Raw genomic sequence first — 51,540 nt, 5'->3', positions numbered from 1 at the left:
ATAACATTGTTTTAGTTTACTTGAATGAACCTCCCTTCCATGTTAGAAGTCAATGCTTCCCCCTTGCACGAGTTGAGCACATCTAGGGAATAATCACTTAAAAAATGCACCAAGTTGTGTGCACAAATCGGTTTGTCTCCTTTTTCTAAGCTAAGAATAAGACACTTCCTTAACCTGTAATCTTCCTGCAAAGAGGCTGTAAGTTAAGCATTAATTGGTATTCATTGAACTGCTCTAATGTTGGCTTAATTTGACTATGCCATCTTGCCTTGTATGTGCAAGTTTTTTGTATTTCTTCAAGAAGTGGCCTATATTTAATGCTCTAATGTTGGTTTTGACTGTGAGTACGTTAAGCATTAATTGATAAACATTTTGTTTTCTGAACATTAATGATAAGATACCGATATAAAATGTATTGCCACAGTATTTTCATACAATCACTACCAGCTAAAAGTTGTGACCCAATTTTTGGAGAAAATGAGATTGCAAAAGTGACAAAATTTGGTCTCCAACCATATATAGAAAAATAGATATTTTGATTCTATATGCTGGTGCATGCAATCTTTAAGTCCTAGAAGTGTACCAATGGATTCACTATTTGCGTTTTATTTTCCATCTTAAACTCTCTTCGCAAAGACTTACAACTTTGCATTTGTGATTGGAGATGGTTGTCTTCAACTTGAATCAATTGTTATTCTAAGTTTTCTTAATAAAAATAAAAGTTGATGCACTTTGCCTTCCACATTATGTGTCTGTCTATCTATCTATCTATCTATCTCTCTTTATATATATATATATATATATATATATATATATATATATATATATATATATATATATATATATATATATATATAGAGAGAGAGAGAGAGAGAGAGAGAGAGAGAGAGAGAGAGAGAGAGAGTTGAATATTCTAGGTCACCTGAATAATGAAAGAGACATTGAGAGTTGAATATTTTGGGCCACCTCAAGAATGAACGACATTTGAATACTTTAAGCCTTTCACGGAGCTTTACAGATAATTGAATAGCACTATGCGATCCCAAAAGGACACAGTGCCAATTTTGAAAATGAAAACTTTTTGTGTAAAGAAAGATATCATAACCATAGGTTGCTAAAGGGGAAACAACTCATACGAAATCAATCAAATGAAAAATTCTCACTTGGTTTCTTTATTCCCAATAACATTGCCAGCCACTGAGAAAACTCATATGAAGTCACACTTGTTATGAACTCACAATAGATTCCAAAAGTGCCAACACTACAAGAAACCTGTGGATTAACGATGACCTAAATTCGTCGCTAATCCGTCGCTAAACTGTTTAGCGACGGATTAGCGTCGGATTAGCGAGGGAAAACTTTCATCGCAATTTTTTCGACGCTAAGTAGTACCAGAACTTATCCGCCACTAAGTCCGTCGCTAATTTGCGATGAATTAGTGACAGATATGATCCATCGTGAGTCTTTCGCTATTTTAAATTAAAGATGGATAATATTCGTCGCTAATCCGTCGTTAAATTTAAAAAAAAAAAATTAAAAAAAATTGCTCGCTGCCGGCGCGTTCTCTGGCAAGGAGCATTTTTTTTGCATAGAACCGGCGCGTTTCGGCAGGCTGCGACTCCGCGCGGATCCGGGGGGAGCTCCTCTTCAAGTTCCAGGTCTGCCACGAGAACCAGCCGAAGAGCTTCACGGTGGGGGCGTGTTCCGGGGGGAGCTCCTCTTCAAGTTCCACAGGTCTGCCATGAGAACCAGCCAAAGAGCTTCACGGCGAGGGCGCTCAGCTTCAGCTGCGACTCCGCGCAGATCTTCGCGAGCTGCAGGGGGAGGAGCAACAAGTACGACATCTTCGCGACTCCGACAAGCTCTTCGCTACTCCGCGCAGATCTTCGCGACTCTGACAGGCTCCAGTGGCTCCCCAACAACAGCCTCCTCTTTGTCGCCACTCTCTTCGACTCCGGCAGACTCCAGTGGCTCCCCAACAACAACCTCCTCTTCATCGCCCCCCTTGACGTCTCGGCTCCGGTGAAGCCACGACGACTCCATCTGTGACTTCTTCATAGGTGGGGATCGACTCTTTGTGCGCATCGTCAGCGGGGCTTCTGGTGTCCTAAGAAGCACCTCAAGTGGGGATGGTTTAAATCGAACGGGAGGGAAAAACAAATGGAGGAAAAATTTTGAACGGAGGGAGGGAAAATTTTGTGCCTCAGGTGGGACGAAAATTAGCGACGGAATTAACGAGAGAATTTTTCCGTCCCTAATCCGTCGCTACTTAGCGATGGATTAGGGACGGAAAAATTCCGTCGCTAATTAGCATTTTTGTAGTGTTTTTGGCGACGAAAAAATGTTGTCGCTAATCCCTCGCTAATTAGCGATGGCTTTAGCGACGGAGATATTTCCGTCGCTAAGTTTGCAAATATTTCAAACGTTAGCGACAAATAGTTTTCGCTCGCTAATCCGTCGCAAATTGGTGACAGAAAAAATCCGTCGCCAATTTCCGTCGCTAAGTAGCATTTTTCTTGATGTGCAATGTACCTTTGAAAGCACGGTTCCAAAGTAATATCAGAAACACGCTGCCTGTGTAATGGGAAGCACAGCTTCCTACTTGTTTCTTAAACGAGTTGCAGCAGCAGCAGCTAAGAAAGAGAACACACTCAAACATGGTTCAGTTCTTAGGATGAACCTACGTCCACGATGGTAAGCCTCACATTCAACGGTGAGGTTGTTTGGCTTTTATTGTGCTTATATAAGTTTCACATTCACCAATTTCCATAGTAAGACTCAACAAAATTAGGAATCTTATCATGATCAGAATTAGATTTAGAAAGTCTCATTTCTTCATTAGCAAGATTCCTATCAATATTAGGTGAACTAAGGCAAGGACACACGTCTTAGGTGTCTAGAAGAGTTCAGATCCTTCTCTCTTTCTTTAACATGCCCCCCCTCATGCACAACGATCCGGGACTGAACGTTAAGCTTGTTAGTAAACCAAGCTGTAGACAATGGTTTAGTAAAAATATCAGCTACAATTGATCCTGGCTAGAGATGAATTTAACTTCATATTGTCGTTTGGACAGCCGATCTCAAACAAAATCAAGATCAGTCTCAAGATGCTTGCCTTTGTTGTGAAAAACGGGATTAGCAGAAAGATACGTAGTACCACTGAGATTATCACACCAAAGAATAGGGGGTTCCACCAATGGCACACCAAGCTCAAGCAGAAGTGATTGAACCTAGAGCAATTCTGCAGCAACATTCATCAAAGCCTGATATTTAGCCTTGGTGCTGGAGAGGAAAACCATGCCTTGCTTCTTAGCACTCCAAATAATAAGATTAGAGCCAAGGAAAATGGTGCCAGAAGATTAATGATCATCCAAATCCAAGGACCAATATAAACTTGAGATATCGCAAAATAAGCTTGACAGCTGCCCAATGATTATTTGGTGTATAGTGCATAAATTGTCAAACATTGTTAACACTGTATCAGGTCTTGTAACGATAACATATTGTAGAGCACCAACAATTTGCCAATAGAGAGGGGTCCTCCATAAGTGCACTATCATCCAAAAATAATTTATCAGACATAGGCTTGGCCCCATCCATTTTAGGTTTACACAATAATTCACCAATATACTTTCTTTTAGAGAGTATGATAGGGGCCTCATTTTTGAAGAAAAAGGTTAGGTTGATCTGGATTCAAATTGCATTCAATCCAGTGGCTAGTGGGACCCACCAAGGGTGACGTCCTCCCCTATTTATAGAGCAAGTTAAGAACGAAGAATCCCTTAATGGTCCGGAATATTTATGGGGAGCCTAAGTTTGGCCTAGGCCTAATTATGAAAGACCCAATCGACAAAGATCCGGATCCAATGCCCCATGTACTTGATGCAGATCTAATAGTTGAAGACCCATATCCAAATCCATTGGCCCAAGTCCTTGAACTTGTGGAGCCCAAACAAGAGGCACCACCTCAATACAACATTGATGAACAAGTGGGGCCCATGCTTAGGATGCCCCCTCCTAAAGAAGGCATGGAAGCTCAGTCGAACCCACCTCTATAGCTCCCCAATCACATTTAGAGCTCAAGGAAGCACATGTAGAGGGTCTTAAGTGACTTTCTAAAGAAGGCAATTGAAAGTTAAAAAAGAAGTCTACTTTTGCAGTGGAAGACCTTATTTTAGGGTTGGTCAAAGTAGTTTTACCCAAAGATAGCCAAAACTCTCAGGGTTAGGGGTGGCAATTTCTGACACGACCCGCCAACCCAACCCGCCAACCCGCCTCTTAGGCGGGTTCGGGTTGGGCTTAAGCCAACCCGTTTAATAAACGGGTCGACCCGTGTAACCCGTTTATTAAACATGTCGGGTTCGGGTTGGGGGTATGCCAACCCGCCAACCCGGCTGACCCGTTTAATAAACGGGTTAGGCGGGTGGGTCAACCCGCCAACCCGTCTGCCCGACCCGCCAACCTGCCTACCTGCCAACCCGATCCGTCAACCCGCCAACCCGACCCGCGAACCTGAAAACCCGTTTACCCGACCCAACCCATTTATTAAATGGGTTGGCGGGTCGTGTCGGGTTACCCGTTTATTAAACGGGTCGGGTTCGTGTTTGCCACAACCGACCCGTTTAATAAACGGGTCAGATTCGGGTTGAGGTATGCTGACACGCCAACCCGACCCGCCAACCCGACCCGATTGCCACCCCTACTCAGGGTGTTATCTAAAAGTAGGTTTTCTATATTTATTTTCTACTATAACTTGTCTAGGCTTTAAGAGCCCTTCCTATGCCTATATATATAGGCCTTTGTATTTGAGGATGAGCTGATGTGAATGAATTTGAACTTAACTATCTCTCAAAATCGTCTTCATCTCTCACTCGCTCGAGTCTCTCTCTTAGCTTAATCCTTACTTTCTAGTGAGTCCCTACCCTTTGACTCATAGCTCTCACTAAGGGCTAGTCCCTTCTCTCTTTGGGTGAGCTGATATCTAGTTGATCTATTTCACCTAGTGAACCAAGGCGCAGCCAAGGCCCACAATGGTTCGGTGTGGTCAACTCCAACACTATGACAATATTGACTCTCTTAAGCCCAAAACGTGTAACCCAACTCTTCCCCTGCTGAACCAACAATGTAGCACATCCTCACCCATTTAGCCAAATCTCTCTAAGAAGTTAAAATTTGTCCCTTAGCTAATTCGAAGTTAAAACCTCACCTAAGTCTAATTCTGCTCAAAACCAAATTTTTGACAAAACCAATTTTTCGCCGGACTTCGCATCATCGCCCAACCCAAATAATAGAACCTCTGGGTCTGAAATTTTGAAACAGCCTTTCTTAGGATAGTTACTTTTAACCCTCCAAAATTGATGATTTTATGATTTCTCAATTCTGAGAAATTAATTTTTCAATCAATCTAGGTCTCCCTAAACCATAATCGAGTATGCCTGCAGAAAACCCTAAAAAGCTGACCACTTGTCTAAGTTGTTTCTCCTTGTTCCTGTATCGCCTTACCCTCAAATTTTATTTAGACTATTCCTAAGTGTCTAAAAACTTTCATTAAAATTTAGGATTTTTTTTTGTGATGTCGTTTGTGTATACTAAATTTTCTACCAAAACTTGTTAGAAAAATAGAATCTTGTCTACCCAAATGTGACTTTAACCTAGACCTTGACCCAACCGAGCCCACTAAGCCTGTAACACCTAAACCCAAACCCAAACCCAAGAATGCATCAGAGTAAAACACCATTAGTAGGGGAAAAAACTTCAATACTTAGAAAATAGTTTAATGAACCAAGGTTCCTAAGGGAAAACTCCTTCTCAAGTGTAGAAATTAATGCAATGACATGTTTAGAAGAGTTTCTTGTTATAACAATATCATCAACATATATCATAATGAACATAATTAGAGAGCTATGTCATAAAATAAAAAGAAAAGTGTCGGTACAAGATGACAAATCCCAAGGTCAATAAGAAAGAACTTAGGCATTGAAACCATGCTTGATGTGCTTCTTTAAGCCCATATGATGCTTGTTGCAACTTGCATATATAATGAGGTCATTGCGGGTATACAAAGTTTAGAGGGTGACTCATATAAACCTCTTCATTCAAAAAAGCAATTGTACATCCAATTGATGAATGGACCAACCAAAAGTGACAACAAGAGAAAGAATAACCTGAATAGTAAGAGGTGTGATAATAGGGCTAAAGGTCTCAAAATGGTCAACACCTTCTTCCTTACTATAGCCCTTGACTACCAATCGAGCCTTATACCGCTCAAGACTACCATATGCACTCCTCTTGACTTTGAAAATCCACTTGCACCCAACAATGTTAAGATGATGATGATGATGATGATGACGATGATGAGGAACTAGACTCCAACTGTGGTTTACTAAGTGAGCATTAAACTCAAGGTCCATAGCTTGGCTCCAATGAGGGTCCTTGTTAGCTTGAGCAAAGGTGGAGGGTTAGCGTTCTTGGGATAATTCAATGAGTAGTACCTCAGGTAATGGGTAACAGGTAGCATGAGTGACTCGAGGCTTTAGGTGACTAGTTTGGGAGCAAGTAACTGTAACACCCTAAAATCTTAACCCAAAAAATACACATAATATTTTTTTTTAATACACAATGAAACCATAATTTTAAAATGATGTGTGTTACAGACTTTGGGTGGGTTACATGTGTGATAACAACTATGTAAGACTAGATCCAACTTCCCCTTAGGACTTGGATCCAAGTTCAACAGTAAAGGTTCTATTTCAGAAAACATTAATCAAGCCATTCATAAATTAGAACTTGTAAATCTGAGTAAACGCTATTCCATTAAAAAAGGTTTCAATATGACAAAATGAACAACTATTACTTATGAATAAAATAAGTACAAAAACATCCTAAGTATGTCCCAAGGATCCTGAAAATTCTTGTAATAACTGATAATTTTTTAGTATTTCTTATCAATTATAATATAAGAGATATTTTTTATGATATATTTATGTTATTCGAGTGCATAATTGCATTTGCATCAAAATGTTGAAGAAGACAGATGTGATTTCATCAAAATTGGAGTTAGTATGAGCTTAAAATATGCTCGACAACTTCAATGGAAAAATGATAATTTCAGAAGTGTTCGACGATCATGGTGACTCGAGAGTCATGGTCATCCATACCCTTGTTGACCAAGCTCAGTCGACTATATATAAACATTTATGTCAATTCAAACCTTTTATAAAATATCATTTTTATAAATAAGTTGCTAAATAGAAATTAAGGAAAATATAGGGAACTAGTTTGTAAAAACTAGATCCCAACTAAGAGTTGGAATCCAACCAAACCGGAACTAGGTCTGGTTGGATCCTTAAATTGGATCAAATTTTGGTCTCAACCCAAGACCTAGATTCATAATCCACATCCCTTTAGCCCATGGTTTGCATGATGTTTGCCAAGTGTAAGCCTAAGCTTACACTTGGCTAGCCCTTGGCCCCTCTCCTCCCACTATAAAAGAGGGTCTCCCTCCCCCTTTAAGCCTCACTCAAACCTCTCCTTCTCTCTCCCTTCAGCCCCTCCAGCACCACCACTCTTGGTGGTTGCCATCACCAGCCCCTCTTTCCTCTCATCCTCCTTGACATGGTTCCCCTACTGACCTGGTTTCTCTGCTAACCCCGTTACCTGGTTCGTGTAAACTGACTCACTTTCGAGTTAAGCTACGACCTTCCCCTCCTCGATTCGGTTCGATCTTGCTACACTCACGCACCTAACCACACAACTTTTCAAGGTAAGTTCTCCTATATCAAATACGCGCAATTCTTGATATTAAAAACATATAAATCACATATGCTCATTTATGATTGATTTATGCTTTGATAATTTCGCATGTTCTTCTCATACCTTGTTTTACATATAAACTAGAGTTAATAATCTCGCATATGTTTTCATTACATAAAAAATAATATTTTATTCATATGCATCACTTTACATATAAAAATGATATTTTAATATAGTATGTGTTCGTTATGCATAAAAGCATAAAACAATATTTTATTTGCATGCCTTGTTTTACATGCAAACTCTATTTTTTGCATATGTTTTGCTACATACCTAGTTTTAGGTATAAACCATAATTTTGCAGGCCTCATTTTACATGCAACAATATTTATGACTTCTTGATATAACACATGAGTTTACGTACAAAATTAATATTAAATAATTTACACATGTTTTTATTGTTCGCACGCATTGTCCTCAGGCATTGAGTTATGCGCAGATTCATTGATTTAAAGTTCACAAGTGTTCATTTTTTGAGAAAATATATTATATTCGCAATTCTTATTTTCTTGAGGAGAAACATACGTTTGCATGTATAATTATGAAGAAAATATATTTGTAACAAATAGTATCTATGCTTGTTTTGATGCTTTAGATGATCCAAAATATGAATTTTAATGCATATACATAGAAATTTGTTGATAGCTCAATTGCGAAACTTTGATTACGTGGACTATGGTCGCACGTATATCGAGTTCTCATTAGGCATCTAAGAAATCTGTTATATCCCAACATGAGGTTCAAGTATCATTCTTGTAAAGGCCAGATTTGACTATAGTGATTTCCCAAGGTAACCCTACTTGTTTTCAAATGTGTTATTATTGACGTTGTACTTAATACACTATGATATTTTATGTGAGCATGATGTAAGGTGAACACATGATAATTCTACTTTTCTATTAAAATGCTACATCATATAACTGATATATGCAATGAATGATTATGCTCAATAAAGTGTTGAGTCATAGCACCCTACTAGTTGTATTAGCATGTTGAAATGCCATAACATGCATGCATGAAATGATATGGCTCATGTAAGAGCCTGGGGTTCAAGGAACCTCGATGGTGTCATTGGACCCATTTGTGTGTATGACATATGAATGGCATATATTATACTGTAAGTCATCGAGACATGATTGCATAATGAGTGAGGGTTCGATGGGAACCCATGAAGTGTGAATGTGCACCAAGCTATAAAAAACACACACACACACATAATAATTTATGGTTATTTGCCTTTATAGGCAAGTTGCTCGAATGGGCTAAAGACACCATAGCAATACCGAATGGGTTGGGTATATACGAGTGGAACATAATGTAGTGGTTACCCTGAATGAGTATCTAGGTTATTGAACCCTGGTATCTGCCTATTGTTTGGAGGCACATGAAATGATCAATCCCATTAAAAAGATAACACTTATACCCATTCAGAGTGGATCTACCTTGGGGAGCATAGGCAATACAAGCCTTGAGTGACATATAAATGTTTTTTAGAGCAAGGCATACCATGGGTATCAAACCACTCGAAGGTTTTAGAAACCAGAGCTATCAATGTATCCTAGGTGATAGATCCCTAACTACTGTAGTAGTCTTAAATGCATGCATATTGAGTGGGAGTGACCTTTGGGGAATTTTTCTCGGTTACAAACCGTTCTCCTTATGATCCGTTCAGCTAGTCATTCAGGATAATTGAAAATGCATGGCATAACAAACACTTGAATGGTCTTGGTTGATACGATGATGAGTTGCTTTGTGAGTATCCACAGGGAGAATGGATATTAAAACAAAAGATTTTATATTTGAACAACTACTTAGAATGAAAGAGTGGACATTGGCATTATTGAATGCACGAATGGTCATTTGCATTATATTAAATGCATGTGTAGTCATCTGTATTATATTAAATGCTTGAGTGGACATTTGTATCATATTGAATGAATGAATGGTCATTTGTTGAATGCATGAGTGGACATTTATATTATGTTAAACATATATATGAGTAGATCTTTGTGCTTGTTTTTGCAGTACAATACTTAATATTAAATAATAATCCTGATACAAGTTGAGTTAACCACTTATAGATGTGGCAATGAATGTTGTGACATATGAGTTATATAAGTAGAACTAAATTATGACATTTGAATATGTCTTAATATTCTTAGTTACTTGAAATTAGTATAGACCTACCAGGTTGTTTTAAGTCTAACCCTTTAAAGAGATTGGTTCATGTTCAAGTAGTGGGGCGCAGTGATGGGTGTGGGGCAGGAGCGACATCGAGGACTATCACTCTCCAGAGGATTCAGGAACCAACTTGGGATTTTGTTTATTAATGTTTTGTTTTTAAGTTTTGTCTTGAATAATATATTTTGACAATGGATCTGTAAATAATATTTCAATTTTGGTATCACTCTGATATGCTTGATGTTGATTCACCCCTTTGACCCATACGAAATTGCGAAACCTCAGTAGCAACCACAAAAATATCATTTTTTGCTAACTAGATTAAAAAATATATATATCAAAATTTTTAGTAAATTTTTGGGTTTTGAATTTTGGAGCATCACGGTTTTGGTTCTTTAGCTGCTCAACTTTCATACTAGTTGATGCTAGTGTTATTAACTATACTTCCATTATATAATGGGTTATCACAGTTTGCTTCTTCGATTTTCAAGCAATTGATACAAATTCAAGGATAAATATCCAACCACTTGTGGATAATGACTCGTTTGAATCAAATTTTAGTTTGCATCATTGTACTTTTCAAGTACAGTGGGTTCTTTCCCAAAGAATATCTTATCATCCAAAGTTTCTCTTAAGTACTTTAGGACTCTATAGATAGCATCATAATGCTCTTGTCCTAGATTACTAGTTTGTCAGCTCAACTTACTCATGCTTAAAGTTATGTCTAGTCTAGTTTCATTCATAGCATACATGAGACTGCTAATAATACTTGCATACTCTAATTTGGATATACTTTTTCTAGTGTTAATTGATAGATTAACACTATGATCAAATTGAGTCGCAACAAGCTTACAATTATAATGATTATATTTTATTAAAATATTCTTAATATAGTGGGATTGAGTTAATGTATAATCATTTTCATGTCTAATCAACTTAATACTAAGTATAACATCAGCTAAGCCCATATCTTTTATGTTAAATTTAGATAAAAGAAAACTTTTTGTATTATGTATGCATTCTATATTATTACTCTTGATTAGCGTGTCATTCACATAAAAATAAATAATTATAAAATGACTACCTTCTACTTTATTATATATGCACTTATCAAACTCACGAATTCTAAATTTGTATGAAATAATTACTTAATCAAATTTCCCATGTCATTGTTTAGGTGATTGTTTCAAACCATACAAGGACCTTAATAGTTTGCAAACTTTATTTTCTTAACCTGGTGTTATATATCCTTTAGGTTGTTCCATATAAATTTCTTCTTCTAAAACATAATTCAAAAAAATAGTTTTAATATCCATTTAGTAAATTTTAAGGTTATAAATTAATGTCAAAGCAAATATAGTTCTAATAGATGCAATCCTACTTACAAGAGTATAGATGTCAAAATAATAAAGTCTAGGTTTTTCTTTGAAACCTTTTGTAACACCCCAAGATTTTAACCTTTGAAAACATGTGAAAATTATTATTTTTTTATTAAAATTGTCAGCGAAAACCTTTTTAAACTTGGATTGAAAACCTTAGGTGTGTTACATTCTACACAATAACGATAAGACTAAATTTAATATTTTAAATTCAGTTTTTGGAAAAGAAAAATGACTAGCTCTCGACGTCGCCGCAACATCTCGCATCCACTCCACGATTATACATCACACTTTACCTGAAAACCTATAAAAATGGTCAAACTCATGAAAGTCTTGTAAGTCTACACTAGAACACATAGTAAGTGTACAAATCTAATACATATAACACATTAATGATAACACAATCTATTTAATCAAATATTTATAATATATATCAATCATGGTACACATATATGATATATTTCAATTAGGAATACATTCATATGCAAAGTAACTAAGTAGACATGATGTATCATACACTCACATGTTTAATCATAATCTCATAACAGAGTTCATAGTTGATAAGGATTCGAAACATCATGGACACATGCAATATTTCATTTATGCATATTAACATTCTATCAAAATCAACATGTGTACTCACAAACTTACATGCATAGAAAATGGGTATACATGGAACAACATTCTTTTCAGTGAAATAACATTTTTTTAATGTAAATAAGTAATTATCAGTGAAGATAAACAAATATTTAATGTTCTATGTAATAATATTACTTATGCATGATCATGCAATTCATGCATGACAAGTGCATTTGAAGCATTCGTCTTAGGCATAAGAAACTTTACAATTCTTTTCATTTACATTTTTCTTCTTATATAGTGTATGTCATGCTTCACTATATGCACAATATAATTTTGATCTTCTTTCATAACTTCTTTTGTGGGTACAACACAGACATACAGATTAGAGACAAAACCCAGGGGTGTATTCAATCAATTTGTGGCTTATTACATTGGCCTTGCACATCTTCTCTGATCTAAGGGTGAGAAGTGATCCACTCTAGAGAGAAACCTCAACACCTGCAACCTGATATATCAAAATTTACTTTCAGCAGAAATAATATCACTACTACCCCATGGCTTTGGTGGCAGCTATCTCCTATCTTTGTAGCTGGGGAAGCAATGTTTCATGCTTAATAATATCTTACGGAGCCCAGTGTATTGCTTACCCTCTCATTGTAAGATACAAAAAAATCAACATACACATTCTTTATAATTTGATTAACTATATTGACATGCATGCTTTAAATAATACTTATTTTTTTATAGATTCAATAGCCTCCACTGGGAACAAGCATATATGATTTTCAATTAACCTTATCATAAGATTCTCGATCACCTATTTGGGGCACTATCATATATTGGTCCAGTTGACTGTGCATACGTTCGGGAGCCACTCATCTGGGCTCGAGCCATAATAATTTCATAACATAATTTTTATTATAGACCTTATGCAGTACATACATACATTAATAAATATGCATTACATCATGTATTTTGAATCACATACATAATTCATTCAATTTTCATCACATGCATTATTCAACATGCAATACATTATTCATTATGCGTCGCATACATGTATCACTCAATATGCCTTAGCTTAAGCAACCAACATTCATATGCGTGATTTAACATGATGCATTAGCATATCATTTATATAAGCATAAATATCATATTGACATACTTCATAAATCCCGATTGTACTCATGCATTAAAATTTTGGTTTTTTCATTCATGCATAAGCTTCAAATATTTATAATTACACAACCATTCAGAAATAAGCATATTCAGAAAGCCTCAGTCACATGCATATATTTATTCATAAAGTTCTTAAATACACTTGTATTTATATGTTCATAAAATCTGAAATATATATGTCAAAATACGTTCATAAAAACTTGAACATATATGTGCTTTATTTGAACCATGTTCGAAATACTTATATATGGATAATTTTGAAACTTTTTTAACACATGCGTATTTTCGCTAGTAAAAATCTAATGGTTGCAAAAATATACATTTTTCTCATAAAGTGTGCAGTATGAACAATTTTCATCACATATGAATAATTTCAAAACTTTTTTAACACATACATAATTTTGCTTGTAAAAATCCAATAATTGCAAAAATATATATTTTTCTCGTAAAGTGTGCAATACGAATACTTTCTAAACCCATATATATATATATATATATATATATATATATTCAACTACGTAAATATGAAAATTTGCATATTTTAAATAACCAAAAACTATGCATCTGCATAAGTTATTGTAAACCTATGTAAAAACTCATAAAAACTATGCATGCATTAGAATTTCATAAATGTCAAAGTCAGTATAAATTTAATCCTACCTTATTTTCAGATTATGAAAATCTCAAAATTGACAAATTTCTTCAATAGTGAGCTCCTACACTTGAGAGCTACCTCAATTTCGTAGATTTAAAGAGATCCTAATTAATAGTCACTTCCAAAACTGTGAAAAGAATAAGCTTTTTTACCCTAATAAAATCAGCATGAAGGGGAGGAGAGAAGACTTAAGAGAGTGAGATATGAAAAAGAGAGAGGGTGAGAGTCATTTTATAGGCAAAAAAGAGAGTAGGTAGGTGAGAAAAAAGGAGAGTAGGAAATTGGTACCATTAAGCAAGTAGGAAGTAGGTAAGGGGCACCATTAAGGAAGTAGGGAGTAGGTAGGGAGCTATCAGTATAGGTAGGGCTTTAATGGGAGGTGTGAAGGGTGATAGGATGAGTATTTGCTTGGGTTGGATCTGAATGAGATCCAACCCTAATCTATCTATTGAGGGAATGTGTTTTGGGTTTGGATTTGGTGAGACCCATTTGGGTCTCATTAAATCGAAATCCAATATATATATATATATATATATATATATATATATATATATATATATATATATATATATATATATTACACTCATTTGGGTCCAACTAGACCCAAACCCTTTTCATTTTAAGTGAGATCTATTTGAGTCTCTCAATGAATCCATAAATTAATTTTACTTTAATGGTTTCCATTTGCGTCTCAAATGGATCCAAAAAGCTTATTTACTTAATGAGATCCAATTGGGTCTCTAAGTAGATCCAACATTCTCATGTTACTTAGTGGGATCCATTTGGGTCTTCAAATGGATCAAAATCTCATTTTACTTAGTGGGATCCATTTGGGTCTCTAAATGGATCTAAATCTCATTTACCTTGAATAAGATGTATTTGGGTCTCAAATGGATCCAAACCATTTTCACCTCAGCGAGATCCATTTGAGTCTCAAATGGATTTAAACCATTTTCACTCGATGAGATCCATTTGGGTCTCCAAATGTACCTAAAATCTTATTTACCTTTAGGAGATACGTTTGGGGTCTCATATGATTTCAAATCCTTAATGAGACCCATTTGGGGTCTCAAATGGATCCAAAACTCTACCATATCTGGTTCAACTCTCAATATGAGTCTAAACCTTACCCAAACCCATTCGAGTTGACCTGAATCATTCATAGATCCGTATACCGTCAACCCAAACTTCTTGAAACTCATCTGGATATGTTTTGATTTCAAATCTTCTCATAGGTCCCAACATAATTAGACCTAATCCGGATTGGGTCCACTAACTAGGTCCAATCCCAGTTATATGGGTTGGTTCAATTTGAATCACTCTCAAGATCCAAACTGAATAGTTTAGGTCCAGTGGATCTTGTGTGTTCCAATTGGATATTTTGAACCTAAATTTGTGTCAGTTGTTTCTCTTGGATCATCAATGAGATCCATATTAAGATACTTTATCCAAAACCCTTATAATTTTTCTTTTTATTTTATTAAAAAATCTCATAAAATAAGTGGGTATTACACCTTTAACTGGCTTTAAACTTTTCAATAGAGCCATCAGTTCAAAGTTTTCTCTTGAAAATCCATTTACATCCTAAGGGTTTAAAATCATGGGGTAAATAAACTAAAATACAAGTTTTATTTTCGATAATAGAATCTAATTCGCTCTCTATAGCTTCTTTTCAAGAAGGGGCATCTGCAAAGTTCATAGCTTCCAAAAAAGAAACAAGGTCTCTATCTATCATGTATAGATGAAAATCATGACCATATCTTTTTGTTTTCTAGATCTTTTATTTTTTCAAATTTCAAGAATTTCAGGCTCACAATTTCTTTTCCTTTGATTATTTTCAATGTCTTTTGGAGCTTCAAGTGATTTTAAAGTTCAGTCTTCTTTGAAGTCGGCTTAGATAGATTCTAAAATTACTTTGGTTTTAATATCCATGAATCTACATATCTTACTATTTTGACTGTATCCAATGAAAACATGTCCTAGTTTTTTAACAAAGTTTGGTTCATTTTGATTTAGTAAGTTTTACATAAGCAATATAACCTCAAACTTTTGAATAATTTAAATTTGGTTTTCTACCTTTCCAAAGTTTATAAGGTATAGCGTTAGACTTAGAATATGAAATTCTATTTAAGATATGATATGAACTAAGCAATGCATCACCTTATATATTATAATTTATACCAAAACTTATAAGCATTGAATTAACCATATCTATTAGAGTCATATTTTTATGTTCAACTACACAATTATGTTGATGAGTAAATGTATCAGTATTTTGTCTATGTATTTCATGAAATTCATAAAATTCAATAAAATCATTTGAAAGATATTCACCACCTCTGTCAGATCTAAGACTATTTTGTAATTATGAAAGTTTTCAACCTCTGCTTTGAAAATCTTAAATTTTTTAAATGATTCATCTTTTATTTTCATGAGATAGACATGAGCATATTTTGAAAAATCATTGATAAAAGTTATAAAATAATTGTTATCCTTACGAGTTGGAGTATTTTTCAAATCACATACATCACTATATATTAAGTCTAGTAGTTTGAAAGTTTTTTCAACACTTAGAAAAAGTTTTTTTTAAACTTTGCTTGAATTTAAAAATTACATTTTCTAACATACTTAGTTTTGTATTTAGGAATAATTCCTAAGTTACTCATGCTTCTCAAAGACTTATAATTGGCATGTCATAATCTAGCATGCCATAAATCATATAAGTCAAGCATATAAACAAAAGTAAAATCAACTTTATTGATCAAATTAAGCTTAAACAACCCATTGGTGAAGTAGTTTTTGCCTACAAACTTGTGGTTCTTCGACAATATAATACTAACATATTCTATTATAACTTTGAAACCATGAGTTGTATGCAGATAGGCAAATAAAAGAGTTTTTCATGATAGTAAGTATATGATAGACATTTTGGAGGGTTAAACATTTCTTGAAGGTGAAGTGAAGCTCCACACTCCCTTTTCCATGAACCTTAGCTTCATATTTCTCTCTCATATAGATATTAGGGTCTTCCTTTATGGTTTGGTATGTTTCAAACATACTTCTATCATTGCATGAATGGATCATTGATTCAGAATCCACGTATCACCTTTTATTCAAATTAATCGTGAATATCTTACTAATTACAACCACCGGGTCATCATCGGGTTTATTAGCTTTATTACCTTAAAAGTTTCTCCTATGTCAGCATTATCTCGTATAATGACATCCCTTCTTAGCAATAAATTTGGATTTCTTGTTCTTGTTCCTAAGTCTGGGTTTGAACTTTCGTTTGCATTCAACCATGTTTATCTTAGCACAAACTTCTTTTACTTCATGTTTCTTGTTTCAAGATCGAGCTTCTTCCTCGATTCTAAGATGTTGAAAAAGTTATTTCTAGTTTAACTCTTTATTCTTATGTTTTAATTCATTTTTATAATCTTTTCAATATGTAGACAGTTTATCAATGATTGCAATCACCTAGAATTATTCATCAAGGTTCATACCCTCAAACTTAATCTTATTAATCAAGATCTACATACCATGAACTTGAGGTAGTGATGGTTTATCATCAAAGAATTTGAAATCTATATACTTATTGACAAGAAACTTACGATTTCTTATGTATTCCATTTTGTACTTGCTTTCAAGGGCTTACCATGACTTCTTTGTCATGCTGAGTTATGAGTAGAGGTCGAACAGGGTAGCTGAGAGAGCATTCAATATATGTCTACAACACACAAAGTCATCTTTCTTCGACTTTCGTTTCTTTCAGTTTTCAGCAATGGTTTTATCTTTTTGTTCTTTGAAATATCCCTTTGTGAGCATGTACACCACATTTGCAATAGTGAGGAAGATGAACACCTTGTGTTGCCACCTTTTGAAATTGGTGTCATCGAACTGAGACAACTAGAGCAGCTCCTAGTTTCCAACCTTTACAGTCACCATATACAGGACTATCACTTAAAAATTGTTAGAAAATATGCTTTACTTAGTAGGTCAGACAATTGAGCTTGAAACCGATGTACTTGGAGGCACCCGTGTACATACACTATCTTTCAAGCGATAGTTTTCCCACTTAGGTGTTGAGTACTTAAATGTCAAAACACTTAAGAAGGAGGTGAATTTGGTGTTTAAAATTTTTCATAATGCACAACCACAATGCTAAAAAAAGAGGGAGAAACAATGAATAATAACAAGAATTTATAAAGGTTTGACCCAACCTGGCTTCCTGCCGAATCCACTAAATCCATTAGCTTAATGGTGCTAGTAACAAATCACTAGCTTTATGACACTCGAAACCAATACAAATAGCTTCACGGTGCTAGCAACCACTTGTTTCCCATTCCTTGTGAAATTCACAACGTAAACCTCATTAGTTCACCCAAGCTCAACCTTAGAGCTTTGACAAATAAGTTTATAATAAGAAGATTCACTCTTTTCTCTACAAGTTTTGTTCAAAGCAATTCGTGAGAGTGAAACCCAATGACCCAAAGAAAGAATAACACAAATAATCCAACAAAAATGAGTAAAACAAATAAAGTTACTTGTTGGAGATTGTTGAAACTCTTAAATGTTTGAATGCTCTTATCTTTGAAGCTTTTCTTGATAGATCTTTTGCATGCTCTTATTCATCAATCATCTAAGTTGTTTTTTACCTTCTTCTTATAGTTTTTCTTTGAAAATAAATGTTGGAGAGTCGTTAGATTTGAAAATATGACCGTTGGCAATGGCTAGAAGTCTATTGAAAACTTTTGGCTACCACAATAGTTGACACTTGAATCTCAAGTATCGACACCTATAAATGGCCTACTGATTGGATGGCTGGCTGGCCGAACTCAAAAACCTGTTGGGCGAATGGAGAGGTGGTCGATGCCTGGGAGGCGTTTTGCCTCACCGGAATCTCATATGACTTCGATATTTATTCTAAATTTTTTTCTTTCGGCAGAGGGTGATTTTATTTTAATACAGTGTCTCTTGCAGATTTCTCAACGTATCCCACTTGTGCCCCGCCACCCGTGGTAAGTAAGTGACAAAAACAATGCAAATCGGGTAAATACCTATGGTGAGTAAGTGATGCAAGTGCATCACATGTTATTTAATTTATTGGATGCAACACTTTACTGTTCACACACTCACTTAGTTATTGATATCTAGGACTGCTTTGTTGGAGTTTAGAGATCATGCTAAGCATGATTTTAATGTATGAGAATAGAAGTGTTCTTATTTTTTGAGTACGGATTCCATGCTAGGCATGATAGTAGTTTACGGGATATTAGAGTGTGTTTGTTGTAGGTACATGTTTGACATTTTTTTGATATGAATGTTTTTAATGTATTGCAATGTTTGATGTGATTGTATCCATGCTTGCATATAGTTGCTTTCAATTTGATTATGACTTACATGTGAAATTGTATAATGAAAGCATGCTTCAAATGAATGTAGTGTGTTATGAATAGTTTGCACATGAAAATATTAAGTTATCAATGCATGCATCATAATTCTTGTGATTGTATGACATCATATATTGCATGATAAATTTGATATTTTCTTCATCATAACATTCTGATGATTCTCTTTTAACTGGTTAGGATACTATTTGTAATATTATACGACAAAATGACTGCAAACCGTGAATGAATGTACCATAGGATAGTTGACAATGAGTTATCGCATGAATATATGGATGGTGTTGAAAGTTTTATTGAATTTGCAATGGCAAGTGTTAGTACAGTGGATCCCACAGGTCAGATTAGGTGTCCCTGCAAGATTTGTAAGAACAATCGATTTGTAGAACCTCATGGCGTTAGACATCATCTATACAGGAAGGGTTTTGTGAGTGATTATCAGAATTGGATGTTTCATGGTAAAGAATTTAGAAACAATTTTGATACATGGGTGAATGTGGTGCACGATAATCTATATATGGATTTGATATTTGATGTCGCAGGAACAAAACTGTGTTCTGCTATGGGTCCTAGTGATATAACAACTGCAGTAGATGAAGAATTACCAAACAATGCAGCTAGTAGATTTTATGATTACTTAGAGATGTTGATGAGCCACTTTGGAACAGTTGCGAGAGTCACACTATCTTGTCTGCAGTTCTTCAACTAATGAATTTGAAGTCTGAGTATAATTTGAGTCAATCATGTTTTGACCGTTTGTGCATGATTGTGAAGAGTATGTTGCCCAAAGATGAGAAATTGCCATAAAATTTCTATCGTGCGAAGGTTATGGTCAATGCTTTAGGTATGTGGTATAAAAAGATAGATGCTTGTCCAAATCACTACATGTATTTCAAGGGTCAGAAAAACAATATATCATGTTCGTCATGTGGGCATCCTCGGTTCAAGCCAAAGACAAGAGGCAATGGTAGCACGAGATCAAAAGAAGTTTCATACAAGTTGCTCAGCTACTTTCCTATCACTCCTAGATTGCAACGATTGTATGTGTCTTTAAGGACAGTTAAACACATGAGATGACATGCAAATAAAGTTCGACATAATGAAGACAAGATTACGCATCCTGTTGACGCCGAAGCTTGGAAGCACTTTGATCGTACTCATCAGAACTTCGCAATGGAAGTGATAAATGTTAGACTTGGTATATGTACAAATGGATTTAATCCATTTAAGGGTAGATCAACAATATACTCATGTTGGCCAGTATTTGTAACTCCATACAACCTTCCACCAAGCTTGTGTATGAAGCATCCAAATCTTTTCTTGTCTCTATCAAGCCAACACAGGATATAGGGTCTTCTCAGTCTGGCACAAGAAGACTCATTCGAATAGTGTATATCGATAATCGACCGTAAGTATTCCATTTTCACTTATTGCATATCTTATAAATATTGTATATTGATATTTATTGTGTACTAATTCATGTGCAACATGAGGTTCGAGCCACAAGAAGTAGTACGTGATATTAGGAATTCACTACTTCAACATCTATCAGGATTGATCGCTCAATGGAAAGAGTATACAAAAGAGGTGATAGATAGATTGTTGTCCTCATTCACAGTATACAGTTGTTTGTCATAGTTAATGTGTTTCATATTTAATTATTTGTTATAGTCATGTCTACTAACTTTCTGAAAATATTTGTAGGCTTCGAATCGCTTCGCGACTACGATGGAGGAACATGATGCAAGAAAGGTGTAGTAGAAGGTGATTGTCAATCGATTTACAGACATGCTGCACAATATGAAGACTGCAGCAAGAAAAGCATCTGACGAAATAGATGATCCACTGCAGTGGAAGGGCCATAGACCTCCTACTATCAGGTCAGATGTTTGGGATGCAATGTGTGACAAGTGGGCTGAGGATGCATTTCGAAAGCGCTCAGCGAAGGCTGCACAAAATCGCGCGAAAATGCCTGAATCCCATCTACACACAGGTGAATCTAGAACTTTTGGGAGCCACCTGAAAAAAATGGTAACTCATTAATATATAAACAAATCAATTTTAGAAGTATTGTTGCAAACCTGTTAACTAAATCTTTTATCATTTCACTTTGCAGGAAACAAAAAAAGGAGGCATTGTTCCATACAAGGATGTGTTTGTTCAGACACATAAACGTAAGACCACGGGAGAGTTCGTATCGAAGAAGGCAAGAATAACAACAATATGTATTTATTGTATTAATAATCATTGTAATATACAAGTTATCATAAACATTGTTATTCTTAATTATTAATTCATACTGTAAACATTATTTTGTAGGAGTCATATGAGCAACAGATGATAGAGCGATATGAAGATGACGCTACTCAACATTCATCATTTGATCCTGCAGCATGGGTGACTGCAGCAGATGAACCCAAAAAGGGTCGTGTGTTCGGGTTTGGGAGTAATATGAACACATCACCAGTCGTTGCATCCTCCAGTCACGGCTCAGAGACTTCTCCCATCAACATCAGCTCCAACAATCTGACTGATTCTTGGGATGATGTACGCCAGATCGTTAAGGACACAATGCGTGACTACTTTCATGAAACAATTGTCGACGTTCTCCGGGATGAGTTCAACAGTTTTTTGCAGAACAGGGAAACTTCGTTTGCAGATGCCTCTCAGGTATGAAAGTTTCATGTGATGTATTGCATGTCGTTAGATTTCATATAACTTTGATTGCCTTAACTTAGGTGCATTGCATAAAATTTATTTCAGTATATTTTGTTTATCAATATTGACCTTTTATATAATATTTCAGTATAATATTTTTACAGCCTTAGAACACATATGAGCATGATAGAATCACATATATAGTTTTTTTACTACCTTTAAACACATATGAGCATGATAGAATCACATATATAATTTTTTTACTGCCTTAAAACACACATGAGCATGATAGAATCACATATACAGTTTTTTGACTGCCTTAGAGAACATATGAGCATGGTAGAATCACATATACAGTTTTTTTGACTGCCTTAGAGTACATATGAGCATGATATAATCACATATATAATTTTTTTTTCTGCCTTAAAACACATATGAGCATGATAGAATCACATATACAGTTTTTTGACTGCCTTAGAGCACATATGAGCATGATAGAATCACATATACAGCTTTTTTGACTGTCTTAAAACACATATGAGCATGATATAATCACATATACAGTTTTTTGCCTGCCTTAGAACACATATGAGCATGATAGAATCACATATACAGTTTTTTGACTGCCTTAGAGCACATATGAGCATGATAGAATCACATATAAAGTTTTTTTGATTGCCTTAGAACACATATGAGCATGATATAATCACATATACAATTTTTTGCCTACCTTAGAACACATATGAGCATGATAAAATCACATACACAATTTTTTGACTGCCTTAGAGCACATATGAGCATGGTAGAATCACATATACAATTTTTTTGACTGCCTTAGAACACATATGAGCATGATATAATCACATATACAGTTTTTTGCCTGCCTTAGAACACATATGAGCATCATAGAATCACATATAAAGTTTTTTGACTGCCTTAGAGCACATATGAGCATGATAGAATCACATATATAGTTTTTTTGACTGCCTTAGAATACATATGAGCATGATATAATCACATATACAGTTTTTTGCCTGCCTTAGAACACATATGACCATGATAGAATCACATATAAAGTTGTTTTACTGCCTTAGAACACATATGAGCATGGTAGAATCACATATACAGTTTTTTTTACTGCCTTAGAGCACATATGAGCATGGTAGAATCACATATAAAATTTGTTTACTGCCTTTAGAACACATATGAGCATAATTGAATCACATATAAAGTTTTTTAACTGTCTTAGAACATATATGAGCATGATATAATCACGTATACAGTTTTTTGTCTGCCTTAGAATACATATGAGCATGATAGAATCACATATACAGTTTTTTTACTGCCTTAGAGCACAAATATATGAGTATGATAGAATCACAAAAATATTTTTTTACTATCTTTAGAACACGTATGAGCATGATTGAATCACATATAAAGTTTTTTACTGCCATAGAACACATATGAGCATGGTAGAATCATATATACATTTTTTTGACTGCCTTAGAGCACATATGAGCATGATTGAATCACATATAAGTTTTTTTTACTGCCTTAAGAATACATATGAGCATGATAGAATCACATATACAGTTTTTTTACTACCTTAAAACACATATGAGCATGATAGAATCACATATACAGTTTTTTTATTGCCTTATAAAACATATGAGCATGATAGAATCACATATAGAGTATAATTTATTTCAGTATATTTTGTTTATCAATATTGATATTTCTTTTCTCGTGTAGGTTGCTGGCGATAATCAGCGTAGTAGAGCTGAAGGAACAGATCAAGACAATGAACAAGAGGATGCACAAAATCTTGGTGATGATTAGATTCTTGTGTTGAATTTGTTCTACCTTCTTTTTGTTTCAAAAATGTAAATGTTGAATTATAAATAATTAGAACTTGCGAATTTTACAGTGGATCGATTAATTGTTTTAGTTTCCTTTTATATGTATTTAGATGTGTACTTTATTTTTTATTCACAGGAAATATAAATTGTACAGGAAATATAAATTGCATCACGAGAAAATTTTTCTCGATATTTAATTTTCAAATATTTTTTTAAAATTTTTTTCCTTGTTTGCGATGGATTAGCGACGAATATATCTGTGCTTAATTACTATTAGTGTTGAATGTAGTGACAGAGTAGCGACGACTATAAATCCGTCGCAACATCAAAATCATCGTATAGTAACGACGACCTTGCGACAGATGTTGGCATTCTTTATTTTGTCGCAACTTAGCGACGAATCTGGCGACAGATGCATTCCGTCGCTACTTAGCAACGGAATGAGTGACAAATATATTCCATCGCTAATTTAACGTCGAAAAATTCATGATAGAAGCTATTTGTCTATAATCCGTCGCTAAGTTGTTTAGCGATGGATTAGCATCAGATTAGCGACAGATTTAGGTCGTCGCTAATCCACAGGTTTCTTGTAGTGTTGTCAGATGAGTTGACCCTTGCTTTTCTTCCTTGAACTTAGAACACAGTTTAAAATTTTTTAGGAGTCAATTCTTTCATTTTAATTCTTGAATTTCTATGAAACTCCCTTACTGATTTTGGTAATCTTTTTGGCACTTCTTGGGAGAAATTTTTTCACTTAAATTCAGTCTCTTAAGTTATAAAAATGAGTATAAAATGCCTGCGCACTTGAAATTTAAATATTATTGTTTGGATTATTTTGTATTCATCAAAATCATACTTAGAAGCTCAATATTAGGATCAAATCCTAGGTGCAATGAGTACTCATGCAACTATGCTCTTAGGATATAACCAAGTTTTTGCCTACTCACAAAAAAAATTGGTTCATGTCCTGCACTGAGTGGGACCGATAACTTCGACACGGACCACCTTGAACAACCTCTTAATTAGGATGATCTAGGCTAGAATTGGGTATGGATCTTGGGTTCAAATATGGGTATAGATCCAAACTACAAGCAGGTATAAATCTGATCTGCAATTAGATCTAGATCTTAAGTATAAATTCGAACTGTAACTGGATCTAGATCTCACAACAACAAAGAGCCATGCTCATGAGAGAGAGAGAAAGGAGAGGATGGGAGAAATGAGAGAGGGATGAGGTTTACATTGGCCACACCCCCCCGAACACCCATAAAGGCCATAAAGAAGCCTTAAATGGGTTCAAACAACTAGCCATAATGGGCCTAGGCAGTCAACCATAAGTGCTCAAACAACTGGCCAAAGACGGACACCAAAAAAAGATTGAAAAGGGCAAAACGGGGTCCAAAATGACCCTAGCAGAGACAAGATCATCCAAGAATGATCAAATAGTCAACAATCAAAGCAAAGAGACTGTTTAGACCTTTAACACCCATGCAAGAACATTGAGCAAGGTCCAAACAGATTCGAATAAAAGCCAAAAATATTTGAAGAGGATTTAATGCAAAGTCAATGATAATTTTAAGGCTTGGTCAAAGGTCGGTTTTAGACTTGGGGATTAAATTCATCTTAAATACTAAAAAGATAGGTCCAAAAGCAAAGAGATCGTTTAGATCTTTAATGCCCATGCAAGAATGTTGGGTAAGGTCCAAACGGATCCAAATAAAAACCAAAAAGATCCAAAGATGATTCAATGCAAAGTCAATGATAATTTTAAGGCTTGGTCAAAGATGGTTTTAGACTTGAGGATTAAATTCATCTCAAGTACTAAAAAGATACGTCCAAGGATAAAGAGATGCACAAGCCCAAGATCTAATTAATGCTTTTGAGGATCTTCCCCTCTAAGAGATCATCCTTCTATATAAGGACAAGAAAAGTTTCTATAGTTTTCAATATAGGATTGAACTTGTAGGAAAGACTAGAAACCTACAAACTTAGGAAAATGAGAAAAATGCATAGGTATCTTAAGAATAGTTTTGAGCCAAAAACCCTAACAAATAACACACAATAATGAGTGCTTATAGACATGTATAAAAGATGCCAAAGTATGATCTCCTTTCCAAACAAAATTGAGTGAATTATAGAAGCTAACCCATTTATTGGTTATTATGTTTAACTCATTGTTACCATAAGCTTCTTGCTATATGGGAAAGCTTGTTTCCCTAGAAGCTCGCTTCGAAAATAAGAAAATTCTCGCTTCCTCAAAAGGAGGGAAAGCTTCGGGAAACCCACTTTCAAAATATGAGAAACTTGATTCTCTTTAGTAATCGATATCCTTCGCTTTCTTAATGTTTTCTTCTTACTTTTTGTCATTTCTCATTCACTTTCCCTTTCATTTCTTATGTTTTTCATATTACAAAATTATAACTTCTTTTAACAAGCTTGCATGTTGGTTTTATCTCTTTATATTTGTGCTTGCTTTATTTCTTATCAGCTTCTACCCATACTTTATATTGTTTTCTGTGTTTTTTTTTTTTTCATTTTTTATGCATTTGCATACTGGCTTCACCACCGTATCTTGCTCCCACTTCATACTACTTTTGAACACTTAGCTTCCCCACTTCCGCTTCACGCATCACTTCTTGTATCCATTTCATTTCCTAGTAACTATGGCTTAACTGTTTTTCTTCTTTCTCGTTTCTGATTTAAAGACGTTCTTGGTCCTAAAATCACCAAGTTTGGCTATTGTTTGCACAAACAAAAATGATTAATATGCCCTCAATATTTATTTACTTGGCAAAAGAATATGAGATACTTTAAATAAAGATTAAAATGGCAATTTCATATTCTAGGCAGGTACATAAAATACAGGCGATTAGATGAAATAATTCATAAGTTATGCTGATTTCTGTAAATAGCCCATAAGTTGGCAGGTTTTTCTTTTTCTTTTTCTTTTCTTTTTTTGGCAAGTTACTCAACAAAGACTTTTATAGAGTTATAGACCTAGCGCATACATTATAGGCCAGTAACTTAATAAACTTGTAAAAGTAGGCTATGTAAATAACCGATATGTGGCACTAACTTGGGATTCTGAACTTTGTTATGCAAGTTGTCATGGCGACTCGGCTCATTTGGTAGGGGGGCTCGTGAACGTCACTAAACTGAAGGGACATCATGAATTCAAAATTCACGGTGCGCTTCCCTTGCCGTTTGGCCAAAGCTGGAGCCCCGATGAATTCACTAGCTACTTCACAAAGATATACTGATACGACGACACGTGATGTATTTTTTTTTTTTTGGTAAGGACTGAAGGACACAAATTCTTGTACAGTGTCCATAAGAGCATGTCCCCGTATGTCTGGTCGTGTCCCCAGAGACACACGGCCAAAATGGCGTGTCCCTAAGACAGCTCCCTAGCGGGCAAAGGGGATGTGGGGTTTTTACACAATGAACTCGCGAGTGAGTGAATTAGTCTTCCCCAGTTATCCAAAGAAAAAAAGTTGGCACCACTCGGTCAAGCCAAAAAAAAATTGGTAACACGTTAGTGTCTGTATATTATACGGACATTGACAATTAAATGAACGCATTAATGCACCAGTAATGACTAATGTGTACAGCCATATAAGAACCCATTTTTTCCCATATATATATATATTACAAATTATCAACATTTTCTCGCATAATCAAGCTCACCATGTTTTCTTTTGCATCTAAAATAATTAAAATATCATGGTAGTGCGCTCTATCAAGGACCATCAAGCGCATCGCCGCATCTTAGGTAAATCAAATAAGGTAGTGGCGGATCTCCTTTAATTCAAAGAATAAATGAAAGATAGAAACATATACACAACATACTGAACAAGAGTATCTTTATGAGCAACAGAAGTTAAATTACTTGCTATTGATTTGTTCGTTCCATAAGTGCCTCAACAAGCACACTGCTATCATCCTAAATGTATAATGGCATTGGAGAAACAGCTTTGAGAAACTAAAGAGCTGCGTATAGCAATGACAGAATTTCCTAATAGACTTAATTTTATCGATACTAACATGATACTTTCATCTAAAATTTCTAGAAAATCAATTTGTCATGGCATTTTAGAGTTTTTATACTTAGAAAGGTTTTAACTGATAAATCCAAAATATTCTAATGTTTTCTCACGTAAAATGAATATTGTTTTGTTATTGTATGAAATTTACATGACTACCATATCTATCATCTGAATAGTTTCTGAATATGAAGAGACTGCATCTTGTAGGAAATGTACATATAAACTTTGGGTCAATCAGACATGAGACACACAAATCAAAATTTTATCAAATTCTGTGCACTAAAGCAAGAAGTATGTATACATCATCAAGAGGTTCCTTTGACTCTAAGAATTTAACAACAATCTAGTTTATTTTCAATGTCCATTATTATATACATTATCTGATACTAGACCCCAATCACCTCAAATTTGAAAACTTACCACGAGGGAGTTCCTAACTTAGAAAAAATGCACATCTTGAGTGACTTAACAAATAATGCTGTTGAAAAGGATAATTTATAAGTTGTTCCTTGTTATGGAGTATAACTGAAGGACGTCAAGAGTTCAATATCTGAGGTGTGCGTTCATTGCTGCAAGGCTAAAGCGATCGAAAAACCTTCCTGGTGAGCAGGAGTACCCAGAGGCTTTATATCCACAAGAGGCAACTGGTGAAGGGACAGTTGAGGCCATGAATCCTTCCCTCAACTTCCCTGCATAGGTGGTTTCCTTAGTTATCAAAAAAAGAAAAAAAAACTAACTGTGAAGGCAAGCTACATTGCAATTTAGCCAACAGCAGAGGTAGTGGCATCGAGGGAATGTATCATCTGCTCTTTTGGGGAAAATAAAATTAGGCAGTTTTTTCTACATGTCCTAACACAGCAGAGGTAGTGCATATTATTTTTTACCAACACTTACTGAAGTTCATGCACCAATGCATACGATATGCATAAGGTGTCAAGATATGATGCAACAAAGGCGCATGCTCAAGAACCAGAGATTACGTGTTAATTTTTAATCAATGATCTGCAGTACTCTAAGTTTAATTCAAAAATTAGGTGATTACACAACTCATTTGTTTCCATTTCCAATGTGGTTATGGCTGTTTTTACAATCTACTTTGTTATTTATTTGTCATTGTGCAGAGAATACACTAGTAACTGTGGAATTCTCCAGATTCCCAATTTTAAATAGTGAACAGATTGCAGGAATATCATGCACTTTTAATACCTTCTGCCTATGTTATCCTAAAGAACATGGTATATGTTGTCATCACATGCTTGAAGCAGCAGAATGTGATCGAGGGAACAAAGTGCAATGTAACTCAAATCAGTTCATTTTAGCTAGGCACAAGAAATACATAGCAAAAAAGTAAAAATGAAAAAATATGAGAGGAGCTAGAAGCACAACGTAAGTCAGAGCAGACCAGATTTGAAAACATTCATCTCGACTCATTATCATACAAGTAAAATTAAAAACTAAAATAGCCTTTAAATATCTATAGAAGAAAGGGGAACCAACTGGAGCTGTGATCATCAGCACTTACTGACAACTCTTTGAAGTGCATTCTTGATGTCTTCTGTAGCAGCTGCTATTGCTTTCTTAACCTGCAGCAGATTTGGCCTAATATCAGAACTCATGCAAAAATTTTAATATCCACTCTAAAAATATAAGAGTTTAAATAGTTGTAATGTTTAATCTACTACAAACCTTAGCCTTCAGAGACAGTTTAAGAACACCATCAACCATAGATGATTTGACAGATTGAGTATCTAAGTGAAGATCATTCATAGCTTGTACAATTTCAAGAAGCAAAGACTCCCTCCATGGACACTGAATCTCAACAGAAACCTCCTTATCTGTGACAGTGACCATCACGTCTGTTATGCCATCCTTGCAAAGTACCCATTGGAGCTTAGGCTTTGGTTCATTACAAGTAGAACCATTTCGTTCGACTGTGCAAGGCTTCTTGCTGACAACAGTTCTATTGCTGGCATAATTGTCAGAGGTTCTCTCAGCTACATCTGGGTATCTCTTTCGTCCATCCAACTGTTTGAAAGCTTCCAACTCTTCTACTCTTTTTTGAAGCTCTTTCAGGTATTCTATTGTGTCTCCAAGGAGCGATGCTTTGTCAAGCTGCAAAAACTGAAAACTCTCTCAAGTGTTAGTGGCTAATTGTTTATGATAAAGCAACAATTGTCAAATCTAGTTTTCACAGAATTACTGAAAACTAGTAGACAAGCCCAACATTCTAATTATGATCTTTGAAAGGCAGTGAATCACATACTCATTTCTTTATTGATGGAATAATGAAGCTACTAAAAATAGGATTGACAATCCACACATTTTTGTCATCAGATAGGATTGACATGACTAAAAGCTATGTCACATAGGTGCGGGTGCAGGTACGGGTGCGGATGCGGCGATGCAGCACTTTAAAAACACTTGGGTACGGGGGTGCGGGGAGTATATATATATATATATATATATATATATATATATATATATTATCAGTTTTAAGTTAACACTATGTGTATTTGTGTGCATTTATGTATTTATATATATAGTATAGATAAAAATGGACTTGATTAGGGTTAACTGAATCCACTTTTGGATAGAAATGGACCTCAGTGTGGTTGACTTCACCTAACACAAAGGAAGTTGTGTCCAAGTGTCGCACCCACCTGGATGCGGGTGTGGTGCCCTGTTAGAAGAGTCCGTGTGACATAGACTAAAAGTCAGAGAATCGGTATTTTTAACATTACAAACGATGATTTACCTAGAATAAATGTCGGTAGTATTGACATACATGCATAGGTTTAGGATCAGAACATGACCCTATTTTAAATATGTTTTTCTACTTCGGTATTTTTTTCTGAAGGTTTAAGGACATGTCACGTGAGCCATTTAAATCTACCATCACCTCAATGATAGAAAGTTGGAATAACTATATGCCCTTTAAGAGCACTGGTAACACTTTCTGTGTAGATATAACAGAAATTCAATTGCAGGGATGAGTACTTATATCAATATGTTTAGCTGTTACATTCACCACTAAGAGAGAATCAGAAACTCTCGGATGTGTGGCATCCTCCTAGTCCTAGCAGAAGGCAAAGAAGATAGAGAATATGTAGGTTAATCAATGCTAGTAACAAACTATTCTGTAGATGCGATTGGATAACATTTATACAGAAATATCAAGATGGTACAAAGCTTTTGCTTTGACCTATGGAGAAACTAAATGCTGATGACTGACTTGGAGGGAGCAATGTGTATTATTTAACTTTTTATTGGTAGGCATGCCTTTGAAGGAAGAAAAGAAAATAAAAAAGAAATTTAAGATGAAAATAAAAGTAAAATATGCCCACAGGCCCAAACTTGGCAGTGCAAAGGAGAGCATGTACGCATTGCCTGATAATCAAATTCATAGAAGTAAGCCAATTTCTCAGCGAAAGTTGGGATAGACTGGTGCAATAGGAGACTCTGAAAGGAGTCAATGCTTTCGGCCATGTTTTCCTTTGGCATTATTCTGCATCCGTACTTCATCTTTCATCCTAAGTCAAGTAGTAAGTCAACTCTATAAGCTAATAAGCTTCTGACAGAAAGACTTAAAAGGGGTAGCTACTAGCTTGCTCTTGATCTTACTACGAGCTTAAGTTCCACAGCTTTAGGCTGTCTGCCATGTCCCAGATAGGCAAAGAAGGGAAAGAGGAAGGGACAAAGGAGGGCAAATAAGGAAGGAAAGTTGTTCTTGTGAGGAGGAGAAGATGTGCACAGCTGCAGGCATAGAACTAAAGAGGCTTTAAGCTAGTAGCTCTGGATCTTGCGCAGCTCCTGATCAAGTCAATCTTCATTTCATCATTTGAGTAAGAAGAACTAGGTCCATAGAGTAAAGGATTTCATTTTGATAGACAGTTGTATTAAACTATCCAATACACTCCTACTGGAAAGGCAAGAAAATGATGTCAGAATTATCATATAATGTAACAAATAACATGTCAATTGTGATCCAAACCAATGACTCTTATTTTACCATGATGGTTCCTATATTGACTCTTATTTTTACCAGTCCACAAACCAAACAGTCCTTAACCAGAATTATATCCTTTTCCACATACATGCTTTATGGATCTCTAGTGAACTTTGAATGAAATGGAAGACTAAATTTTTCGCGTCAATGTACCTGATGAGAATTACAATCTTCTAAAGCCTTAAGCAAAGCCAAGGTTCATCAAAATTAACAGTAGTATGAGCTGGAGTAAGAGAATACAAGCAATGTTATAATATAAACAAAAGTGATGTATTTTTCATTTTTATTTCCCATTAGTTGAACTGTAGATTTTCAGAAAAACGTAATCAAGGGATCAGCATTCCCTTCTACATGGCATACAAGTAATAGACAATTAGCAAAGGTGCAAGGAAGAGCACTGGAGAAGTACCTTATTAATTGAAGGGACAAGTGACCTTAAGACAATAAACTGTTCATTCAATTTTTCGCTTCTTCTTTCTTCTGATAAAATGTGACTACCACCAGAATCATCAACCTGTTTCCATAAATTGCCTTTGCCATAAAACTTTTCTTGGGTCAGAGAGTGCTTACTGTGCAGCCAAGCAACTTCAAACAAAGCTTTCTTCAATAACTTTTGTGGTGCGTCAATCAGTTGCATCTGGTAGTTTACACCTTTCCTCCATTTTGAGAAGCAAGACTCGTTACTGCCACTGGACAAGGAAGTTTTGAAAGAGAAGCCATGTGAAATATCCACATGTTTTGGCCTGAGAGAATTACACAGAATAGCTGAAAGTGTTCTTGAATAGTGGGAGTTATTGTCCTCCTTTGCATCTGACGTGAACTTAGTATGGGTACACGCTTGGAGTTCTTGCATATACTGGTTCAATTTTTCATCATGAATAGGAGTTGCAAGCTTTTCATTGTTTACAAATGACTGAGAAATGCAGTCACTTGAATTCATTGAACCATGTGCTCCCTCACTAATTTCTTCATTGGCATGTGGCCAATTCTGAACTTGACATGTATCTGTCAATTCATCGAGCATGAATGAGTCATCAGGCTGTTGATTTTGACCACTTTCATTCGAACCGTGACCTGGAGATGCCACCTTTCTTATGACCACGTGTGATACATTAACCACATTAGTTTCAAAATCAGTCTGTTCTTTGGGTGCATGAGAATTAAGTGGATAAGGTAAAACATTGTGGTCCTCAGTGAATTGGTTGCATTGTGCCATGTAATCAATTTTCTCAGTAGGCATGGATGTAGCTCTTCCACAATCAAGCTTAGTAAATTTTTTATCTTCATCATCGTCTGATTTTCGAGGGCAGAATGTAGATTGCTCAGAGCAAACAGGCTTAGAGACCTCTAGAAAGAATGTCAATATATGTTGAACAAGTGAAGGATCCTCTGCCACCTTGAGAAATCATATCCAACATATAAAATCAAGACATGTAATGATAAAACAAAAGCATAGGTAGAAAGAGCAATGAAAGGACGGTGGGAATCTGATTCAAGGAGTTACCAGCTCATTCACTCCAAATTCCAACACACCATCCATGCGAGGAAAGCATACAATAGTCTGCAATCCAAAAAAGAATTTCTTGAGTTCCGTATTTTAAGATAAGAAATACATCAGGGTGATGAAGGTCAACAAAATATAGAAAACAGCAACATGAAGGAAATCCCACCTGAATGCAGGCACTCTGATGATGATCAGTATCCATCCATAGAGTGATACAAAATGACAACGGAACAAGGAAATCAAACAAAGAAGTCAGCATTGATATATCCTGTAGTTCAAAGTTCCTTGAAAAAAAAATCTTAGTTCCAAGAATGAAATTACAGAGGCAAACTCAAAGGTCAACAAAGACACAAACCTTGGCTAAGAGTGAACGGGTGAATTCTTTGCTATCTGCATAATGAGCATCACAAAGCCAGATGTGACGACCTTCTGTGAATGTTCTTCCAGGCATCCTGCGCAGGAAAATGTTGCAAATATGAGGATTATGCAAAGTGACAACACAAAAATAGCTTTGATAGAGCACAATAAACAAGAAAACACACACATGCAAACGCAAGATTCAACAGCAGATCCATTACACGATGCTGCATATACTGCATTTCAGATCATTTATTTATTACATTTAGTACCATTGCAGGTATAAAATGCTAGCTACTACATTCATGATGTTAGAGATTAATGTTCATCAGATGCTTGTTAGTGTAAATCATATCATTCACAGTACAGATACAAGACAATATTTTACCAAATACATTAAAATGAATACTATGGCTTAAAGCCGCCATCCAACTCAAAGATGACCCATGATAAATGCAGATATTGATAGAAATGACACATCCTTACTGGCTACGAGATGCTACAATTTTTAACAAAAGTGCTCATCCAATATGCCTCAAATACATTTCCAAGATTGACTAAAATGTTTACAATCACACATCAAAGTGTTGTGAGCCATGTGTAACTAGACACAAGAAGAATGAGATAGTATTTTTCACGAAATATATGCACGTTCACCTCGAAAATATATATGAATGAGCAGTATCAAGTCTCAAATGTGACAAATCTATCCAGCTCTAAGACAGGCCTATTGCCTATTGTGGGATGGGTTTGGACCTCTTACTCTGGCCTAGCAATCTCATGTATCGATTGACCTTTTAGGATCATCAAGTAAAGGGTCCAGGACAGGGCCTAAGTAGACAGGCTCATGAATCAGGACATTTTCAACTAGTGCAGAAAAAGTTCAGACCAATGTATACTCTCGAGATTGAGGCCTAATTGTAGTCTTAATTAGTTGATTAAATTTAACATGTAATAGCAGATTAAACAGAAAGGAAATTCATTGTAGATGATAGAGCGATTATGATAATGATGATTGGGGTAAAACCACTTAACATGAAAGAGTAGAAAACTGCAAGAGGATAGAAAGTATACCCATGATGCATGCCTTAGATTAGTCATGTAATGTACTGAAGACAGAGAAACAAATGCATGTACATGATTACCAACCATTACATTGTTTGAGAGAAGGTGAGCAAGCCATGGAAGAGAGGAAGAAGAGTACCCTTGACCGGGAGCGAAAACAAAGGACATGCAAACCAAGTAGAACCATTCTGTATCGCTAAGATCTTCAGGAGATAATGCAGCACAGGGCCTCTTTGCCTGTTGGTTGCAATCACCCGCTGACAGAGTCTCATACATGTCTCTCAGCTGCTGACTCCTCTGCAAGCCCATTTGCTCAGCACTAAGCTCCATCGGTAAAACAGTCTTCCTTGTCTTTATATCCCCATTGTAGAATCCATCACCCCATTCCAACAGCCTACAGAAACACCATGTTAACTCATATAAAGTAAAAGTCACTCTAAATTTTTGCAGTTAAGCTAAAAAAAGCATAAAACCACTTCTATTAGAAATCATTAGGAGCCGTTCTCAAATGAAAATAGGAAACAGCAGTGCAGTAGCAGAGGTCCATGTAAACCCTAAACTCTATGCACCAATGAGTGTATATTCTAAACATACATAGCATCTAATCTGTTCACATGGATAACCGACTTCATTTTCATCAATATATTCAAACCAAAGAGAAAAACTGTATCCAATTTGTTTGAAGGTTAAACTAAAGGAACTCCAGTAAAGTCAGAACTTCATTTGGGGCTCTTATGAGCATACCCTTGTTCACTAGAAAGTGACCAGTAGATGGCATAGCTCCATTGAAGGCTTTGAACAGCAGCACCAAGTTGCCTCCTTAACTTGTTTCCTGGCACTCCTTCCTGGCTTTGGAGTTCAGAATCCATATCCCAACACATAACAAATGGGCCTTCGTTTTCTTTTCCTTGGCAAATCCAAGATAGAAAAATAAAACTCAAATCATTGTTCAGTGGATCTCTGATTCCTGGGGTTCATCCCTTTTTCGCTTTTAATACCCAAAAAGAGGAAAAGAAAAGTCCAAAGTCACCAGCTTTGATGCTTGGTGTGTGCTCAAGAGACCATGATAAATAGGGAAAACCAACCTTGTTTTGTCATACCACCTATAGAAGAATGCTTGATTTGAATGGTATGGAACTAAAAAACACTAAACCCTTTTACAGGAATATCCAGTTTCCAATGATGGTCATTAGGCTGATCAACTTGGTTCTGAAGTTTGGTCTAAAAGGGGAAAATATCAGAATCTAACAGAATACCAGACACCCACCTATTTTTTGAAAATAAAAGCAGCTAGATTTTGAGATTGACAGGACTATAAAAATCCATCTTTACGCCAACAAAATGGTTCTCAAAGACGCATCATTCAAGTTGAGAAGCTTGAAAAAGAGAAGGAAGTGAGAAATTTAAGGCTAGATGTAAATGCCACTATAAAGAAACAGATTTGAAGGAAAGCATCTCTACAATAACAAACTGATCAACTAAGGGAGTATTTTAAGCCAAGAAGAGGAAAAGGCACCAACAAAGCTCTGTCCTAGCGACAACAGAAACTGCAACACCAGCATGAAAAAGCATTGTTGCAGGACCAGAGGCAGCTATCACTAGTGATTCATTCTGATCATAAAACACCAAAAACCTATTACTTTTGAATAATGTGCCCATATATAACACCACCAGCAGGAAGAAACCACAGAATGGATCCGACAAATGCAAGGAAAGCTCAGCCTAAGACGACCACCATCACTGCCAATTCCTACAGCAATGTTGTTTACAGTAAATGCTTCAAACACGCATCACTAAAAAACGAGTGAAAACATGGTGGGAACGCTCAGCTTCACAGAAGTTGGCACAATAATTCTATAAAAGCAAATAGAGCAAATAACAGAGCACCGTCCTCTTCCCCCAGTTGCACTGGAGCTAGTTTTGTCCCTCTGTTCTTGTTTTCTTCAACAACGATAAATGGAAGATAAACGAGAGAGAGAGAGAGAGAGAGAGGTATGAAATCGGTACTACAGTTACAGAGGGGAGGCTGTCCTACTGTGTGTTTGCTGGCCATTGAGTGATGAATGACCTTTTTTTAAAGGGGAGAAGGACACCATAATATTAGGGACAATTTGGAAATTTTGAAAAGATTGGGATAGGTTTGGTATTTTGTGAAAGGGCCTTGTTTTTGTTTTGTTTTGAGGGGAAAAATATATTTTTTTTTGAGACCACGTTAGTCATGTGTAGTTTTTGTCTACACCTAACCCTAAAAAAAACAAAAGCAAGATTGCTTTCCTTTCTCTTACCCTCTTACCCGTCTTGGCTCAGGTGAAGTTACTCTTGGGCTTGCAAGCGTGACCAAGTTGGCTTTTTACTTGTTTCAACTTTGAAGAACTAAAATCTCATTCAGTTTGAAAAATGTACATGAAATAAAATTACTTGTTCTATTGTTCACTGAACAGGAAATATAAAAAAAGGGAGAAGTCTTTGGTACGCCCGTCCACAGGGTATCAATGTCTTGAAACAGAGAAGTTCTAGTTGCTTTACTTAATCTGACGATTGGCTACTCCCTTTGGTGGAGGGGTAAGCCCTCGGAGTTTTAGGCCGACACGGACATGGACAGAAACTATTATTAGAAATTCAAGGGTCGATCTTTACTAAAATCAAACATGTTGATCACATTTACAGTGTCAGATTGAATAAAAACAACCTGAAAAATATCAAAAAAATATAATTTCTACTTAATAGTTTCATACCTTCACTAGCACCAAATAATAATAGACAATGTTGTAAGGAAATCAGCCATCTTCTCTCTCTTGCTTGGATCTGCCGCGAGCTGCTACTCAGAGTCAGGGTCAAAGATGTGTCGATTTCATTTCCAAGGGCCCTTCTCTCCCCCAAATCCCTCAACGAGTCCAACCACTGGAACCTCAGAGAGGCACAATCTCTCTCTCTCTCTCTCTCTCTCTCTCTCTCTCATACGTGAGAAGAAAAGGACAAAATTGGCATTAAAAAATTGCAAATTGACCAAATTTATGTCCCTAAATGACAAACATCTTGCATCCCTTGGTGCCATGAATCGTTGGAGACACTTTCTCAAGAGTAAGTGTTACATGAGCTTCATGCTCATGTATCATAGATAAGAAGCCACCACAAAATGGGTGGCCAGTGGCTCTGTCAATAGGTGGGGTTTGTTTTGGACCCAAGCAACATACAGGTCGGGTTTGTGCTATGATGTTTGCCATATATCCGACCTGACCTGGTTGACTCAAACCAATATTATGTTTGTATTTTTTACAGGCCATGTTAGGAATTCCATTCTCTTGATCCGACATAACATCAACCCAAACCTGAACCTGACTGGTTGTTATCTAGCTGAGTTCGATAAGTTGGATACCCCGACCCATTGACAGCTTGGTTGGGCAAGAGGCTGGCTTATCAACGTGTTGCAGCCTACTCAAGCTCATTCCATCAAATGGATATGACCCAGTCAAGCAAGTCCACGCTAAGTTGAGGCCCAAGTATCCATCTCTTGCCCAGCTTTGCAACACGGCTTGTCTGTAGGCCACCTGCAATTCTATGAGGGGTGAACACTGCCAGGCCTGACCAAACCGGGGGAGACTAGCCGGTTGACAATATGCCACGGACTGGGCTGGGCTAGTGCTAAATTGGGCCGGGCCCATGTGCAACCCAGTCCTGCAGCCAGCCTTACATGGACATATTATCAACTTTGAAACTGGATGGACCTTGAGACAGTGGTGGGCCCCATTTAAAGGATCATTGTTGCAGGGGATCATGGCCCACAACATGTTATGCACCTCTTCATCTCTTTCTCATATCTTGTATCCCCATTTATTGCAAGCACACACACACATATATATATATATATATAGATAGATAGATAGATAGATAGATAGAGAATGGAGAGTGAGAGAATGTATTAGATGGTGGCAGCGAGTTAAGGCATATTTGCTCAAATGGGAAGAGTTGAATACACAATTTTTTCACATGTGCACCCCTACAAGGAGGATAAACACTATTCCAGCAATGGTGATCGAGGATCAGAGATTTAAGGGACCGGATATTTTGGTTAGTGCTTCTAACTATTTTAAGAACAGCTTCTCAACCATTGTGAAATCTGAGTATGACATGCCATTCAAATCTCTTGGCGAGGCTGATCGGGTGGTGTGCAGGGGGGAGTTTTGAAATGGAAGAAATCAAACATGTGGTATGGTCTTTACCTAATGCTAAGACCCCGAGCTTAGACTGATTTTATATAGAGCTTTTCAAGGAAAAGTGGGATTTCATCAAGATTGACTTGTTTTGGTTAATGAAAGAATTTCACTCTAATGTCAATGTGCCCTCACGTACTTGCTAGATCCCTACTCATCCTTATCCTGAAGGACTCTCAAGCCGTGGAGATTGGTAGATTCATACCTATTTCCTTGGTGGGTACGCTCTTTAAAATCATCTCCAAGACCTTGGTGAGGAGGTTAAGGGTAGTAATCAACCCACTCATTTCGGAATCGCAAAGTGCATTCATCCCGGGAAGACGCTTGCATGAATCATGCATCGTGGCTCATGAGGTCATTCATCCCATCAAATCATCACATTAGAAATCATTTTTACTGAAAATTGATCTTGAAAAAGCTTTTGATTCATTGGATTAAAATTTTCTATTTTGATATATGCATAACATGGGATTGAGAGGGGGGGGGGAGTGGATTTCATGGATCAAGGGGTCGTTGTCCGCAACCTCGGTGGCACTCTGCATCAATGGAGAGCATGGTGAATTTTTTAATCCTAGTGGGAGTCTGCACCAGGGTTATCTATATATTATCAACCTCGGTGTCGGTCATGCTCTCTTTTGTGAAAGCACAGGTGAGGTTTATGGGTTGTAAGGTCTCTCACAGTGTTACCATTTCCCATCTTCTGTTTGTGGATGATTTATTGGTGTTTATGGAGGCTTTTGAGGAAAACATTTGGGTGTTATGGTTGGTGCTGAGAAGTTTTGAGGAGATATTTGGTCTTTGTTTGAATTGGGTAAGAATCAGGTGTTAGTTCTTAATGATCCTTTAGGAGAGGCTTAGTGGAGTGCCTCTAAAATTTTTAATTGCGAGATTTGATCCCTCCCTATAAAATATTTGGGACTTCCACTGCACTTGTGAGTTTTCCAAGAGCTCCATTGAATAGGGTTGAGGACCTAGTAAGGGACAAGACTCAAACATATGCGGCTTGTTTACTCTCACGATCGCTGAAAGAGTTAACTTGGTTTGGTTCAACATTTTTTGCATAGTGTTGGCACTTACAAATTTTCAAAAAAAGTGAAGAAGCGGTACTCTATTTTCTAAAAACTCATTTGGAATGATACTTTGGAGGGTGGCACCAAGGTAAAGGTAAATTGATAGACTATTTCCCCAACCCATGGACCTTGGTGGCTTGGGCACCCATACAACAACAACAACAACAACAACTACGCCTTCATCCCAAAACAATTGGGGTCAGCGATATGAACCAAAAAAGAAATTCATTTTGGGTCTTCCACATGAATCCTTTTCCTCCAATCATTTCTATCCAACGCCATGTCCTCGGTGAGGTTCAAAGCATTCATATCCTTTCCTATCATCTCCATCCAAGTCTTCCTAGGCCTACCCCGACCTCTTTTAACTAATATATTTTCCCATTTCTCCAACCTTCTAACTGGAGCATCATTAGGCCTTCGCCGAATATGTCCAAACCACCGTAAACGATTCTCTCGCATCTTATTTTCAATGGGTGCAACACCTACCTTCTTACGTATCTCTTCGTTCCGAATCTTATCTTTTATTGTATTTCCACACATCCATCTAAGCATCCGCATCTCAGCTACACTCATTTTTTGAATATGATGTCTCTTGGCAGCCCAACATTCCGTACCATATAGTAAAGCGGGTCTAATAGTCGTCCTATAAAACTTTTCCTTCAACCGCAATGGCATTCTACGATCGCACAGCACTCCAGTAGCACTTTTCCATTTCATCCACCCAACCTTTATCCTATGATTTACATCTCCATCAATTTCTCCATACTTTTGAATGATGGATCCCAAATATTTGAAATAATCATTCACCGGTATATCTTGCTCACCAAGCTTCACTACACTCCCATCACTACTTCGTTGCTTACTAAACCGACATTCCATATATTCAGTCTTACTCTTACTCAACTTAAAACCTCTAGCTTCCAATGTCTGTCTCCATAATTCTAACTTAGCATTAACCCCAGCTCTAGACTCATCAATCAAAACAATATCATCAGCAAACAACATACACCACGGTACATTTTCTTGAATTGATCTCGTAAGCTCATCCATCACTATCGCAAATAGGAAAGGGCTTAAAGCAGATCCTTGATGTAACCCAACCGTTATCGGAAAATTGGTTGTCACCCCTCCACAAGTGCGGACATTGGTTACTACTCCTTCATACATATCTTTAATTATACTAATGTACTTGAGAGAAACACCTTTCTTCATCATTGTCCACCAGAGAACGTCCCTAGGTACTCTATCGTATGCCTTCTCTAAATCAATAAAAACCATATGAAAATCTTTGTTCCTCTCTCTATATCTTTCAATAAGTTGTCTAAGAAGATGTATAGCTTCCATAGTTGATCTTCCAGGCATAAAACCAAATTGATTCTCCGATATCATGACAACCTTCCTCAACCTAGACTCAATCACCCTCTCCCAAAGTTTCATAGTATGACTCATGAGTTTTATACCACGATAGTTTGTGCAATCTTGTATATCACCCTTATTCTTATATAAAGGCACCAAAGTACTCTTCCTCCACTCATTAGGCATCTTATTTGTTCGCCAAATCAAGTTAAAAAGATTTGTCAACCATTCTAAACCTTTCTCTCCTAAGCATTTCCAAGCCTCGATAGGTATACCATCTGGGCCAACTGCCCTTCTTGATTTCATTTTCTTCAAAGCCTCTGCAATTTCTTTCTTTTGAATCTTGCGCATGAAGTCACGATTTATCTCATGAAAAGAAATGGAGAAGTCTCCAAGATCTTGAGCATGACTATCATTAAATAGCTTATCAAAATAATCTTTCCATCTCTCCTTAATCTCCTCATCTTTGACTAAAACCCTTTGCGTTTCATCTTTGATACATCTAACCATACCCAAATCCTTCGATTTCCTATCTCTCATCTTTGCAAGCCTATAAATATCCTTCTCGCCTTCTTTGGTATCCAACTTGTCATAAACCTCCTTATATACCTTAGCCCTCGCGTTAATTTGTTTAAATTTAATGTGGTGCTTTTAGCAAAATGGTTATAGATGATACAAAGGAAGACAATATTGCAAAAATATTCTCAAAAAAATATGACTTGATTGATTGGTCTTGGCAATTGACGGAAAACCACAAATGGAAGAGAGGTTCGGGGGTGTGGAAGGGTTAGGTTTCAAGTCTTGATGTGTTTTGCCAAGCCATACGAGTCTAGGTTGGGGATGAAAATATGACACTTCTTTGGCATGACTGTTGGTTGGAAGATCGATGTCTCAGGGACATCTTTCATGCACTATATGATGTGGCCCATAGGAAATATTGTCAAGTGGGGGATATGTGGTCACAACAAGGTAACTGATGTGTTCTAGTGGGCCTAGGCTTAGATTTTAAGGTTTAGATGGGTTGGGTTAAGTCAAGGATCAAAGAAATTTGGTTTCTCTTAAAATACAACACAATAAATGCTAAAAAAATAGGTGGCTAAGGATACATTAGGAAAGCTTTGGTTAAATTTTAAGGTTTAGGGAATTCAAGGTTAAACAAATAAAATTCTCAAAAATTATGGGTTTGTTCGGGGACTAGATTTTATTCAGTTTCTAACAAAACCCGAGAAAGTAAGTAATCTCTCTCAAAATAAAATTCAAAAAAATAATAGAAAATAGGGTTAGGCTAAGAATAATTTAGAGAAGATCTGGTTAAAATTTGGGAGTGTGGGTTGGTTTGGTTTGGGGTTTAAAAATAGATAAAATAAGGACACTTGTTTGGGTCAGGTCTGTTTCTAAACTTGAAGTTGGGTAGAATAGGTTTTGGTATTAGAATTAATTCTCCTAAATAAAAAAGAATTAGGATCTGATTTTTGGTGGGTAGGTTAAGGATAGGTATGGGTAACTGAATTACTTTCTCAGGTCTGAACTAGGTACGAATTTGGAGAAATGTTGATGGGAAGATTGTCAATATTCTATAAATCACAACAACAAACAAGATTACAAAGGTGAGTATGGGTATGGGTTTGGGCAGACTTACCAAGTCTTCCTAAGGGATTAAGGAAAGTCCATCGATGGATCGTTGGTGTTGGGTTGGTATAGGAAGTTCGCCTTCGCAACAGATGATACGAGACCATCATGAGTTCTTTGGCACAATGTTATGTAAATTAGACTTGGTTCAAACTAAGTCCATAAGGGGGCAACCTTCGAGAGGACAAGGCTTAGAGAGAAAGCCTTAGAAGAGGGCCTAGAGGCTAGGGGAAATAGGTGAGGAAGGCCTAGGGGCCAAGAGGAAAGGTGAAGAGAGAGTGAGAGAGAAAAAAAACTTCAACAATCTATTTTGTCAAATCATCTACTCCAGATTGGGCCATCTTTTATAGGTCAAGTAAGCTCCTATATAAGTATAAAAATTAAAGTAAAACTAAAACAAAAATAACTTGCTACTCTAAGCACTAAGTAAATTCACTAATGAGATCCACTAACCCATGAGACTCTTGGGCTCGAAGGCCATAAAGGAGGGAAGCCCAAGGGTCACATGTTTAGAGATCCTTGAAGGCCTCTTGGGAAATGTCATTTAGGTGGAGCCCACTAGCCAAGAGAGACTTCTAGAGGGGTCGCCCCATGTGGGTCCCACTTGGCTTTGATGAGGAGGGCACCCAAGGGGGTCCCACTTAGATGAGGTGGATGCATGACTGAGGTGGATGCATGGCATGATTAAGGTGGCATCTTCTTGGAGATTGTCCTCTATGGCTGAGGTGGCTTGCATTATTAGGAGTATGGGTGATGGATTCAGATCGGCTTAGTTTGGATCCGTTTGCACGATTCGGACCTTCGGAGTTAGATCAAGTTCACCTAGAACTTGGTATGCATCATCCCCTCCTTGAGATTTGCCTAGTCTCTTGGGAAAAAATCTCAGATATCTCCTTCGAAGATCATAGTCAAACTCCCAAGTAGGAGTTTCTTCTTTGTCTCATTCGATGAGATGCTGCTTCACTTGTCGATCATGCATCTTTCAAGTCTTTAAAATCCAACTCGACCTTCACAGTTCGGCCACATCAGAAGAGGCTGCAATTTCATTGGGAGGGTCCCCATTGTGTGCCTTAAGATTAGACACATGGAACACTAGGTGGATTTGGAGCGATGAAGGTAGTTTGAGTTTGTAAGCGGTGGGTCCAATCCTCTCCATAACTTGGTAAGATTCATAAGCACGGAGTAAGTTTGTGAACTTCTCGCTCATGCTCGAGTACTTGCTTCCTATATCTCCTTTTAAGCCATAACAAATCTCTAATCTCGAACTCTCTGTTCTTTTGGTTCTTGTCATGGAGTTGCCAAATCCGATTTTCGGTTCTTACCAAAAAAAAATTCAAGAGATAAAGAAGTTCATCTCTTGTCCTCAATTGTGAGTCTACCTTTTAGGACTTGGTACTTCCTTCCTCATAGGACAAGGTTTTAAGTGGTGGCTAACTATAGAGGGATTTATAGGGTGACATATGGGTGGAGGAGTAGAAGGAGGTGTTATAAGACCATTCAGCACAAGGTAGGTAGTCGGTTCACGATTTTGGTTTTTCACTAGTAAAACAATGAAGATAGGTTTCAATAGTGCGGTTTACTACTTTCGTTTGTTCATCGGTTTGGGGGTTGTAGGATGTACTATATTTTATTTTTATTTTTAAGAGGTATAAGTATTCTTTTCAAAAACGACTAGTAAATAGGTAGTTGTGATCACACACGATAGATTTAGGCATCCCATAAAGTTTCGCTATATAGTGGTGGAAGGTCTTGATAACAACTTGGGTTGTAATGCACCAAGATTTAAAAATCTAGAAAACACGTAAAACTTTTTTTTTTACATCAGTAGAAAAACAACTTTTTGACTCTGGTTGAAAACCTCGAGAGATAAGAGTAAGATTGAATCTTTAAACAACATAATATTTAAAAGATCCAGATCCAAAATCAGAGTATTCATATACAAAAATGGCCCATAAGGTCTATACAAAATGTACAACCAAGTACTCAAAATACGGTTCTTGTGAAGGAAAATGACTGGTTCTCAATGATGCCACAACTTCCTGCAGTGGCTCCAACAACTATTTTATATCTAAAATTTGTAGGGGGTCAATATCCACAAACTCTCAGTAGGAATACAATAACAAGATATAATTGCATAAAGACAAAGATACATGAAATGACAAACAATTATCAGTGCAGTCAAATAACACTTCAATATCATATGCAATAATGTACTCATGTGTGGTCATTTAATTAATGCATGACTTACCTGTGCAGGAGAAACATTTACAATAGACATGGATCACTTACAATTCTTTCATTTATGTTTTTTTTCTTATATGATGTATGCCATGTGTCATTGTATGCACAATACATTTTTGTTTCTCTTTCACAATACTCTGCGGATATTACACAGACAATATTTGAAACTGAGGCCCGACCCAAGGAGTACATTTAATCAATTTATAGCTTATTACCCTAGACTTGCTCCTCTTTTCTGGTTATAAGTGTGGACGAACTCCCATCACCCCCCAACTTGATATATCAAAATTACTTCCAGATGGAACAATCTCACTACCACCCCACGACATCCATGACAATTATTTTCTTTCTATGTAGTTGAAAAGGTAACATTTTATGCTTATCAATATCCCACGAAGCCAGAAGTACCGATTACCCTCTCATTATAAGCTCACAAGAGAATTATATGCATACATTTCATTATTAATCCTCTTGAGATACATGATTAAGCATAAATAATCAATTACATGATCAATGACCTCTATCGAGCAAGAAACATGTATGATTTCACATTAAACTATCGCAAGGTTCACAACCACCCATTTGGAGCATTAAACACACACTGATCCATTCAATCATCTATAAGGTCAGGAGTACCCATTCGAGCTCGAGCCATCATAACACAACAATTATGTCATATAATTTCATATGTCTCATTCATAAATCATTCAATTATGCATTTGTCATTCAATATGCATGTCATAAAACTATCATTTTAACATGCATTAATAATCCATATTGCATTCATGTAAAAAATCATCTTTTTTTTCATTCCGGACCAAAACATGTGATCATGTGGTAAATCAGAGATATGCATTTTCAAAAGCTTGAACTACATACACCATTAAATTGCCCCTATGAGTTTGTGAGGTGTTTCTATTGTGGAAAGATGTGACATCATATCTCTAAATGTCCGATTAAGATGACTCATGACTTGATGATGCTAAATATTGAAAATCTCGAGGATGAGATCTCCCGAGTTGGTGGTGACTCCTTCACACCATTGAGCCCTAAAATAATTTCCCCAGAGGAAAGCATGAAGGAAGTATCATAGCCTCAGCTTATGAACATGTGCGTTGGTTGGCTTCTTTGTTTTGCATTGTTACCAGCCCTGCTAGAATTTTATAGTATACTGTTATAGAAGCATAATATGATAGATGTGACAACTTTATATTTTTTATTATTGTATACCCTCTTGACTTTGTGTTGCATGGTTTGTCTTGTTTTAATATCGATAATGATTGCAGTTACACTATATTCTAATATTAAATTTAGAATTCCAACACTTATACAGATTGTGTGCTCGTATAGATGACCTGGCGCAGTAGTTTTAACAACCTTGTTGACACCGTCAAAACTCAAGCAGATGTCATAGCTCATCAAGTTGCCCATGATCGAGCAATCGAAGACAGCGGGGCCACATACAAGAGGTTCATAGAGATGAACCCTCTTTTTTCTGTCAAAGTAGACCTTGAGGCGGTTGAAAACTGGGTTCATGAGATTGAGAGAATTTTTCGTGTATTGGAAGTCCCTGAGGACAAGAAGGTCAATTTAGGACCTACAGGCTCATGAAGAATGTCAAACGTTGATGGGAATTGACCTTCGAGGTAAAATTTCTGAGTGGACCTATCACTTGGGAGCAGTTTACTGAGGTCTTCTACGCAACTTATTTTTTCAAGCAGAAGAGGAGTTGAAAGATACAAGAGTTTCTAGACCTGCAACAAAGTGGTTCAATTTTGGTGGAGTACATCACTAATTTTTGAGGTTTGGAACATTATTGCCCTAATCTCTATACCATTGAGGAGGACCATGCAATGAAGTTTGCACGAGTGTTGAAGACAACATTATGGACTAGGGTTTATACTAGTAGACTTAAGACCCTAGATGAGGCCATTGAAATGGCCACTATTCTTGAGGTTGACTAGGCATAATTGCAGAAGTATCAGCCAACCAAGCCCATGCAAAATTCTAGGGGTCAAAGGAGTTAGCCCAAGAAGAAGTTTTTCAAAAAGGACGTTGGGGAAAAGAAATTCACCATGAAGAATTCGAGGTACCAAGGAGGTGCCAAACCCCAGCAGCCAACTCAGCAAGGTTGTTGAAAGTGTGGTTGCAACCATGGGGGACAACCCCATCCTTTAGAGACTAGCAAATGCTTGTACTGTGGCAAACCTAGCCACTACATCAAGGAGTGTTTCAAGAAGCAAGCTGATGACCGAAGGACTAGGGCTGGAGGATCTCAGCCCTAACAATAGTCGTAGTAGCCACAGATGTAGAAGTTAGTGCCGGGGTGTGTATACACCGTTACTACTGAGCAACTGACCAAAGGCAAGTTGGTGCAAGGTACCATACTAGTCGCTAGACAAGTGACTTTTGTCTTATTTGATTATGGTGCAAGTCATTCATTTATTTTTATAGAGTTTGTTAAACAGTTGTGTGTGCATGTTGAACCTTTGAACTATCCATTAGAGGTACATACCCTAACTAGTGAACATTTTATGTGTGTGACCTATGTACTGAACATAGAAGTTCTTATCAAAAGGAAGAACTTGTCTGTTGATCCTATCCTACTTGATATGATTGACTTTGATGTCATATTGTGTATAAATTGGTTGTTCGAGCATTATACTCAAGTTCTATATCGAGAAGGAAAGGTTGTTCTGTTTCGTCCGGGTTTACCGAAGATAGAATTCAAACTTTCGAAACTTGTCCTAAAAGACTGAATGATCTCAGTGCTAAAAGCTTAGAAGTATCGATAGAAGGGATGCACTGCCTTCCTAGTCAGTGTCACCATGACAGATGAGCTAGAGATTGTACGAAAATTTTTATGTGTTTTCAGAAGATTTTCCTGGACTTCCTTTGCATCATGATCGAGTTTTACATTAAGTTGTTGCCCAAAACTGCATCGATTTTCAAGGCACTTTATCGAGTTTTACATTAAGAGTCAATACTACACTTGTTTTTCGAATGTAGTTTCATGCGATCACTACTACATCATGCTTGGGGTGACCTCAAGCTGATTTTGAAAAGTCGTGACTTTTCTAAAGGACTCTTAATCACTGCACAACTACATTCGAGAGGAGCACGCTGGAAGTTTATTTGGAAGGTGTCAAAAATGGTAACTCTCAAAATGCTATCCTGGACGTGATTCTCGGATGGAGCAATTCTGGGAGCTGATTTCCATTACTTCCTTCCTTGATAATCCAAGGCTATCGCAGGATTCAAATTAGCAGTTTAAATTTTAAATGTCATCCTTATCATTTGGTTGTTACTTGTAAATATATGATATACATAAATATACTTACACGCTGAATGAAAAAATATGAGAATTCTTTTACTGTTCATTGCCTTATCAGGTCTTTTAACATGGTATCAAAGCAGGTTGATTGACCTTGCTTCTCTCGTCATTCACAACCATCACAAGGCACCGCAAATCCACCCTCTCTATCGATCGTCGTGTAGGCAGCAAAACAACAGTTTTCTCGCTGCATATTTGCTGACCGTCGTGTGTTTATAGAGCAGCATATCAACCCTGTCAGTCACCCTGTGCACAACGCAACACCATCTCTGCATTTGCACGGATCACCCAAGCGATTCCTGTTGGAGTGTCGTCTTTGATTCACCACCATCTTTGTTGTTGCAGCCTCTCTGAGTGTCATGCCGTGAGATCAAGCCACTTACAGGCGAAGATCTATTGCTTCTTCTGTTAGCCGGTTACCAAACTGCTTCTCAAGGACACCATGGCAGGCGAAGATGTCGAGACATACCTTCAACCTCAAAGCAAAGAAACTGAGAATGATAGCCCATATTACATTCATCATTCGGACAACCCAGGTACCATGCTTGTTTCTCATTGTTTAATAGGAGATAATTACCCCACATGGCGGATTGCCATGATCATGGCATTAAACACCAAAAACAAAATGGGATTTGTCTATGGATCAATCCCAAAACTAGATTCACCAGCCCCTTTAGTTGCAGCCTGAAATCGGTGCAACAATCTCGTTCAATCTTGGATTTTAAACGCCATACATAAAGACCTTGCTGCAATTGTCATCTATGCTCAATCTGCGACCGAAGTATGGGTCGAATTGAGTGAATGATTCACTCAAGCTGATGCACCATGAGTGTATCAGATTCAACATCAAATTTTGAATTGTAAACAAGGGAAACAGTCGATTGCCATATATTACAGCAAGATCAAAGCATTATGGGACGGACTTGCTTCCTACACATCCTTGCCCATATGTGTTTGCGGTGCTATGAAGAAAGTGTATGAATTGCAACAATGTGATCAACTGATCCAATTCCTAATGGGGTTGAATGAAAGTTATAATCAAGTTCGAAGCCAAATTCTATTGATGGAGCCACTACCTACCATGGCCAAAGCCTATTCTCTCCTAATACAGGAAGAAAAACATAAAAAACTGAGCGTGGTGACACCAGTAACAGACTCTATTGCTGCCAATATCTCTTTGCCAAACAATTACAGAGATCACATCAAGGACGAGGATGAGGGAAACCTCGAATGAAATGCGAACATTGTGGTAAATTGGGACATATAAAAGCAAAATGTTATTTTTTGGTGGGGTTCCCAAGTAGGATGAATTTTTCTAATGCTCATTCAAGGCCCAAGGTTAATGCCACTACATCAGCAAACACAAACCAGACCACAAGTGAGTCTAACACCAATCAAGTGAGTCCCGAACTACTCAAGCAAATTGTTGAACTCATGACCAAGGCCAATCAAGGTAAAACTGAACCACTTGCGAATATATCAGGTATGAACCTAAACTTGTCTTGTTGTCTTTTTTCAAACAATCTTTAGATTTTGGACACCGGAGCCACCAACCACATATGCAATAACTTGACAATGATAGAGTCACCAAAAAAACCCCTTCATCCATCCGTCGGCCTCCCTAATGGAACCCATGCCAATGTAACCTACACAGGAACCATAACTATCACTCCTAGTCTCATCCTCAAAGATGTCCTATGTGTACCAGAATTCCAATTCAACCTTATTTCCATACCCAAGTTGTGTGCTGACTCCAAATGTGAAGCAATATTTAATAATATTTCTTATACCTTACAGGACCAACACTCGACGATTATGACTGGAACGGGTAAATTGCAAGGTGACCTATATATCCTTGAGCAAACCGATCAAGTCATCAACTCTTCCACCATTGATAAGTCCAATTTATGGCATTGTCGCCTCAGACATCCATCAAATTCTAGAACCACTTTTCTACTTGGTACTAATTTCATTGAACATTTTAAACATATAGACAATTGTCATGCTTGTCATCTAGCTAAAGATTCTAGACTTTCATTTCCCAACAGTGGAGTTTATACCTCTAAAGTCTTTGATTTGATTCATTGTGATGTATGGGGAGGATATAAGACCACATCCCTTAATGGTGCCCATTATTTTCTAACAATTGTTGACGATTTTTCAAGAGCCGTTTGGGTTTATTTATTAAAGTACAAAGACAAAACATTTTCCATCATTAAAAGTTTTGTGAACCTTATTGAAAATCAATTTGGAGTACAAATCAAGAAAATACGAAGTGACAACGGAACTAAGTTTTTTTCACAAGAAATGCAGTTGTTTTAAAATGAAATGGGGATAGAACGTCAACATAGTTGCATTGCCACACCCCAACAAAATGGAGTAGTAGAACGCAAACATCGTGATCTTTTGAACACTGCCCGTGCTCTTCTTTTTCAAAGCGGCTTATCTATTAAGTTTTGGGGAGAAAGTATCATGATTGTAACTTTTCTTCTCAACCGTTTACCAACTAATGTGATTTCAAACAAGGTTCCTTATGAAATTTTATATAATCGTTTTCCAAAATATGAACATCTTCGCATTTTTGGTTGTCTTTGCCATGCCCACAATATTCATAAAACCAATAAGTTTGATAAAAGAGCCCGAAAATGCATATTCATAGGTTATCCATTTGGCCAAAACGCATACAAATTATATGACTTAGAAAACCACATCGTTTTTACCAGCCGAGATGTTCGTTTTTATGAAAATAATTTTCCATACCAAGAAAATAATGGGTCCCAAATGGATGAATCTCACATTGTTCTCCCTTTACCCTTCGATGAACAAATTGCTTCCAATCCATATCTAAATACAGGCATCAATACCAACCAAAGCCATACATCCATCGAACCTCCAATCCAACCTACAAATTTTGAGTCTGCGCCTGACCCTACCCATTCTCCAACCTCGGTTCAACCCATTCACCGATCTACATGACACCATGACCCACCTACTCATCTCAAGGATTACCA

The 51,540-nt window shown here is 36.7% G+C and overlaps 1 protein-coding gene across 1 annotated transcript; it reads right to left on the bottom strand.

The window, feature by feature from the left end:
* Positions 1 to 28,299: 28,299 nt before the first annotated feature.
* Positions 28,300 to 35,611, bottom strand: LOC149845112 (transcription factor EGL1-like). Its single transcript, XM_089987002.1, has 9 exons — positions 35,433 to 35,611; positions 34,828 to 35,082; positions 33,622 to 33,718; positions 33,433 to 33,534; positions 33,267 to 33,323; positions 32,172 to 33,158; positions 29,443 to 29,877; positions 29,279 to 29,339; positions 28,300 to 28,445 (listed from the first exon to the last, which is right to left on the bottom strand). The coding sequence occupies exons 1-9, from the start codon at positions 35,567 to 35,569 to the stop codon at positions 28,300 to 28,302; spliced, it is 2,277 nt and encodes a 758-aa protein (XP_089843128.1). The 5' UTR covers positions 35,570 to 35,611.
* Positions 35,612 to 51,540: the final 15,929 nt, after the last annotated feature.

The sequence above is a fragment of the Nuphar pumila genome, chromosome 2 (assembly GCF_984573655.1).
Source record: "Nuphar pumila chromosome 2, dmNupPumi1.hap1.1, whole genome shotgun sequence".
NCBI lineage: Eukaryota > Viridiplantae > Streptophyta > Magnoliopsida > Nymphaeales > Nymphaeaceae > Nuphar > Nuphar pumila.
Note: the sequence above shows the minus strand (reverse complement) of the source record. Positions and strands in the feature narration are given on the sequence as shown.

What these genes read in the sequence shown, in the direction of transcription:
- LOC149845112 (XM_089987002.1), bottom strand. Translation starts at nt 35,569, where the DNA reads ATGTGTTGGGATATGGATTCTGAACTCCAAAGCCAGGAAGGAGTGCCA. An exon ending in ATCAGAGTGCCTGCATTCAG is followed by an intron (nt 33,324 to 33,432) that starts GTGGGATTTCCT and finishes TTTGGATTGCAG; the next exon opens with ACTATTGTATGCTTTCCTCG. An exon ending in AACTGTCTCTGAAGGCTAAG is followed by an intron (nt 29,340 to 29,442) that starts GTTTGTAGTAGA and finishes AATCTGCTGCAG; the next exon opens with GTTAAGAAAGCAATAGCAGC.